A 72089-nucleotide genomic window follows, 5' to 3' on the forward strand; every position below is an offset into this window, starting at 1 on the left:
CTGGTCTCAAGACGCATATATATAGGATTTTTCAAATTCTGACGCATTATAGTTGATTAAGGTTTTTATGTAATATGTTAAGCTTTTGGTTCTTTTTTAACAAATTAATCTTTCAACGCGTCATTGATATTCTTCGGTTCTGTTTGGGATACAAAGGCCACATTCATGCAGAATTGATTTAATTGTCTTCTTATTGACACACCCTTTGTAATATCCCCTATAATGTTGCTCTTTGACACATCTTTAGGAATTGTCCAGTCTTTGAGAGGTTCTGCACCAGTTGTTGTTTCTGTAACAACAAGGTTTTGAGCTTCTTGAGAGTTTTCAACATTTAGTTCCTTACCTGCATATACATAGTCTCTGGGCTGCAATGTGTTAGTCATAAAATCAAAATTTTAATCAAAAGCAACATGTATAGATTCCTCAATAGAGAAAGTGCACTTTTTATAGACTCTATATGCTTTGCTAGTCAATGAATATTATAAAAAGATTGCTTCATCCGCTTTAGAATCAAACTTACCTAGGTTGTTTTTACCATTATTCAATACAAAGCATTTGCGACAAAAAACCCTTAAGTGAGTAATGCTAGGTTTTCTACCTTTGAAAAGCTCATAAGGGGTATGCTTAAGCATGGGTCTAATGATAGTCCTATTTAGCACACAACAAGTTGTGCTAACAGCATTAGCCCAAAAGTGTTTAGGTAGGGATCTTTCATTTAACATAGTCCTAGCAAGTTCTTTGAGAGCTTTATTTTTCCTTTCAATTATACCATTTTGTTGTGGTGTACTGGGTGTAGAGAAATTGTGATATTCTTTGTTAATCACAAAATTTCTCAAAGTTTTCATTCTGAAATTCTCTTCCGTGATCACTTCTAATTGCCTCTATCCTCAACTCTTTCTTGTTTTGAATAATAGATGCAAATTTCTTAAAAATTCTAAAGGTATCACTCTTAGATGCGAGCAAGAAAGTCCAAGTGAATCAAATAGTTCAAGAGGTCTAGTGGTAGATATCACACGTTTGGATTTAAAAGAGGTTCTAGTTTGTTTCCCTTTTTAACAAAAATCACAGAGTCTATCAAATTCAAACTTTATCTTTGGCAGCCCTTGTACAAGACCTAGATGCACTAGTATAAAAATCGCGTACAACGTCGAATATTTTGAGCTTTTTACGGCGAAATCGTGAACGACGTCATATCAGGAGACATTAAATTGAGATCGAATTTAAAAAATTTGACGTTAAATTAACGTCAAATTTTCTCAATATACGACATTAATGTTAACGTCAAATTTTGTCAATATTCGACATTAATAAGTTTTTTTAGTTAATTGTGATTCTCTTTTACAAATCTACGAAACCTGAAAAGCAGAAAAACAACAAATTTCAGTTTTTAGTATTTTATAAAGCATGAACTATGAATGTGTAGTGCAGTGTCAACAACAAACAATAATAACCAACAACAAACAAGTTCAACCAAACAACAACAACAAACAAGTTCAACCAAACAACAACAACAAACAATTTCAACAAAAAAACAACAAACAAGTTCAACACATAAGTTCTTCAAAATGAAAACGAAAACTAACCTTCAAAAGGTTGGTTCATCGGAATAAATTTTCGTCACCAGTGAGAGAGAAAGCAGAATGCGCCTATGAAGGATAAGAGCACAAAAATAACCGGTTAAAACAAACAAAAATCATACATAAAGTAGTTAATTAACATGAACTTGTATCAAATGAAAGAAAGATTACATGTGATGCTCGTCAAACTTCGTTTGAGAAAAGTTTGAGAAGAGAAGAAGGTATCGCGTGCTAAGATAAAGTGAATGAATTTTCAATCTCCCGCTCAAATTTTTATTGAATTCACTAACCTTTTGACGTCGAATTTAAAGGGCATTCAGCGTTTTATATCCTTTTACGTCGAATTACAATTCTAAATGACATTTAATAATTACATTTATTTACAAAAATGTCATCGCTTATTTTTAACATTGACTATTCAGTGGTTGGACGTTGAACACGTGACTTTATACGCTATTTTTGTACTAGTGATAAAGTTTATTCAAGTTAGGCATGTGAATGTGTGCAAGTTTTTTGTGCCACAACCAAGGCTCATATTCCATAGACAACAAACATATAACAGATTTGGAAGATGTCATTTTGAAATCAGTCATATATATATATATATATATATATATATATATATATATATATATATATATTGTCATATCTCTTGCCTACTAGCACAAGTTCAATTGACGAAGCATGACAAATTAAGCAATGATTTGATTCAAATGAAACCTTTAATCCCTTATCACATAATTGGGTAATGCTAAGCAAGTTATGTTTAGGCCATCAACAAGTAAGACATTTTCAATAATGTATGAGGAGGGAGTTTGTATTTTACTGATACCAATAATTTTACCATTATTATTATCCTCATATATGACGTGTCCACTTGTTTTGTGAGACAAGCTGTTGAACCTTGATGGATCTTCAGTCATGTGTCTAGACCCCTTTTTAATATTTCTCTTCATTGTTTTCAACTTGGGCAGATTTGACCATCATGCTTAAATCTGTTTGGTGTTTAGGGTGCTTGCTGAATTAACTTCTGCCTTCATTTTCTTCTTGTAGATCTTGCTTTCTAGAGTGCTCTTTATTCCCTGCACCATTCAAGTTAGTTCTTCTTTTTGCATATAAAAAATTTAGAAAACCTTTCTGCCATCATATTTGTCTCTTCATTCCTTGAACTTTCAGCAGATTCCGTAGCAGTTTCAGTAATAGACTTCAAGGTGTTGATATATACTTTCACCTCTTGATTTAACCTTCTTGATCTAAAGAAATATTTGACCTTGACCTTCTCAATTATTGTCTTGATTGGTTCCTGAGGATTGTTGATGACAACATCTTATACACCTTTGCCTATTGAATTCAAAAAATATTATTTTTCATCATCAATTACAGCTTCTCCAAAGGTCTCAAATATATTGGCCATTAAGATCAATTTAATAGATTAAGCAGTGAAGGTAGTCGATTAGAATTCGTGTAAGAAAAGAAATACTTTATATCTCAAGTCAAGAGGGGGTGAATTAAATTAGCCCTTTTAAAATGATCTTTTGAAAATCTTGATGAGTTCTTTAACATTCTTGAAATTTATAAACAAAAGTGATGAATCAACAAAGAAATAAGAGATAGAGAAAGATGAACACAAACAATCTATACTCATTCAGCTAATCCCAAGCCTACATCTAGTCCTCCTTCAACCCTGAGTTGAAGAGATTCCATTATAAATTATTGAGTTTACAGAAATACAGAGATACCTCTCTCAATGCACTTCTCTCCACACTCAAAATAAATATAGCTACCAAAGAGATGAACAATCCTCAATCTCTTAATACAAGAGCACTCACAACCCTTTAACCCCTGGCAAACCCGCACAGGAACACAATATAAAGATTGTCAATGAAGAACCTGATCTCTAAGATACACTCCTCTAGTGTAGATTAAATCAGAAAAACTTTAGCATATTCTCCAAGATCACTTCTTGAACACTCTTGTAATCAAAACTAAGTGAAAACATTAGTATTTGAAAATGATATCTATTCTTGTTTTGAAACAGATCTCAAAACACATATATATAGGATTTTTCAAATCCTGACGCATTATAATCAATTAAGGTTTTTGTGTAATTTGTTAAGTTTTTGCTTCTGTTTTAACAGATTATCCTGAGCATTTAATCAATTATATAAGCACATAAGCCAATTATTGATTCAATTGACAGTTATAACAGATCACACTTATTAAATGATTTGGATCAAACAAGGTGAATTGATTTAATCGATTAGACAACTTATGTAATCAATTAATCCTATTAAGCAAATTTTCGATCCAATTTCAATTTTAAACAGATAAACTCATTTATGAAATAGATTATGGCATAACATTATGTTTTAATCGATTAGATAACTTATGTAATCGTTTATTATAGAGCAGTTTGTCCTAATTAAGCATATTAAGTGATATGGTGAAATCTAACAGATTATATAAAATGTTAAATCGATTAATTCATCCATAAATGAGATATTCAATCTGTTTTAAGCATGATTCATTTACCAATAATGAATTCTTATATCAAGCACAAATAATACACAAATAAAATAATTGTTATATCATTTATTGTGCAAAAAATATAAAACCATTCTCTTATTCATCATAAAAACCAAGATATACAATGAAGTTAAAGCTCCCTATCAACGAAAAAATATCTAACTATGAATTTAAAAAAAAATATTGTATTGGATTTAAAATGGTTAGGGAACACACTGGAATTCACAAAATGAAAAGTAAAATTGTGTGACAACTATAAAAAGGAACTGGTCTTAGAAACAATTGCTTCATAAAAAAACACGAATTGTCAAGCAACACCAAACAAATACATATGTAAAATATATTTAAAACATAATTAAATAAAAATAAATATATATGTAATGTTATCTATGATATTTTACCTATAATTTTTTGTTTGTATGTAATTCACAGGTAATATTGTTTTACCAACAAATTTTAAACCTTACATACAGATTTTAGTCTCAAGTTTAAAACTTTAATCTTATAAGATATTCACATATAAGTATCATAAATCTTAAATAAGAATTGTCTATGAAAGTTATAGAAGTGAAATTTATGACACTTGCATTAAAGTAAAAGTTGATAGGAAATCTTAATGGTGATGTACAAACAAAAGGTAAATTATTTAATTATTATCAAATTGATGAATTAAGTGTTATCATTAATACATGTGTATATATGTAATGTAATTAATACATGTACAAAAGTTAATGTTATATTATGTCTGATGAATATAATAAATAGTATAAATAGTTATCTCTAAATAAGATGATATTAGACTTTTTTTTTTATGAATTTTGACATTTTAATTATTCAAAGTCTATCAATAATTTGTCATTATATAAAAATTTATTTAAAAAATAAAATAAAAATACAAAGTATGAGAAACCATACAAAATCTATGATAAAAATCTCACTTTATGAAACATTAGACAAATTATTTCTATTATAAAGAAAGAACTAAACAAATACATAAGGATAAAATATTAAGTAAATAATTATTTCAGTATAATAAATATTTCTTTATTTTTCTTTTAGAATAATAAGTAAAAATTTATAGTCTTAATATAAAAATTTTAATTCCGTAAATTTTGTATAAACTCTAATAATAATTAATATAACTGAATACATGTTTAGTTTTTATTTATTATAATATTTATTTGTTAAGAAAAAACAAATATTAATATATAATTATCATTAGAGTAACTAAGATCTTAAACTAACAAAAACAAAAGAATAAAGGGTAAAATGTTTTGTTCAATTACCTTAATCATTAAAGGAGTGATTATCCCTCTACGACCCCATCTTCTCCGTACACCTTTCCAATTTTTTTTAAAATTCTAAATGTACCCTTTTTACTTTTTATCTTTTAAAACCTTAATCTCAATTCTCTCTCACTTTCACTTTTTTTTTTCACTCTACAAGTCCCCACCCCCTACTGTACCTTTCTCTTTTTCTCTTTTAATTTTCACTTCTGTTAATACAAAATTTGATAGGAATTTTTTTTTGCATGGTATTAGACAGAAAAAATTTGATAGATATTTTTTCTTTTATTTAATTTTTATTTTGTACTCAACAAACATATTTTTATTTCATTGCACCATTGTAAGCACAAATGTAATTTTAAGCATATATTTTCAAGTTTGATTATTTAAAGACAAGGAAGTGGGGAAGAAAGTTTTAACAGATTATATTATGGAATCATGATACTTCAAAACTCATCAAAGTTATAAATGTTTTAAATTATACCATGAAAAATTTGTTTTCTCTGTCAAATTTTGTATTAACGGAAGTGAAAATTAAGGGAAAGAGAGAAAGTGACAGTGAAAGATGGAGACTTGCTGCTGAGAGTTAAAAGGGAAAGTGAAAGTCAGAGAGGATTGAAATTAGGATTTTAAGAAATAAAAAGTAAAATTGGTAAAAGTAAAAAGTAAAAAGAATAAATTTAGAATTTAAAAAAAATTGGAAAGGTACAGAGAGAAGATGGGGTGATGTGGAGGGAGCATCACTCTCATTAAAGAAATTAAAAATATAACAAAATTAAAGTTTTTGTATAAAAAATGCATTTCTTTCACGTACTAAAACGAAATATGTTAGTACTTTTTGTTTTGAATATTATTTACCGTAAATGATTGGCTTAAAGCATTGCCTTTGTTGGTTTATTGTGTAAGAATATTTTGATTTGGAAGCATGATACTCAAGTAAGTTTAATATCTTGAATTTTGTAAGACCTTTCCATCAAAAACATGTTAAAAACATACATTTATTCCAGAAATTAAAAAAATATCTAACTATAAATTTAAAAAAACTTTTTTATTGGATTTAAAATGGTTAGCAAGTCTTAAAAAAGATGTAACACCTTGAATTCACAAAATATAAAGTAGAATTTTGAGTGATAACTCTTAAAAACAACTGGTCTTAGAAACAATTTCTTCATAATTAAGAAACACAAATTGTCAAGCAAAATAAATACTTACGTAAAATATATTTAAGACATAATTAAATAAAAGTAAAAAATATAATGGTAAGAGAGGAAACAATTGAATAAAACATGTATATTTATAACCTATGCTTATATTAAATATTAATGATACAAATAATTAATGTATTAATGATAAAATTAATTACCTTGAAATTTACGTTATATTTGATAATTAATGTATTAATGAAAAAATTAATTACTTTAATATATGCCAACACATCATGCATTTATAAATAGGGAGCATAGCACAAAGGAAAGATGAGCAAGAGAAAGTGTGTTTCAATGGGGCATTTGGATGAAGATAGTTTAATTTGTGATGTTGGAAATGGAGTGAGCATGAGTGGTGATGAAGAGTGTTTGGAGAAAAGGGTCAATACATCTTCCATTCAAGATGCTGTCAAAGTTCTCTTGACTGCTCTAGGGGAAGATATCAACAGGGAAGGCATCATAAAGACGCCACTTCGTGTTGCCAAGGCCCTTTCCGAAGGAACAAGAGGTCATTATATTCCTTTCTTATTACTGAGATATAAAAAAAAAAATCATTTTCTAGAATTGCTTTATGAAATAAAAATTGTAGTATGTTACCAAAATTATTGATTAGAAGGGTCTTATGATCTAACAGGTTATGTTAAAAGTGTTAAGGAAATTGTGGAAGGTGCATTATTTCCTGAAGGCGGAGTAGAAAAGAACAAAGTTGGTGATGCAGGAGGAGTGGGTGGACTTGTGATTGTGAGAGACCTTGACTTTTACTCCTACTGTGAGTCTTGCATGCTACCATTCTATTTCAAGTGTCATGTGGGCTATGTCCCTTCTGCTCAAAGAGTTCTCGGTTTAAGCAAACTCTCTCGTGTCACCGATGTCTTTGCAAAACGTCTCCAAGAGCCTCAGCGTCTTGCAAATCAGGTCTGTTCCGCTTTGCATGAAGGAATACAACCCACAGGCGTTGCTGTTCTGCTTCAATGCAAACACATTCCCTTTCCAGACATGGAATCAAATTCTCTTCACTCAAACCACAAAGGGGTCCTGGGAATACTCGTTTCTTCAGGCTCTGGTGTTTTTCAAAACAAAGATGCAAACTTGTGGACTGACTTTTTCGGTCTCCTTAACTTTAGGGGCATTGACAAGGACAAAATTATTGATAAGGGGTCATTGGACCACTGTTGGTGTCCTTCTTTCTCTTCTAAAGTTTCACCAAAGAATGAAGAAATGAACCCTGCTATGGTCACTGCAGTAGCTTCAATTCTCAAGTCTTTAGGTGAGGATCCAACTAGGAAGGAATTACAAGGGACTCCTGCTAGATATACCAAGTGGCTGATGAACTTCCAATGTAGTAGCATTGAGAGCGCGCTGAATGGTTCGCTTGGGAATGGTGCTTTGAACACTAATGGGGTTGTAGGTTTTGATGAAAACATACACTCAGAGCTGAACTTGCCTTTCTTGTCACAGTGTGAGCATCATTTGCTTCCATTTTATGGTGTTGTTCACATAGGATACTACATTTCCAAAGGGTTTCATCCCATTGAGAAAAGGCTCTTGCAGTCAATAGTGCACTTTTATGGTATTAAGCTGCAGGTTCAAGAAAGGGTGACCAAGCAGATCGCAGAAACGGTTTCTGCACTGATAGGTGGAAATGTGATAGTAGTGGTGGAAGCAAGTCACACCTGCATGATCTCTCGAGGAATTGAGAAGTTCGGTAGTAATACTGCTACCGTTGCTGCATTGGGACGCTTTTCGACTGACCTTGCTGCAAGGGCTGTGTTCCTCAACAGTATTCCGAAGGCCATATATATTTCAGAACATTGATGATTTTCAAAGGGTTATGTTCGCAGAATAGGAATTTCAACAGTTCAGTGTCAAATTGCTGTAAAAAATAAAATGCCTTCTCTTAATAAGCATTGTTGTTTTAATGATCCAATACAACCGAGCTGAGCCAGAGCAGCGAGGATTCAATGACAAAACTAAATTTCTTGGTTTCTCAAACATCACTTTAAAGTTATTTTATAATTAATTAAGTTATACTGCAAGTTAATTCTATTTATTTCATAAGGAGTTCATATCCTATATTTTAGTCCTTCGGCATCACTCTTCCGAAAATAAGATCCATTAGTCATGAATTAGAATTTTTAAATCTAAAAATATTAAAATAAAGCCTTAAAATGCCTAGTTTTATCTTCGATATAATTTCTTGTTGACTGGGATATATATACCTGTAAGAAAATAATATTCTTAACGTGTAAGAATTAATTTCTTCTTTTGTACAAAATTACTTGCATTTTATAAGTTTTTTTGTATGTCAATGCAAAAAAGCAGAAGTGCGAGACACTTAAGATCTGCTAAGAAAAAAAGGAATTAATGAGCACTGAATCAGAAAGATAAAAAAACATTAATCCACTTAGCAAAATAGTAAAATAGTCTATTTCTTTAACGTATGTTAAGAGGATACTACTAGCAAAGGATCATATAAACAAAAAAAAAAACATGTTGAGATAAACTTAAATTTTTCTTATTTTATTAATTTTGAGTGTGATTATAAGATCAGCAAATCTTTTATTTGAGTGATATATTTAGAGACATGCTTGACTTTTTAACTTACGTAAATTCTTAACTTTTTTTGTTAGACAATTTTGGCATGGCATATATGTTCTTTATAATTTCCATTCTTTATAATTTCCATTCTTGTTATCATGTTTATTGTCTTCTGCATTCTTACATTTATTGCATGTCATTTGCTAGTGTCTATTGGTTTGAGTGCTTATACCCTTTGTTTTTCGATTTTATTTGGTCAATCTAGTTGTGACTCTATTGTTCTCATTGTTCATAAACTGTGGAGGAGCTGAGAAGGAATTGTTCTTATGCACCTTTCACCATTTAAAATATTAATTAAATTATTTTTTTATAAAAAATAAAACTTAGTTATCTTTTCTTCTTGAAAGAAACCATTGATTGAAACTCAACTGCCATTGATTGATGAAAAACTATATTTTAGTTAAGTTAGTGTATTGCATCATGTTTCATGTTAATCTTTATTTGTTGTTGCAGGTACAAGATGCTCCCATATCTATTTTGCTATAGTCTACATGATGGACATTATTGTCATGCTTTTATAAACATACAAGTAAAGGAAACAATTGATTCCAGTACTAATAGATAGAATGCAAGTCAAACACTATTGATGTTTATTCTTTTGCAATTTTTTAAGTAGTTTATGATTGATTCATGTAATGCATCAACAGTAAAAGATAATCAGTTCGTATTATTTGATAAATTAATACTATTTTTTTGGCAATTTGGTAGTTGTGTTTGAAACTTCTAGTCATTAGATGCATATATGGGATCATTTAATTTTTTTTTATAGAACCATAAAATTACATATGAATTCTTCTGTAAATAATTATATACGGATTTATCCGTATGTAATTACATACCGATTTTTTCGTATGTAATTACATATCGATTTTTTCGTATGGAATTACATACAGATATATCCGTATATAACATACCTACAACCCTTTTACATACAAATTTTTATTCGTATGTAATTTGTATGTAATACCATTTTATATACAGATTTTGAAGGTTACATGTGAATTTTGGTTGTATGTAACTGCGATTTTTCTTGTAGTGATTATTAATGAAGTGCAACACATGATTTGGATGTTGATAATTGAGTGATTGATGTGTGTGTGTGATATTATCAATATGGTGTGTTGGTTTGTTGGTAGGAGTATTGTTTAGGATGGAATGGATGTGAATTCAATTCTTAGAGAGAAGAGTTTCAGAGAAACTTAGATTTTAATTGTATTTTTGGCCCAAGGGCAAAATGATCTTTCACCTTTATTAATTGGTGTAGAAATTAATATAAGGGGTATAGAAAATAAAAGAATAAAATTAAAATTTGAAAGTTAAGAGATTATGTGAATCTTTTTGGAAGAGCTAGTTGTTGATTTATTTTAAAAAGTAGTTGAGATAAAATATGAGAGAAAATTTTGGTGGTTTTATAGATTATGTAACGATGTGGATGAATGTTTTATTGTTATGTTGAGTTTATTTGTCATTCATATAGTGTGTTATTATTAGTTGTTATAATAGTAGCTTATCCATACCTGTCTGTTTTTGTTTTTGAGTCTTGCGATGATCGGTATGTGATAACGGTAATTTTTACCATTATCTTTGAACCAATTCGTGTACCAAATCTACCCTTTTTAAGCTTGAAACATGTTTAATCCTCCATTATCTTCTATGTTTGCGAATAAGTCTAGCTTAAGCGTTACATACAAGTTTTCTTCATTAATTCCTCAAATTTGTAGGCGAATTGCAAGCGTTTAGAGAAGTACTATATTCACCAAGAATGGGAGCAAGAAAAGGATTCAAAAGCAGGATCTGATGGAGCAGGAAAGGAAGTTCACGCCTAAGAGCCCAAGAAGAAGGAGGAAAAATGCCAATTTCTGCGCAAGCCTCGCGCCCGGGCGCGACCAAGAGGGCGCCCGGGCGCGCCCATCTGCGAAAGCTTCGCGCCTGGGCGCGACCAAGAGGGCGCCCGGGCGCGACAATCTGCGCGAGCTCCGCGCCTGGGCGCGAGAAAGAGGGCGCCCGGGCGCGACCTTCTGCGAGAGCTTCGCGCCTGGGCGCGACTGAGGAGGGCGCCCGGGCGCGAACTCTGCTGACCTGGAACCCTAGATCTATTTAAAGCATTCTGTAACTGAGGGTGGTATCTTCTTGACGGCTGAAGCTTGGAACACCATTTTCGGACCTAAGGGAGCTGGTTTTGGGCAGTGGAAACTCTCCATCCTTCCTCCTTGGATCACCATTCTTCCATTTTTCTCCATTGTAAGCTCAAGTTCTCCATGACTATGGAGAACTAATTTCATTTTGTTGGGGAATGATGTAGTTACGAAACTTTCATGTAATTGCACTTGAGTTTAATGAATTTAAGCTTCCTTCAATTGATTGTGAGTGTTTAATTTCCTTCTCTTAAAGCTTGTTGTGACTTGATCAACCATAACATGATTCTAAGATTTGCTAGATATTGGAAAGTATTGTGTGGGTCTTGAACTGGAATTAACACCTAAAGGAGATTGTATCTAGGAATGGAGCTTGATGCTTTAGTTGTCTTAAACCTTTAATCGTAATGCAGATGAACTTTCTAGGTTACCAAGGAATTGGGATTGAAAGAAGTGAGTCTAGGCTTTTTCTACCAAGAAATTGGGTCTAAGTATATTTGGAAGGTTGACAAACACAATTAATTGATGAAGTAGTGATGTGCATTTGCATGATAGCGTAGTAATTACAATCATTCTCCAACATCTCATCCATATTGTTTCATTATCCATTATCCATTTTCAATCTTTTAGCCTCTAAGACGTTCATTTTATCGCATATATTTGAATTGGAATTTTATTACACTTGAATCATACCAAAATGATGTATTCTTAGTCTAAGTTAGTTAACTTATTATACGGTTTTAAAGTATTACACGAGTCTCTTGGGAAACGATATCCGGTCTTACCGGTTTTATTACTTTGAACGATTTGGTACACTTGCCAAAGAGTTAACAAGTTTTTGGCGCCGTTGCCGGGGACTCGGTGTTAGTACTTTACTGTTGTGTAATTCTTAACCAACTTAGGCTTTATTTTTTTTATTCTTTTTACTGTGAATAAATTTGTTTAGTGATCTTTAAGTTAATCTTGTGCTCTAGTGTTGTTGTTTCTAGTGAATGCAGAGAAAAATTCGTACTAGAAGCACACCATCACTTGAACCTCTTCTATTGGATCCTGAAGTTGAAAAGACAGCAAGAAGAAACAATAGCCAAAGAAGGAGAGAAAACAGAACTTCGAGAAACATTTCTCCCGCACCTGTAATCTCTGAGCAACCAAACTTTTCCACAGCTCATCAGGAAATGGGGGATATGGGTGACGATATGAATGGCAATGGTGATAGACAAGCAAGGCGCACCTTGGAAGACTACTCTACTTTCGCAGGACCGCTCCACTTTAATAGTATTGCTCGACCACGGGTAAATGCTGTGAACATGGAAATGAAGCCTGCTCTCATCCATCTGGTGCAGAGTAATCAATTCAATGGTCTATCACACGAGAATCCTTATAATCATTTGGCAACTTTCTTGGAAATTTGCAACACTGTAAAGATCCATCAAGTGCCAGATGAGGCAATAAGGCTCAGCTTATTTCCATTCTCCTTGGGAGGCAATGCGAAGATGTGGCTAAACTCTTTCCCTGAAAATAGTTTCACTACTTGGGAGGATGTTGTGGCAAAATTCCTCAACAAATTCTTTCCACAGTCCAAGGTTAACAAAGGGAAACAGGAGATTTCATCTTTTCAGCAGGATGTCAATGAGACTCTGAGTCAAGCCTGGGACAGATTCAAAGGGCTACTGAGAAAGACACCCACTCATGGGTTTGATGAGCCTACCGTTCTCAACATGTTTTTGGGAGGATTGAGATCCCAAACCAAATTGATGTTAGATGCCTCAGCTGGAGGAAATATCCGTTGGAAGACACCAGAAGAAGCCCATGAGCTAATAGAAAACATGGCTGCAAATGACAGTGAATTGCAGAATGAAAGGGCTCAGCAAAAAGGCGTGTTTCAACTACAATCTCAGGATGCTCTACTAGCCCAAAACAAGATAATGACCCAACAGCTTGAAGCGCTCATGAACAAACTCTCTCTATTGCCAAAAGAACTCCAGAATGTTTCACAAGCCCAACATCAAGGGTGTGAATTGTGTGGTGGAGAACATGCTAATGGTCATTGTGCTATGCAGGTCAATACCCAAGAAGACGTGAACTATATGGGTAATCAAAACCGTAACAATCAATATAATCAAGGATGGAGACCGCACCCAAGCATGGGCCAAGGACAAGCTGGACCTTCAAACAGACCACCTCAACAACAATACCAACCACACCCCTCTCTATCAGATAGGACCTCTAAATTGGAGGACACTCTTCAACAATTCATGCAAGTATCCATCTCCAACCACAAAAGCACGGAAGCATCCATAAGGAATTTGGAGATACAAGTTGGCCAACTGGCCAAGAAGCTAGAAGAAAAACCTGATAAGAGTTTTGGAGCTAATACTGAAACCAACCCAAAGGAGGAGTGCAAGGCAATCACTACAAGAAGTGGTAAGTTATTAGTGAGTGGAGAGAAAAAGAACTCAGAAGAGAGTGATGAAAGAAAAGATGAAAATGAGACGAAGAGTGAGAATAGAAAAGAAGAAGAGAATGAGAGAAAAGAAAATGAGAATAGTGTTAGTGGAGAGAAACAAAAAGAAGAAGAGGATGAGAGAAGAAAAAGAAAAGAAAAAGAAGTTGAGAGGCCCCTTCCCTATCCACAAATATACACAAGAAAGGATAAAGAAAAGCAGTTTGGACGGTTTATGGATATCTTCAAGCAATTGGAGATAAAAATACCATTCTCAGAAGCACTACAGCAAATGCCGGCCTATGCAAAATTCATGAAGGAACTCCTCACTAAAAAGAGGAAATACATTGAGGAAGAGACCATTGAAGTTCAAGGTAACTGCAGTGCCATTATCCAGAAGCTCCTCCCTCCTAAATTCAAGGATCCTGGTAGCTTCACTATTCCCTGTACTATAGGTAAGCTAGCTATTGGAAAAGCATTGATCGATTTGGGTGCAAGCATCAATTTGATGCCTTTCTCTTTATTTGAGAAAATTGGAGAGCTTGAACTCAAACCTACTCGGATGAGCCTACAATTGGCAGACAGATCCATCAAGTATCCACTTGGTGTAGTGGAGGATGTTCTTGTACGAGTAGATAAATTTGTGTTTCCAGTGGATTTTGTTATCATGGAAATGGAGGCGGATGTGGAGGTACCACTCATCCTTGGAAGGCCATTCATGAAGACAGCAAGAGTTCTCATCGATGTTGATGATGGTAAGCTCAAGGTGAGGGTGGAAGATGAAGAGGTGAATTTTAATGTTTTTGAAGCAATGTCTCATCCCACTGATGAGGGAGCTTGCTTTCAAGTTGATGTGCTTGACGAAGCCTGCGTAACGGTAGAAAGGGAGATACATGTGTCGTCCCCGCTGATAAAAACACTCATAGATGCACGTGAATCTCTCAATGAAGAAGAAGAGAAAATGATTGAAGAACGTTTAACAGATTTGGATGTGCTGAAGGAGATCCCATCTAATGAAGTACAGATCGAAGATATAAAGACTGATGTCATGATGGAAGAGAAGAAGCTTGAACTAAAAATTTTACCCTCTCACTTAAAGTATGTTTTTCTAGATGAGGGTAACAACAAGCCTGTTATTATCAGCAGCTCCTTATCATCTGCTGAAGAGAAAAAGTTGATCGAAGTGTTGAAAAGAAACAAAGGAGCTGTAGGATGGTCTATCTCTGATTTAAAGGGGATAAGTCCAACCTATTGCATGCACCGTATTTTTATGGAAGATGATTTTAAACCAGCAACTCAACCTCAAAGAAGGCTAAATCCAGTCATGAAAGAGGAGGTGAGAAAAGAGGTTCTCAAGCTTCTTGAGGCAGGGATCATTTATCCTATCTCTGATAGCACATGGGTAAGTCCTGTGCAAGTGGTCCCGAAGAAGGGCGGCATGACAGTTATATGTAATGAGAAGAATGAGCTTATACCTACACGAACTGTCACTGGTTGGAGAATGTGCATTGACTACCGGAAGTTGAATAAGGCCACCAGAAAAGACCATTTTCCACTCCCCTTTATGGATCAAATGCTGGAGAGATTAGCAGGGCAAGCTTTCTACTGCTTTTTGGACGGTTATTCTGGCTATAATCAAATAGCTGTAGATCCAAAAGATCAAGAAAAGACCGCATTCACATGCCCCTTCGGTATATTCGCTTATAGAAAGATGCCTTTTGGGCTTTGCAATGCCCCTGCCACCTTTCAAAGATGCATGCAAGCTATATTCTCCGATCTTGTGGAGAAATGTATAGAAGTCTTCATGGACGACTTCTCAGTGTTTGGAAGCTCATTTGACTTATGTCTGGCTAATTTAGAAACGGTGTTGAAGAGATGCATCCAAACCAACCTCATTCTTAACTGGGAGAAATGTCACTTCATGGTAACAGAAGGGATTGTTTTGGGGCACAAAATTTCTTCCAAAGGAATTGAAGTGGACATAGCTAAAGTGGAAGTCATTGAAAAGCTTCCACCACCAACTAATGTGAAAGGAATTCGAAGCTTTCTTGGGCATGCTGGCTTTTATAGAAGATTCATTCAAGATTTCTCCAAGATTGCTAAGCCCTTAAGCAATCTCCTTGTAAAAGATACACCATTTGAACTGAATGAGGAATGCTTGAAGGCATTTGAAGCATTGAAAGCCAAGCTAATTTCCGCTCCGGTGATCATATCTCCTGATTGGAACAAAGATTTTGAATTGATGTGTGATGCTAGTGACTATGCTATTGGTGCAGTGCTTGGACAGAGAAGAGAGAAAGTGTTCCACACAATCTACTATGCAAGCAAGGTCTTGAATGGAGCTCAACTAAAGTATGCAACCACTGAAAAGGAATTTCTTGCCATAGTGTATGCATTAGAGAAATTCAGACCATATCTCATAGGTTCAAAGGTGATTATTTACACTGATCATGCTGCTATCAAGTATTTGCTTACCAAGCCTGATTCCAAACCAAGATTGATAAGATGGGTTCTTATGTTGCAAGAATTTGATTTGGAGATCAGAGATAAGAAAGGAAGCGAAAATGTCATTGCTGATCATCTCTCAAGACTTGTCAATAATGAAGTTACAACTAAAGAAAGAGAAATCCGTGAAGAGTTTTATGATGAGAACTTGATGATGGTCCAACAAAGGCCCTGGTTTGCTGACATAGCTAATTTCAAAGCTGCGGGAATCCTTCCAGATGATCTTTCATGGCAACAAAAGAAGAAATTCTTAAATGATGCTAAGCAGTTTGTTTGGGATGACCCCTATCTATTCAAACTAGGAGCTGACAATCTCTTGAGGCGGTGTGTTACTGAAGAAGAATCAGCAGAAATCTTGTGGCATTGCCATAATTCACCCTATGGAGGACACTTCAATGGTGAAAGAACAGCTGCCAAAGTCCTCCAATCTGGATTTTACTGGCCTACTATATTCAAGGATGCTTATGCCCAAGCCAAGCGTTGTGATAAATGTCAAAGAGTGGGCACTATCTCAAGAAGGCATGAAATGCCACTACAAAGCATCCTGGAAGTTGAGGTTTTTGATTGTTGGGGTATTGACTTTGTCGGTCCCCTACCTTCATCTTATACTAATGAGTATATTCTGGTTGCAGTAGACTATGTGAGCAAATGGGTGGAAGCAGTAGCATGTCAAAAGAATGATGCAACCACTGTGATTAAATTCTTGAGGAAAAACATATTTTCAAGATTTGGGGTGCCAAGAATTCTTATCAGCGACGGAGGATCACATTTCTGCAACTATCAGCTTGAAAAGGTACTAAAAAACTATGAGGTGAAGCATAAAGTTGCTTCCCCATATCATCCTCAAACCAATGGGCAAGCGGAAGTATCAAACAGAGAAATCAAGAGGATTCTAGAGAAAACTGTTTCTTCTTCCAGGAAGGATTGGTCATTAAAACTGGATGATGCTCTGTGGGCCTACAGGACTGCAATGAAAACACCTGTTGGGATGACTCCCTTTCAACTAGTCTATGGCAAATCTTGTCATTTACCGGTGGAGATGGAGCACAAAGCTTATTGGGCCCTGAAGTTCTTGAACTTTGATTCTACCTTGTCTGCGGAAAAGAGAAAGTTGCAATTACAGGAGTTGGAGGAAATGAGATTGACAGCTTACAATAACTCCAAGAATTACAAAGAGAAGGTTAAGTTGTATCATGACAAAAAGCTCTTAAAGAGAGAGTTTCAACCTGGCCAACAAGTTTTACTCTTTAATTCCAGATTCAAGATTCTTCAAGGCAAACTGAAATCAAAGTGGTCTGGACCGTTCATCATAAAGGAGGTAAAGCCCCATGGGGCTATTGAGTTGGTTAACCCTGCAGCAGATGATCCAAACAAAAGTTGGGTGGTAAATGGACAGAGGCTGAAACAGTATCTAGGCGGTGAGATTCAGCGTCTCACAACAATCATTCACCTCTCAGATCCATGAGCATCAGTGTGTCAAGCTAATGACGTTAAACAAGCGCTTACTGGGAGGCAACCCAGCTTTCTAACCTTTTTTCAGTGATTTTGTGGTATTTGTGTGTGTTGTTGATTGTTTGTTTGTGTTTTAGAGCTTGTTAAATTTTATCTGTGTGAAAGCATGTTAGTGTGTTGTGTAGCTTGAGCTGTGAATAGTGTGATTGTGTTGTGTTTTGAATTCCAATTTGCTTGTTTTGGAGAATGTTGAAAATTTGTGAAACTGAACACCTTCAAATTGATTCTTCAAGTGAATTTCCCTTCTTGAAGATTTAAGCAAACGTGTTTGATAAAAATAAGGTGTTCTGGGGTGTTTTGAGAGCAAGAGAATGCAAAAATCAAAAAATGGTACTGTGAGTTGAGCCATTCTGCAGTCTGCTGAAATTCTGCAGAATTCACGCCCAAGCCCCCCTGACCAGGCGCGCCCAGGCGCGAGTCATCAGTGTGCTGGTCGCGCCCGGGCGCGAGAAAAGGGGCGCCCGGGCGCGACATGTGCAGGCCCAATATGTTCTGATTTTAAGTGCACAGGTCAGATTTTCCCTCATTTTCAAACCCTAATTTCCAGCCTTCTCTCCCTCTCTCTCGTGCCTACTCTCTCAAAAACCCCAAAAACCACCATACCCTTCCATCTAAGCCACACAAACTACCACCAATCAACAACATTCCCACTCACCATTGTGAACTCTCTCACTTAGTAAACCTATTCCCAACTCAACCCATCCACTCAACTTTATCACTTCCATTGTGAACTCTCACACCCACTTATTCTCTTCACCAAACATCCATTTTCTTTGGGTAATCACGGTCAAGCTCTCAACCCTCTCAAGATCCCCAAATTCAAATTCAAATTCAATTCTCCAAATCAAGTAGGTTGTGTTTTCTTTTGCTTGTTTTGAATATCCTTTGCTTTCATTTGTTGATTGTTGTTTGAATTAGACTAGGATTTTACAATTGAACCGCTTGAATGCTTGATTGATGATTGAAAAACTGGAAAAACCCACTGCCATTGAGTTCTGCACTCTGCAGAAACTCGCGCCCGGGCGCCCCTAGCAAGTCGCGCCCAGGCGCGACTGGCTCGGCCAAAATTATGGCCATGCTTTGATCTTCAATAGTTTTTCCATTTTCTCTGTTTCATCTGTGCTTTAATTGCTTTGTTTTGGTTCGTGTGTTTAATTGAATTGCTGGCATATTGGTTTGATTTCAGAAAACCCTTAAAAACTCACAAAAACAGGTAATGAAGAAGGACAATTCTGCAGAATTTTTCTGCAGAAGTCGCGCCCAGGCGCCCCTAGCAGGTCGCGCCCGGGCGCGACTGGTTCGGCCAACATTTGGCCTTGGGTGTGCTTTTCATACATTTTGTTTATTTTTGTCTTTTGATTTCCTTGTAATTGTTTGTGATTGAGTGTCTTAATTGTTTGTGTTTGCTCGTGAGCCTTGAATGCACAACCATTGTACAAATGTTACATCTCACTTTGATCTTTCTGTGTTTCCTCCTCACATTCACAATCCTTGAATGTTTGTGCAGAAATGGCCTCTGTTTCAGGAACCAAAAGAATCAAAACCACAGCAACAAAGAGGCAGAAGCAAAAGAAGCATTCCAAACCTCAAACCTTCCTCTCTCAGAGACACAAGAAAAATTTTGAGGAGTCTCAAAACAGACGGCTCCTTATGGAAAGAGTAGTAGAACAGCTACCTCGGGAGGAACCACAATTTGCCCAAGAGGTGTGGCGTCGACATTGGAGCAATCTTATCTCCTTTCCTGAACCGACTAATATTGATGTAGTCCGGGAATTCTATGCCAATGCTCGCAGCTATTTAGACGAACCACAACCGTTCACAAGTTATGTGCGAGGGAGGCCAGTAGCTTTTGATGCAAACATCATCAACTCTTTCTTGAACACTCAGTGGCCCGGGGGAAATTCAACATGTCATTACTCAGACGCCAACAGAACAGATTTTGCAGGGATAGACTATGAGGAGGTTGAGAGGACCTTGTGCCTCCCCAGAGGACACTTTCATAGAAACAGACAGGGACAACCACTGCATATCAAGCGTTCCTTTCTTACACCTCTCGCCAAATATTGGATGGCATTCATTCATGCCAACATATCTCCGTGCTCCCATATGTCTGACCTCAATGTAAGTAGAGCACTCCTCCTTTTCCTTATATTGCAGGGTAAGCCAATCAATGTGGGTAACATTATTGCACACGAGATCAATGACTGTGCCAATACTGCCCTGAGCAACACTCCACTAGGCCACCCATCTCTGATCACTCACCTATGTGAGATTGCTGGGGTTGATACGTCACTGCCTCCATTTGAGAAACCAAGGAAAACCATTGATCGACCCTATTACCTGCAATACTGCTTAATTGATGAGGACGGTCAGAACATTCCTGCACCCCAGCCACCACGAAGGCATCGGAGAAATCAGCCTGACCCACCTGCACAGCCTGAAGAAGACGGCCCACAAAACCCCTTCAATATGGCCGACCTTAATGCTAAGCTGGAAGCACTTCACAGGATGGGCCTCGCTCACGCAGACATGATGCGTCAAGTCTACGCCTCCTCTGTCCCAGGTTTCATGACTTCTGAGGAATATGCTGCAAGAGTAGCTTGGCCTGGGGACCAGACCTCTACTCATGGGGGAGCTGGAACATCTTCTGGAGCTCAAGCAATGGAAGAATCTGAAGAGGAAGATGAGGAGGAGCAATCTGAAGAGGAGGAGGAGCAATCTGAGGAGGAAGAAGAAGTGGAGGACACTGAGAGTGATTCTTGAGGAGACAGAAGAGACAATGAGACGGGCAGCTTTCATTTCTTTCATAAACAATTACTACTTTCATGCTTTAAATTCCGTAGTTAATTTTATTTCAGCACTCGTACTTTGGAACTTGGTTGAATGAACATGTTGATGAAAATGTTTCGAACTTGACTTGATTAGAAATCGCTTTTGTTTGCTTTTACTCTGTGAGACTTTGAAATTAGGATCGAGTTGGGTAGTTTCTTTTCACTGTGGTTACGCTCGACTGAATGAATTGCATGCGCTGTTCTTCTTGTGATTAATATGCATGGCATGGTGTTTGAAAACAAATTTGGAACCCTAAGTAACCTAGTGAGATTTTGTGCTCCAGAATTATTGTTGAATGTTATCACCTTAGAAGCATAATTGAGTTTTGCCTGATTTTCTCTGAAGTGGATCATTTACTTGTTCAATACACATGATCAAGGTTGTCTTGTTCTCCCTTTGTTGTCTTAAGTTTCTGAACCCAAAACCTATTGTAACCTTATGTAGCCCATCCATGAACCTTAAAAAGTAATCAGAAAAATTTGTAATCCTTCTACCTTAAGCTAAGATGAGCATTTAAGTGGGGTACAGGAAAATGGTTCAAGTTTGGGGTATTTGAGGTGAAAAAAAAAAAAAAAAAAAAAAAAAAAAAATTTACTACAAAAAGGGAAAAAGAAGGAAGATTTGCTTACAATTGGTGGAAGTAGCCTAGAAAAACCAAAGCTCCTTCTTAACCTAACCCTTGTTGAGCCTTGAATGTTCTTGTACCTAAATTTTATAGGTAAGTGGGTTCATTGTAAGGGAAATGAAAGGCAAAGTTCAATTGTGTGATATCGTGATGTTTGAGTGAGAGACACACATCCTTATACACCTGTGAAAGTGAGTGAAACAGTTCTTTTCAGAGGAAGGGTTCCATGTTAGTTGAGAAAATACTTTTGCCATGTGTGTTGGTCCCTCATAGATCATAGCTGATGTTTAAATTCTGTAATTTTGTGAGTACCACCAGTGAAAGTTTCACCTCTTGTGACTAAACTCTAGTCAACATGATGAGCAAGCATGATTGAATTTTTCTCTTGTTGAGTGATGAAGCATTGAAGTTGAGTTGTTGTTCAAACCAGTTCATTTTGTTTGTTTTTCTGCTTGAGGACAAGCATGATTTCAAGTTTGGGGTTGTGATAACGGTAATTTTTACCATTATCTTTGAACCAATTCGTGTACCAAATCTACCCTTTTTAAGCTTGAAACATGTTTAATCCTCCATTATCTTCTATGTTTGCGAATAAGTCTAGCTTAAGCGTTACATACAAGTTTTCTTCATTAATTCCTCAAATTTGTAGGCGAATTGCAAGCGTTTAGAGAAGTACTATATTCACCAAGAATGGGAGCAAGAAAAGGATTCAAAAGCAGGATCTGATGGAGCAGGAAAGGAAGTTCACGCCTAAGAGCCCAAGAAGAAGGAGGAAAAATGCCAATTTCTGCGCAAGCCTCGCGCCCGGGCGCGACCAAGAGGGCGCCCGGGCGCGCCCATCTGCGAAAGCTTCGCGCCTGGGCGCGACCAAGAGGGCGCCCGGGCGCGACAATCTGCGCGAGCTCCGCGCCTGGGCGCGAGAAAGAGGGCGCCCGGGCGCGACCTTCTGCGAGAGCTTCGCGCCTGGGCGCGACTGAGGAGGGCGCCCGGGCGCGAACTCTGCTGACCTGGAACCCTAGATCTATTTAAAGCATTCTGTAACTGAGGGTGGTATCTTCTTGACGGCTGAAGCTTGGAACACCATTTTCGGACCTAAGGGAGCTGGTTTTGGGCAGTGGAAACTCTCCATCCTTCCTCCTTGGATCACCATTCTTCCATTTTTCTCCATTGTAAGCTCAAGTTCTCCATGACTATGGAGAACTAATTTCATTTTGTTGGGGAATGATGTAGTTACGAAACTTTCATGTAATTGCACTTGAGTTTAATGAATTTAAGCTTCCTTCAATTGATTGTGAGTGTTTAATTTCCTTCTCTTAAAGCTTGTTGTGACTTGATCAACCATAACATGATTCTAAGATTTGCTAGATATTGGAAAGTATTGTGTGGGTCTTGAACTGGAATTAACACCTAAAGGAGATTGTATCTAGGAATGGAGCTTGATGCTTTAGTTGTCTTAAACCTTTAATCGTAATGCAGATGAACTTTCTAGGTTACCAAGGAATTGGGATTGAAAGAAGTGAGTCTAGGCTTTTTCTACCAAGAAATTGGGTCTAAGTATATTTGGAAGGTTGACAAACACAATTAATTGATGAAGTAGTGATGTGCATTTGCATGATAGCGTAGTAATTACAATCATTCTCCAACATCTCATCCATATTGTTTCATTATCCATTATCCATTTTCAATCTTTTAGCCTCTAAGACGTTCATTTTATCGCATATATTTGAATTGGAATTTTATTACACTTGAATCATACCAAAATGATGTATTCTTAGTCTAAGTTAGTTAACTTATTATACGGTTTTAAAGTATTACACGAGTCTCTTGGGAAACGATATCCGGTCTTACCGGTTTTATTACTTTGAACGATTTGGTACACTTGCCAAAGAGTTAACAGTATGACCTGTGGTTATATAGGAACAAAGGATATTGCAGATGTTCAGTATGCATGATATAGACGAGAGAGCGTGGGAAAGACTCAGACTTATTTAAAGTGTTTATGTTCTAAACTTTAGAAACAATGTTACTGGGTTTATTTTACTATGTTGTTTATTTCATTTATTTCGGTACTATGTAATTGCATAATCTTTATGCAACATCTAGGACTTTGTTTTAATTCTACACGTATTAAATAAAAAAGTTTTTATGAATATTGTTTCCCATGCTATAAAATTTTTGGAATATCTTAATTTTAATTATTATTCATAACATCCCAAAATGTGGGATGTTACACTAAGAGTTGAACTTAAAGGTGGCACCCTACACTCCTCCTTCTAGCCCAACTGTGGTTAGAACTCCGTTTCCAACAACAAATTTGGAACAACCTACCTCTCTACAAATTAATGGGTAGAACAGTTGTCACAACCGGGATCGTGACGGGACGACGAACCGAAAATAAACAGATTTAAGAAAAAGATTTTGAGAGTTGCCACCATAATTTATTCTGATAAACTATAGAAAACCGTAAAATAAAAGCGTGGTCTACAAAAACTAGATTTTAGATTCGAGAATCGGTTATGCATAAGAAAGGTATTAGCACTCTACTACGCTTGCCCAAAAGCAGTACCTTTAATTAAATGTAAAAAATTGACGTGGTTTTTCAAAATATTTAATTTTCCCTAAAAATAATAATACAAATAAACTAGTAAGAAAAAAATATTTTTGAAAAGTGAACCAAACAAGGATTGACCTTGCTTATTCATGATCACATAATTATGTTAAAAAAGAGTGGTTTAACAATATTGACATTTTTTTGTTTTAAAGATTTTTATACTTTTTATTTATTTTAAGAATGGTGGAAAAAAAAGAAAGAAACTGGTCATAGGTCAACGCGTACTTATACCCTTTATTTTATGATTTGTTATTACTTTTTTAAAAGAAAATATGTGATAAGACAATACTTTATCTTTGAAATTTTTTAAAATCATAAAATTTAAAATAAATGTCACGTGATGCGAGGATGTAACCAATACATAAAGAAACGAGGAAAGATATTCTTTTTATGATTTAAAAAGAAACTTTATTTGTGTGTAGTAAAAAAAATACCTTTAGAAAAACACTTCAAAGTACAATCAGAAGAGAAAGGTGTAGTGGTGACATACCTTTTTAGCTTTTGGTACTCCCCTAGTTCTTCCTTGGTAGTTTTTGTTGACAAAGCTCCTCTTGCGTGGGAACTTATTTTCCTCTATACTTATTTCTTCTCTTTCTACCTCTATTATTTCTAGGTGTCTCTCTCTATTTTTTTTTTCGTCCCTCTTTTCTATGACCGGGTGCATATTTATATACACATATTGTGATATTATGGTAATCTTGCCTTAATTTTGAATTAATTGAAAATGAACAAAATAGGAAAAGAAAACGTCTTGGTTGCAAAGAAACAAATCAAATAATAATATTCACGACATTGATTATAGTTATTGTTAAAAAGTTTGTCCACTTTTAAAATCATATTTTTCTCTTTAAAAAGAAACTGAGGCAGCAAATTATAATATAATATCAATATATTATTTCTAATTATCATTAGGAATATTGCTTATAATTATTGGCATAATATTGAATCAAATTATTACCATATTAAAACATTTCTTTATTTAGAAACAAATATTTCAAAAATATTTTCTAGTGATGTGTCTTATATTAAACTCTTGGGCTCAATTAAAGTTTGAAAATTATGCATACATATCATTTTTTAAGGAATTTTTTTTTTCGTTTCTTTCTTTACCCACCACTAATTATTATTCTTTTATTTTTATTTATTTACTTATCCAGATGAAATTGGGTGTTGACAATAGTGTTTTGACTCGAATGACGATTTTTTTGACCTCAACCAAGATGTTAGGCTCCTTGAGGACAATCAACCTTCATTTGATGAGAAAAAGATGATTTTCCCACTAGGGATCAAGCCAACCCAAGTCGCAAAGGTCGACAACCGCATAGGCAAATCAATCTTGGATCATATATTGTAGGTCCTGTAGTAAAATGCAAACCTATTTATTGGACATCATGCTTAACATTGACTTTGGTTTCCTATACCACATCCTCCCACAAGTCAAGCCCATGGCATAAAAAAAGGAAGCTCGAGGTGGGCATTGAGCTATAATAATGAAGAAGGTAGTTGCAATTCCCAATCCTAAGTAGTCCTCGACGAAACACACTATTAGTGTTGTACCTTGTTATGTGTCCACTCAGGAATCAACTCAAAAGGAAGACCTAGTCTAGAAGCAGAAAAAGCATTCATTATCAATATAAGTTCATTACAAATGCAAGTTAGAATTATAAATTCATTTACAGGTAGCAACTCTAGACCTAGACATCATCTACAAGAACATTATCAACCATGTCCTTATCCATGTCAAATCGTTCCATGTCCAAGCAAAAGTGAAGAAAGCCACATATTTCTTAGCTTACTCGCAGCCTTCAACATAAGCATCAAGCCTAGTAGCACCAAGCTTGGCCTTCTTAGCATTTAGCTTCTTGGCGGTCAAATGAGTAACCCCTTCCTCAAGGGTGTTGGTACTCATTTCATCCTTCTTGGCCTAATCCACTTGGCCATTGTTTTGGTTGAAAGAAACCGAGGGTCGGTCATCCTTCCTTCTCTACTCTATACCTCGATCGTCTAACCCACTTCAAGAACGTAATTCACACTGATCGGTTTTTGACCTGTAAAAGACACTCTAAAACTCAAGTCAGATATATTTCTCAAAGAGGTCTCAATTTGATTTAGGATAAAAAGTGTCTTTACTTGGACATCAAGCGTATATTTATAGGACTTATAACAATCAAACCCATTAATCAATCATTAATATCATATATTTATATTTGATATGGCAATCAAACCATTAATGTCGTATATTCATATTTGATACGACAATCAAACCACTAATGTCGTATATTCATATTTCATATGGCAATCAAACCATTAATTAACAATTAATACCTGCTAACTGCCCACAAATGACCGTTGCAGTCTTAATTAGACTTTAATTCTAAAACGGCTGCCTCGACCGATCAATTATGCATATCGATAAGTTGATTCTCGTTGTATTTCAAAACTGGTATATTTCATATAATACACAAGTCTCCCAAGCCCAAGCAAGCTCTTTATTGGAAGAGGTACACATAGATTATTATGAGCTTAAGAGAGGCCGCTCAAGTTGTATTAGGGAGTCTGTTTTGGATGTGTTATAAGTCTTCATTCCACTCTGCATCGAGCGGCGAACTCTAGGAGTTCACTTAGACCGTTTCCTAGGTCGAAGAGACTCGAGTGAGAGTTCACGGAGAACATTCCTCACCGGGGGACAAATACTAGGAGTTCACTTGGAATCGTTTCCTAGGTCGAAGAGGCTTTAGTGAGAGTTTACAAAGAATGTTCCTTACCGAGGGGCGGATGCTAGGAGTTCACTTGGAATCGTTCCTTAGGTCGAATAGGCTTCGGTGAGAGTTCACGAAAAACATTCCTCACCAAGTACCAGGAGTTCACTTGGAATCATTCCCTTTGTTGAAGAGGCTTCGGTGAGAATTCACGAAGAAAGTTCTTCACTAGAGTTAACTTTGAATCGTTCCCTAGGCCGAATAAGATTCGGTGAGAGTTCACGAAGAACATTCCTCACGGAGCGACGGAAGCTATGACTTCACGTAGAATCGTTCCCTAGGTCGAAGAGGTTTTAGTGAGAGTTCACGAAGAATGTTCCTCATCGAGGAACAGACGCTAGGAGTTCACTTGGAATCGTTCCCTAGGTCGAAGAGGCTTTGGTGAGAGTTCTCGAAGATCGTTCTTCACGAGGTGACAAACGCTAGGAGTTAACTTGGAATCGGTTCCTAGGTCGAAGAGGCTTCGGTGAGAGTTCACGTAGAATGTTCTTCATTGAGTGGTGGAGGCTAGGAGTTGGAATCGTTCCCTAGGTCAAAAAAGCTCAAGTGAGAGTTCACGAGGAATCGTTCCCTAGGTCGAAGAGGCTCGAGTGAGAGTTCACGAGGAATCGTTCCGTAGCAAGGGGCGGACGCGAGAAGTTCACTTGGAATCGTTCCCTAGGTTGAAGAGGCTCAGGTGAGAGTTCACGAGGAAACGTTCCTCATCGAGCAGCGGACGCAAGGAGTTCACTTGGAATCGTTCCCTATGTCGAAGAGGCTCAAGTGAGAGTTCACGAGGAATTGTTCGTCATCGAGTTGCAGACTCTAGGAGTTCACTTCGAATCGTTTCCTAGGTCGAAGAGGCTCAGGTGAGAGTTCACGAGGAATCGTTCCTCACCGAGGTTTGCACGCTAGGAGTTCACTTTGAATCGTTTCCTAGGTCGAAGAGGCTCACGTGAGAGTTCACGAGGAATCGTTCCTTACCAAGCGATGGACGCAAGGAGTTCACTTGGAATCGTTCCCTAGGTCGAAGAGGCTCAAGTGAGAGTTCACGAGGAATTGTTCGTCACCGAGTTGCGGACGCTAGGAGTTCACTTCGAATCGTTCCCTAGGTCGAAGAGGCTCAGGTGAGAGTTCACGAGGAATCGTTCCTCACCGAGGTTTGCACGCTAGGAGTTCACTTTGAATCGTTTCCTAGGTCGAAGAGGCTCACGTGAGAGTTCACAAGGAATCGTTTCTTATTGAGCGATGGACGCTAGGAGTTCACTAATTAGAATCGTTCCCTAGATCGAAGAGACTCAGGTGAGAGTTCACGAGGAATCGTTCCTCACCAAGCGACGGACACTATGAGTTCACTTGGAATTGTTCCCTAAGTCGAAGAGACTTCGATGAGAGTTCACGAAGAACGTTCTTGACCGAGCAGTAAGCTCTAGGTTGGCCAAGTGATTTGTATGCAGGCCTCTGTCACTTGCTCTGCTATATACCTCAATCGTTCAATCCACTTCAAGAACGTAATCCACACCGATCGGTTGTTGACTTGCAGAAGACACTCCGACGCTCAAGTCTAATATGTTTCTCAAAGAGATCTCAATTTGATTTAGGATAAAAAGTGTGTTTACTTGGACATCAATTGTATATTTGTAGTACTTATAACAATCAAGCCTATTAATCAATCATTAATACCATATATTCATATTTGATATGACAATCAAACCATTAATACCGTAAATTCATATTTGATACGACAATCAAACCATTAATGTCGTATATTCATATTTCATATGACAATCAAACCATTAATGTCTTATATTCATAGACAATCAAACCGTTAATTAACTATATTAATACATGCTAATATACTTGCTAACTACCCATAAATGATCATTGTGCTTTTAATTAGACTTTAATTACCTAAAACGATTGTCTCAATCGATCGACTATTCCTATCAATAAGTGGATTCTCATTGTAACAACGACCGCTATATTTCATATAGTCTCTCCTTTTTCAAGATTCCAAGCTTTCAAGTTAATAGTTTGGTTTTGGCTTGAACTTTGCTCCAACTCCAAATCCTTGTCAGAGAGGTTCTTGCCGAGGTCCCGGTTTAGGTCGGCCACCTCGTCCTTTCAGTCTTCAGCTTAGCCACATCAACCTTTAGGGCCTTAGGTTTATCCTCCTTCTCCTTCAATTTTTTTTCTCCCCTTCCTCCTTTTTGGAGTTCCAAGTCGATGATCATTCCCAAGTCTGCAACTTTAGCTAGGAGATCAATCCTTTCTTTCTCAAGCTCAACCACCTTAAGCATTAGTTGGCCCTTCTCAACAGCGTGGGCCTTCTAGTGGTGAAAAGTTGTCATCACTAGGCCATCATCAACCCCACCGAGTTCATGCAGTTCTTAAGGCCAGCCATGTTCAGTACCTTGATGAACAAAATCACCTCGCATCTTCAAGGGCTAGAGTGAGGGGTGCTAGAAGTAGATGTTGTAGCATGCTCTCCCTAGAAGTTTTAAGCATTACTTGTTTTAAGAAATTCAATTATAGAAATTATTATTTTCACTAATTTAATTTAATAAAAGTAAAGACATTAAAATTCTTATGCGGATTGCCATCAGGAAACTTCGGGATTAAACATATTACGAGACAAGAGTTAGAGAAATTAGCTTGTATTTCTTATACAAGGAGAGCTAACCTAACTTGTCTTTGCATATCAAATGTGGAACAGACCAAAATAAAGCAAACTGATCCAGATTATCAACCTTACTTTATTGTAATTTTTATTTTCATTTTTAAAATTTTCAATTAATACAAAAAATAGTAAGAAAGTATTTACGATTATACTCGTTACAGAATGAGTAATGATAAGGTAAAAGTTTTATATACATTAGATATAAGGACAAGATGAAGATACATTTTTACTTTGAAAATGAGAAAATGAAACTCCTTTTATCAACCTATATTGTCATCCTTAACTCACTTTTTAAAGAAAAACTAAATTAATATTTGTAACTTCTTTTAGAAGGAGTTTTACAATATTTATACAATTTTATAATTATTTTCGCGTTTTACATCTGTTAAATATTATAGTATTTGCATTGTTTTATTAATGAATAACAAGTAGATAATTGTAAAGCTTTTTACTAAAGGTTATTTGATTTTACAATTTTAAAGTTCATTAAATTAATTATTTTTATTTGTATTTTAATTATTATTATTATTATTATATATATATATATATATATTATCTTTTTGTGTTCATAATTATTATTTTTATTTTATCCTTTACAATATAATTATTATTTTTTAAATTGTCGTAGCAGTTATTTTCTCCCTTGTTTTCATTCATCAGCAATTTTTGTTTTTCTTCTCCCGTTCATTTCACCACTTTGCTAACGGATGTGCCTGTTTTCTTTTATGTAAATTCACAGTTTTTTTTTTCATTTATGTTAACGGATGTGCCAATTTTATAAATAATTATATTTTTTTTACAAGTTAAACTTGATTTATACATTACATAATTTGCAAAAAATAACTGCTGAAAACTCTTTTACAACAGTCAATATACATTTTTTTTTTATATTTTTCTGTTAGAACTATTTCATATGTAAAACTAAATGTTAATCATATATTATACTTCTAACATATTATATAAAATATGATTGGGTGATTATTTTATAAATACTTATAATTTTTTACGAGTTAAATTTGATTTATACACAGCTTGAAAAATTAGAAAGATATTTGTTTTTATTCTTTATTATGATGCAGACAATTTAGAAAGCATAATTTTTTATAGACTATGTATTTTATTTCAATGAAATGAATATATGTATTGTTGTTCCAAACTTTAATCAACTATTTGACTATTTGGTAGGATCCAAATAACTATGATATTGTTGGAAGATTGATTATATGTGTGCCTCCTAGATAAATTTAAAACTTAAAACTTATTTATAAATGTAATACCTTAAAATTGAATATTTAAGTAACCTATGATATATATTTTTATAAGATTCAAACTCATTAGTTTGGTAGAGATTGTTGAAATATTGTATGATCTATTTTTTTGTGTGTGTGTGGAAATGTGAGTGTTACTCTCTAATACTAAATTTGTTTCAAGTTTTAATGTTTTTCCTTTTAAAAAATAACATAACAAAATGTAAAATACAAGTTATCAAAATTCAACAACATAACAATAAAATAAAAATAAATATAAAGCCTAATGTTATATAGAAGAATGACCAAAGGAACAAAGACAATAAAAGCTATATAGAAGAAGAACTTAGAAAAAAAAGGGAAATCAACAATATTTAAATAACAAATATTGTTTTAAGGATGAGATTCACATCTATTTAACATTTGGTTTCGTCAATAAATAACAATGCAAATAACATATAAACATCATATAACTTAAAAAAATTGTTCAACACTACTCGAAACTTACACACATGTAAGTTTATGTATACCAATACATATCATCACCTATTTATAAATATATATATATATATATATATATATATATATGGGATTTGCTAATTTGCGTATGTTTTTTTGTTCAGTTCGTACATTTTAGCGATGTGTATCGGGTTTTAGTAGATAAAAATACCCTTATATATTATAGATTTTACGTTTTAAAGTAAAGGATATTTGAATAATTTTCATTATCAAAACTAAAAAAACAAGAAACCCCCCAAATCCTTACTCACTTTCCTCATTCCTCTTAACTCTTTCTCTTTTATCTTTCTCATTCCAACTATTTCTCTGTCATTCATATGGTAGTCCGAACTGAAAAAATCAGAAACACTCACTGTTAAACAATTTGCCTTTATAAATTGTTTTCGTATAAAAATAATATAATTTATTAAAACAATTCATAAATATTATTTCAAATCTTTCTAATATTATTAATTGAAACTCGTAACAACTATTTAAAAGTTTAAAACATTAATCCATTCAACAAATTCACAAACGTAGTCTGTGTTCAAAAATTCCCAAAGAAATAAAATTTCCAAATTTTTATTATCCTCGTCGCATTAAACAATTACAAGACTACTTGTAACATCGTTTGCTCCCGTATAAAAACCTAAATCATACGATCATCGTAGGTAGAACACGATCACAAGAAAAACGCAAGGGTAAACTAACAGAATAATTCATCAAATCACTAATATAAAGTTTATATCATAGTTGTTAATTCAATTACATCCAATAACCATCAATTGTATATTTGTAGTACTTATAACAATCAAGCCTATTAATCAATCATTAATACCATATATTCATATTTGATATGACAATCAAACCATTAATACCGTAAATTCATATTTGATACGACAATCAAACCATTAATGTCGTATATTCATATTTCATATGACAATCAAACCATTAATGTCTTATATTCATAGACAATCAAACCGTTAATTAACTATATTAATACATGCTAATATACTTGCTAACTACCCATAAATGATCATTGTGCTTTTAATTAGACTTTAATTACCTAAAACGATTGTCTCAATCGATCGACTATTCCTATCAATAAGTGGATTCTCATTGTAACAACGACCGCTATATTTCATATAGTCTCTCCTTTTTCAAGATTCCAAGCTTTCAAGTTAATAGTTTGGTTTTGGCTTGAACTTTGCTCCAACTCCAAATCCTTGTCAGAGAGGTTCTTGCCGAGGTCCCGGTTTAGGTCGGCCACCTCGTCCTTTCAGTCTTCAGCTTAGCCACATCAACCTTTAGGGCCTTAGGTTTATCCTCCTTCTCCTTCAATTTTTTTTCTCCCCTTCCTCCTTTTTGGAGTTCCAAGTCGATGATCATTCCCAAGTCTGCAACTTTAGCTAGGAGATCAATCCTTTCTTTCTCAAGCTCAACCACCTTAAGCATTAGTTGGCCCTTCTCAACAGCGTGGGCCTTCTAGTGGTGAAAAGTTGTCATCACTAGGCCATCATCAACCCCACCGAGTTCATGCAGTTCTTAAGGCCAGCCATGTTCAGTACCTTGATGAACAAAATCACCTCGCATCTTCAAGGGCTAGAGTGAGGGGTGCTAGAAGTAGATGTTGTAGCATGCTCTCCCTAGAAGTTTTAAGCATTACTTGTTTTAAGAAATTCAATTATAGAAATTATTATTTTCACTAATTTAATTTAATAAAAGTAAAGACATTAAAATTCTTATGCGGATTGCCATCAGGAAACTTCGGGATTAAACATATTACGAGACAAGAGTTAGAGAAATTAGCTTGTATTTCTTATACAAGGAGAGCTAACCTAACTTGTCTTTGCATATCAAATGTGGAACAGACCAAAATAAAGCAAACTGATCCAGATTATCAACCTTACTTTATTGTAATTTTTATTTTCATTTTTAAAATTTTCAATTAATACAAAAAATAGTAAGAAAGTATTTACGATTATACTCGTTACAGAATGAGTAATGATAAGGTAAAAGTTTTATATACATTAGATATAAGGACAAGATGAAGATACATTTTTACTTTGAAAATGAGAAAATGAAACTCCTTTTATCAACCTATATTGTCATCCTTAACTCACTTTTTAAAGAAAAACTAAATTAATATTTGTAACTTCTTTTAGAAGGAGTTTTACAATATTTATACAATTTTATAATTATTTTCGCGTTTTACATCTGTTAAATATTATAGTATTTGCATTGTTTTATTAATGAATAACAAGTAGATAATTGTAAAGCTTTTTACTAAAGGTTATTTGATTTTACAATTTTAAAGTTCATTAAATTAATTATTTTTATTTGTATTTTAATTATTATTATTATTATTATATATATATATATATATATTATCTTTTTGTGTTCATAATTATTATTTTTATTTTATCCTTTACAATATAATTATTATTTTTTAAATTGTCGTAGCAGTTATTTTCTCCCTTGTTTTCATTCATCAGCAATTTTTGTTTTTCTTCTCCCGTTCATTTCACCACTTTGCTAACGGATGTGCCTGTTTTCTTTTATGTAAATTCACAGTTTTTTTTTTCATTTATGTTAACGGATGTGCCAATTTTATAAATAATTATATTTTTTTTACAAGTTAAACTTGATTTATACATTACATAATTTGCAAAAAATAACTGCTGAAAACTCTTTTACAACAGTCAATATACATTTTTTTTTTATATTTTTCTGTTAGAACTATTTCATATGTAAAACTAAATGTTAATCATATATTATACTTCTAACATATTATATAAAATATGATTGGGTGATTATTTTATAAATACTTATAATTTTTTACGAGTTAAATTTGATTTATACACAGCTTGAAAAATTAGAAAGATATTTGTTTTTATTCTTTATTATGATGCAGACAATTTAGAAAGCATAATTTTTTATAGACTATGTATTTTATTTCAATGAAATGAATATATGTATTGTTGTTCCAAACTTTAATCAACTATTTGACTATTTGGTAGGATCCAAATAACTATGATATTGTTGGAAGATTGATTATATGTGTGCCTCCTAGATAAATTTAAAACTTAAAACTTATTTATAAATGTAATACCTTAAAATTGAATATTTAAGTAACCTATGATATATATTTTTATAAGATTCAAACTCATTAGTTTGGTAGAGATTGTTGAAATATTGTATGATCTATTTTTTTGTGTGTGTGTGGAAATGTGAGTGTTACTCTCTAATACTAAATTTGTTTCAAGTTTTAATGTTTTTCCTTTTAAAAAATAACATAACAAAATGTAAAATACAAGTTATCAAAATTCAACAACATAACAATAAAATAAAAATAAATATAAAGCCTAATGTTATATAGAAGAAGGACCAAAGGAACAAAGACAATAAAAGCTATATAGAAGAAGAACTTAGAAAAAAAAGGGAAATCAACAATATTTAAATAACAAATATTGTTTTAAGGATGAGATTCACATCTATTTAACATTTGGTTTCGTCAATAAATAACAATGCAAATAACATATAAACATCATATAACTTAAAAAAATTGTTCAACACTACTCGAAACTTACACACATGTAAGTATATGTATACCAATACATATCATCACCTATTTATAAATATATATATATATATATATATATATATATATATATATATATATGGGATTTGCTAATTTGCGTATGTTTTTTTGTTCAGTTCGTACATTTTAGCGATGTGTATCGGGTTTTAGTAGATAAAAATACCCTTATATATTATAGATTTTACGTTTTAAAGTAAAGGATATTTGAATAATTTTCATTATCAAAACTAAAAAAACAAGAAACCCCCCAAATCCTTACTCACTTTCCTCATTCCTCTTAACTCTTTCTCTTTTATCTTTCTCATTCCAACTATTTCTCTGTCATTCATATGGTAGTCCGAACTGAAAAAATCAGAAACACTCACTGTTAAACAATTTGCCTTTATAAATTGTTTTCGTATAAAAATAATATAATTTATTAAAACAATTCATAAATATTATTTCAAATCTTTCTAATATTATTAATTGAAACTCGTAACAACTATTTAAAAGTTTAAAACATTAATCCATTCAACAAATTCACAAACGTAGTCTGTGTTCAAAAATTCCCAAAGAAATAAAATTTCCAAATTTTTATTATCCTCGTCGCATTAAACAATTACAAGACTACTTGTAACATCGTTTGCTCCCGTATAAAAACCTAAATCATACGATCATCGTAGGTAGAACACGATCACAAGAAAAACGCAAGGGTAAACTAACAGAATAATTCATCAAATCACTAATATAAAGTTTATATCATAGTTGTTAATTCAATTACATCCAATAACCATCAATACACTATAAAATTACAACAATCATCTTCAATGTCCCACAACCATTCCCTTAACAAGCACATATACCATTGAGCTCTTCAGCACAGACAACACGTACGAACCATTATTATAACATTATGTCAACTTCTATACTTCATAATACATTCCAGTTTATCGAAACAAGACGATTCGAGTGGTCTTCTACCACAGTTTTAGACCTATCTCTCCTGTTCCAAGTTGTTCACCTCAACCCTAAACTCAACATGAGTTGGAACCCTACAAGCGAGAAATTCATCCCTTTCTACCCTTCTACTATCCTTCAAGGACGAAAAAACTCATATCTTTCACCGTCTCTCAAAGACGAAGAGATTTACCTTTCTACTCTCAACAAAAGGAAAGGTACAACCCAAAATAAAGAAGTAAAATTGAAAATACACCCAAAAATTAACCATGACAACCTTTATCACAAAAAAACATATAAAAGTCAACTCAACAAAAAATATAAAATTAACACACAACTCACTTTCTTTCTCTTTTTCTATGCAACCTCATCCCCTACTCTCCCTTTCTTTCTTTCTCTCCCTTTCGTTATTTCTCTGTAGCCCCACCCCCACTCTCCCTTTCTCTTATTCTCGTTTGGTCTCCAAGAGGTTGGTACTTCTTTGCTTTTCTATTGTAATTGATTATATGATATGTGTTGTCCGTGTTCTGCACTGTATGATCTATGCTTTGTGATCTTTGCTATGCGAAGGCCTCAACGGATATGGGAGATCCGTTGGACCTTCAACGGATGTCGATATCCGTTAACAGATGTCAACATCCATTGAAGGTCCAACATATCTTCCATATTCGTTGAGGCCTTCGCTTTTCGTTTTCTTGTTTTTTTAAGTTATTAATTTAATTATATTTAGGTTGTTAACTTTTGTACATTTATTATTATTTATTTATAATACAGAGAATTTGCAGGTGATGGAGTTGGGGCAACGTTCAAGGGGTTGAAATGTGCGTCAAGGATGAAAGCATAGGACCCAAGGGTTATTAAAATTTTATATAAGAATGCATTAATTGAATTGTTGAGGATTTAAACACTGACGAGGTTAGTTGTGTTGTACATACAGTGTGTTTGTAGTAAACAATACGGGGATGGAGATGCTTTTTGTGTGTTCCTTGTGTGGGGGCTATGGAGATGTTTTTCCTGTGGAAGTGGGGATATATTCATATAGGAGATGTTGGTGAAAATTAACCCAACAATTAAATATTATTAAAGGGCAAAAAAAGGAATGAGAAAATGCAATGAGTAGTCCATAGTGGTGTAGGGAGCAACTCTCTAACATTATTGTTATTTTTTTTTTCTTTGATGAAACCCGCGACCCCACCAGCCCAAAGGCTTAATAAAAAATTGGATGTTGCTCCCTCCACCACCACCCTATACTTCCTCTACCTCCCCACATTATTTTAAATACAATTATATCCTTAAGTTAAAAAGATTTTTACTTTTACCCTATTTTAAATAATTTGAAACCCTAATTTTACTTTCCTAGCATCCACCCACGCACTACAAGAAATGCAGTAATTACCGAAGGATAAATACCGAAGGCTTTTTGGACCGTCGGTAATATCGATTTACCGAAGGCTTTACCGAAGGGCATGTGAGGTGGTAATTACCGAAGGATTGTGACCGTCGATAATGGCTGAGTGGAAATACCGAAGGCTTACGACCGTCGGTATAAGCATCGACTTAATGAAATGCGAATTTGGGATTTCCCTCTCCCATTGTCCCAAATTGTTTTCGCGCAAGTCTTCCTTTCTCCCTTTACCCGAAATTTCTTTCTCCGAACACTACTCCCTTTCTTGATTCCCCAATCCATTTGAGTCCAAGAAAATTGTTTGTCCTTTGCTCCCAATCAACATTGGCTTCCTTCTTCGGTTGGTGGTTGTGAGGGGAGGCTTGGAGCTGGTTTGGTGCTGTCGCTACGAGAGGTTGGGTGGTGCGTTTCTATCATCTTGGTTAGGGGTTTTCTTTGACGACTATTCTACGGTAGAGGCTGAGTTGCTGCCTTTTGTGCTGTGGAGGAGGCTATGTTAGAGGGAGGGTGTGGACAATCCCTGCGGTGGAGGTTTTGTGTTGCCTTACTTCCCCTACCGTCAAGGTAAGTAGGTTTCTTATTGAACCTGCATGTGTTGAGCCCTTATTCTTCGTAAGAGGGTGTTTGATAATTACTATTTGTTGGTGTTACGTTTTAGTAATGTAACTTGTCCATTATTGTACAAGGTCTGAGTGACAGAAGGTGTGGAAGGTTCCAACACAGTAGGTTAAAGCGGGTTGCAAAAGGGCTGCACTCAAGTGTCCAACAGTTATCATTTACAGGTAGGTAAAGTTCATTCTGTTGTGTTTGTCATGCTCATTGTGTTCTGTTAATTGCCTTATGAACTGAGAGCCAATCATAATTGAATTTGGATTGTAAAGTTTGCAATTTGAGCATGTATGAGTTGTCTATTTTGATGATAGCCTTGATGGGAAATAAATTGTGCACTTTGAGCATAGAAACTGTAGTTGATGCTGTTTTAGTTTGCTGTTGATTGATCTATCTAAAATACTATAGCCTTGATGGGAATGAGCCTTTTTCCCTACACCTAAACTTCAAATAACTCACAAAACTGAATAACACTACACAATGAGCATATAGTAGGAGAGGTTACTTGTTAAGTAACCCTACCATTCAACCTTTCCAAAATAACTTTCTGCCAAAGTTATTCACTGTTTCCCCCTGAAATTGGCTTCCATAATAGTCCCACATATGAAATAAGGAAAGAGTGAGTAGAGGAACTGCCCATTATTGCAATATAGATGTCGTGATTGCACCAGCTCAATGATAGAAGTGAATGTTAATGAGCCTATTTGGAAGTAGAAGCCCACCCTATAAATATGGTAACCTCAATTAAATTCATACACACAGATCTTGCACTTTTTTCAACCACCAGTTGCCAAGGAATCAAATTAAGTCTCAACTGGATCTGTGTTCAACCTTTTCCATAATATACATAATTCTTTCTTTACTTTCTATCTTCTGCTATAATTGTCATTCTCATTCTTCTTTGTTTGTGTCATTTGTAGCTTTATTTTTTCAGTTTCAGTTTTGTCTTAGTCATGTGCATTTGTTGATTATTACCATTTGTATCTTTTAGTGTTGTTGAAGGTTGCTTAAGGTGTATCCAACCATAATAAGCAATGGAATGCAATATGCATAGCTTGGTTCCTAAAATCCTTACCATTTCACTGTTTCAGAATTTAATTGTAGTTTTTCACCTTGGTCAACTTCTTTGAATTTTTCATTCTGAGTTTGGTCATGCTAAGCCTTTTAATTGTAGCTTAGTTTAGTACAGTTACACATTCTTGAGTCAATTAAATTGTTGTCCAACCTTTGCTTGTTTTGAAATCTGATTTTGGTGTTATAATGGTGTAATTTGCTGCATAAATTGGCTATGGCAGGGTTGATTTTCGAATTTTGCTGTTTTTATGGTATTGGAAAGCTTGAACAAGCTTAAATTGGTGTTCTAAAGTTGATAGTACTGTTGAATTGGTCATATGTTAGCTTATATGCAGATTTGGTCTTTACACCATCACTTTTTTGTTTCTTAAGCAATGTGCAAGTTTGTTTAATGATATGAAACATGTTCCAAGTAATAGCAACCTGTATTAATCACTAAAGTGCAAAAAGCATAGTTGAGTTGCTAATAAATCCTGAATCAAGGTGCTGTTATTGCTTTTTTGATCAATCTTTTCACCGTGATTGATATCTTTGCTTGTGTCTTAGGTGTTTAAATTCTTCTAGCTGATTCTCTGCAGTTATATCAAGTGTTTTAGGATGTCTTAGAGTCATTGTAACTGTTGTCTTCATTTCATTTCACTGAATTCTAAATTCTGGTGTAGTTTTGGTAACATTTTCATGCATATTTGGCTATAGCAAGTATGATTTGTTGAATGTTGTTGTGTTTGTGCATATACAAAGTTTGAGAAAGTTTATTTTTCCATTTTAAAGTTGTGTGCACTGTTCAAATGGTCATTTTTATGCCTATATGCATAATCATCTCTTAAACCATCAAAATTGGCTTTAAAATGGAAGTGAACCAGTGAATTCACATTGCAAGATGTTTTCAAACTGTTTGTGTTTAAACATCTTTAAAATGATGATACAAAGTTGTTTGATGCAACAATTGAGCTGCTGAATGACTTCCAATCAATATTGGGTTTAAAACCACCAAATTATAAGCATTTTCCTAGTGCAGTGTTCAAATCAAGTAGTGTTTGAAAATTTGTTTGCTCCAATTTTCGATTCTGGGTTGGCATGTGCAGGTTTATGTTTCCAAATGTAAGGATATGACTAAAACATTATAAAAAATCCATAAAAACCAAAACAATAACCTAAAACTCAAAGTTTGAGTATTTAGTACCTAAAAAGTGTACTTATAAGGTGACAAATTGTCATTTCACCTAATGTAGACTCATTCTAAGGTATGTGAACATCCTAACATGTCTAAACTAGTGGAATGAAGCTAGGAAACTTGTCAAAAGCAAAGAATTACCTAGCCAGCAAAGGTCAAAGTTGACAACATGTTATCTCACCCAAGTTGCTCATCTCATAAACATTGTTTCTTTCCTCCATCATGGGGTGCCAAAACATCACTTTCCTCCACTAAAACACCAGGACCAGCCTAAGACAAGATCAAAAGTGCTTAAAACTCACTTCTTTTAACAATGGTGACCCCTGTTCACCTGACTGAGTACCTGTGTTGGACTTTCTGTACAAAATCCAATTTTCTCTCGGGTAATCGTTTACAGTGTCCTTGTAATCGATTACAGTGTCAAAGAAGGTGTAAATTTGATTTCTAAGGCATAATTTGAAAGGTCTTTGAGTATAGATTCCAACAAAACAAGAATCAACTCATTTGGAGTTCGGTGGAGAAAGTTATGAGCAAAAGAACAAGCAAAGGTCAGAGTTGGCAAAAATATATGAAACGCTAACTTGAAACAATAAACTGTACCAACTCAGATGTCCAAAAATTACAAATTAGTAGTCATTGGAAATATTTTTGAGTCTAGTTTCTAATAAAAAAATAATCACATCATTTGGAGGTCGGTGGGAAAATTTATCAGTAAAATAGCCAACAAAGGTCAAAGTTGACAGCATGTTATCCCACTCAAGTTGCTCATCTCATAAACATTGTTTCTTTCCTCCATCATGGGGTGCCAAAACATCACTTTCCTCCATCATTGGGACATAATCACATCACTAACCTCCCTCTCCCACCATTGAAACACAAGGAACAACCTAAGACAAGTGCAAAAGTGCCTAAAAGTCACTTCTTTTTTCAATGGTGACCCCTGTTCACCTGACTGAGTACCTGTGTTGGACTTTCTGTACAAATTCCAATTTTCTCTCGGGTAATCGTTTACAGGGTTGGTGTAAACGATTACCAGACCCCTGTTCACCTGACTGAGTACCCTCCATTATACTTTTTTTTTCAGCTATTCGGTAATAACCGAAGGCTTTTGGCCCTCGGTAATTACCGAAGGTCAAAAGCCCTCGGTAAATGTTAGCGACAAGCCATTTACCGAGGGCTGTTTGGCCGTCGATAAGCCTTCGGTAATTACCTTTTATCGACGGTTTTGGGCTGTTTCCGAGGGCTTCTGGCCTTCGGTAATGCCCTTCTTTTTTGTAGTGCACGGAACTTTCTTCCCCTTTCCCCATTTCCGTTTCACTTCCCCACCTCCCACGCTTACATTCTTTTTTCTTCCCAGTTTTTTTTTGTTTGAAAGCTTCCATTGTCGTCGTAGTGTGAAGGAGTGTCGCCGCTGTGGTGTGGAGGAGCGTCGACCAACGTGAGGAAGTATACATCAACGGAGGTGACATCCTTCAACGGATGTCCCCTAATAAAACAAACCCTAAAATAAAAAACGTAACCTTTAAAAGGAGGTGACATCCTTCAACGGATGTCAACATCCGTTGAAGGATGTGACCTCCGTTTAAAGGTTACATTTTTTATTTTAGGGTTTGTTTTCAAGGTTTATTCGAATACGCACCTGGAGGAAGCACGACACGCACTGCCACTACAAAAAAGTAGGGCATTACCGAAGGCCAAAAGCCCTCGGAAAATGCCATAAGCCGTCGATAAAGGGTGTTTACCGAAGGCTTATCGACGGCCAAAAATCCTTCGGTAAATCTCTTGTCGCTAAATATTACCGAGGGCCAAAAGCCTTCGGTAATTACCGAGGGCCACTGACCTTCGGTAATTACAGAAGGGCAAAAGCCCTCGGTAATTTTCGAAGGGCGAAAGAAGGGGGTAAGCAGTGAGTGAACTCAGTTGTAGCAGATTCCATTCTAAATTTTTACTTCAGTGCAGCAATGAAAGCAATGAAATCAGAAGTTACTGTCAAATTCCTAATTCTAACTAAACCAAACAAAGTTCCAAAGATGATATTCTCAACGCTGCATTGAATCGATTCCAAATTATCCAAACGCATAACAAATTCCCAATTCCCAATTCCCAAACCCCAAACTCATTCTCACGCCATGGATCCCAACCCTCAAACCTTTCCCATCCTTTCCGACTCCGACCACTTCGACCTCGAGCAGCCGCGAGCCCCGGAGATCGTGGGCCAAATGCCGCACCTCGCCGACCCAGACATCATGGCCTCCATGGGACGGGTCGTATCTCAGGTGGCCCAGGCCGGAACGGTCCTGAACCTGATCGGGGAGCTGCCCACGCACGAGGAAGTTGACAGCGCCAGGGCCAGGCTGGCGGAGATCGAGGCCCGCGGAGATGGAGATTCATGAGTGGCGGGCCCACCAGGCCGAGAAGGAGAGGGAGGCCCGGGAGCGGGCGGAGACGGAGAAGCGAATCTGGAAGTCGGTGCTGCAGTTGGACGAGATGCACGAGGCGTACGAGAAGCTTCTGAAGGACACAGAGAAGCGGTTGGTGAAAATGTACGAGTCTAAGGAAGATGGTGATGGCGATGTTGTTGGCGACAAAGTGAATGAAGAGGTTGTGGGAATTCTACAAGAGGCCTATGGCAAGGGAATGGAACGCGTCAATCTTTCTGCACACCACCAACAACCACAACTCCGCGAGAGAACGGCTTGGGGTTTTCGTAGCGGTGGAGGAATTTCGGAAATTTGGCATAGGGGAAGGGGAATTTCTGAAATTTGGCCAGAGGAGAGCAAGATTAGGGCTTGGTAACGTTGAAGGAGCAAAGGAGAAGGGTTGGAGGAGAAGGGTTGGAGGAAAAGGTTTTGGGCGACGAGAGCATTAGGGCCGGTGGGAAAATGAATTGCAGAGAGGGAACAATTTAAAATTTTTCGAAGACATTACCGAAGGCCTCTCAGCCATCTGTAATTGAACTCAGGAATGACTTACCGAAGGCTTATAGGCCGTCGGTAAAAAGCCACTGGAAATAAACGCATTTCCTGTAGTGTGCACCACGAATGCACCACGAGAGGGAGACTGCTTGATAATTCTTTTCACCACCACCAACCTTTGCAACTTGTAGTATCTCACAACGATGAAAGAAAGAGAGAAAGAAGTATAATGTTAAAATGAAAAAAAAATATTTTACTCGAGACTAGAATAGGTTATTAGTGAAATAGGTTGTGAATGTGTAAAATTAAAAAATAATAACTCTAAAAATAAAATTTTAGTGATGGGCAAAATAAAAAAGGGGAGATGGAGGGAGCAACACCTAAAAATTTACATTAGGTGGGCCACCCATCTATATTAAAAAAGAAACAAAAATGAAATAAATCGGAAAAATCTTCGCCCAGAAGTAAACGAGTGATGGACACGTAACCAAAAACACAATAACACCATCTACCCACTATACCATCCAATTTCATTTATACTTATGCACACAAACAAATATATAAACCATGTACAACGCCCTTTAGGCAACCAAGCAATAAATATAAAAAAATAATTTTAATTAATTTATTCTTCCAACAATATCAATACACACAACCCGACACTAACTTATTTCTGGAAATTAATAAATTATTATATTTATTTTTATCTTTTCAAAATCATTGTATTAATTTTCAGATCTTTTATATATATAAACATTAAGTACTAATCTCAATGCATTTTTTCAATGTAATTAATAATGAATTTCAATCTATTATTAAATATAATGTTTATCACATTTAATTAATGTAATTTTGTTTTGGTAATCCCTTTTATTATTTATTGCATTAATAAATTCCCTAAACGATATGATTTAATATTTATGAAAAACACTGCATCTATCATCAAATTCAGTATTCTTTTCCCACAAAATCTTAAAAGATAACAAATAAAAAGGTAAAACATGCTCTTACTATATGCACGTAGAAGACTGAGCCACATTCTTTCTTTCCTTGTCAACCCTACACCATTTACTTTTTTTTTCTCTATAAATACGAAGCATGTCACCAATAGAGAGATGCCCAGAACAAGGTCTTTTGCATAAATCATGTTTGAGAGTTGATATTTGTGCAGTGTTTGAATGGAGCATTTGTGTGAGGTTGGTTTAAAGCGTGAGAATGGAGACAGAATGTGTGGTAGTGAAAACTTCTTTGAGAAAGAGACCAACACAACTTCCATTGAAGATGCTGTCAAAGTCTTGTTGATGGGTTTAGGAGAAGATATCAATAGAGAAGGAATTCAAAAGACACCACTTCGTGTTGCCAAAGCCCTTCGTGAAGGAACCATAGGTCCTTCATTTTTCTATTTTTCTTAGTTATAATGAATGTTTAATTTGTAGCAGATTTTTCTTTTTTTGGAGATATTCTGTAAGATGAGTCTGAAAGTATATCAAATTCTCATTTTTTTTTCATGTTTTGAAAAAGTAACTTATAGGGTTTTCTTTTAATAAAACGAAAATAAACATATTTTCCTTTGTGTTATTCCAACGGTGGAATGAAAATTTTTAAATGAATTTTATTTCTATAATATTTATTATTTACTACTTTGCCAAGAAATTTTTAATCATAACTCTATTAGGATATGCATTTCACACATTGTAAGCTGTTTTTAATCATAACTCTTCCTTGGATGTGCATTTGACACGTTGCAAGTTGTCGAATGTTTCTCTCTCAACCAATCAAAACTATCCTTTATTTTAACTTTTATATTTTATATTCTAAACCCTAATATTTTTCTCTCCCAACACAAACCAAAACTATCATTTATTTTATTTTTTATATTTTATATTCTAAACCCTAAAACTCATATTTTATGATATCCATTTTTAGTATAATAAAAACATATTTTTATTAAAAAATTCAAATTTATTAATCTTGTTTAGCCTCGTGTTTAAGATAATTGAATAGATATTTAACCTTTAGTAATTGACATGTTTATATGTAATTAAAGTCTTTTATCTTTTATATTGTTAAAAATTTCTTTAAAAATAATGACATATTAACATTGATTTTTCTTTAATAAAAACATATAACAATCATTAAAGATCAAACATATGCTCTCAATCATATGAATTATTAAATAAAACTAAAAAGAAAAATTATAAATAAAATATATTAATTCTTGTCTTGTACTGAGACAAATATTTATCCTTCTCTTCATTATTAAATCTTCTTCTGTTTCTACTACTACATTGAATGATACTCTCAAGTTATAATAAAATAGAACTTGAGATACTTTTTTGGACTTTATGTTACCAGAATTATTGATAAGAAGGGTCTTATGATCTAACAGGTTATGTTAAAAGTGTTAAGGAAATTGTGGAAGGTGCATTATTCCCTGAAGGCGGAGTAGAAAAGAACAAAGTTGGTGATGCAGGAGGAGTAGGTGGACTTGTGATTGTGAGAGACCTTGACTTTTACTCCTACTGTGAGTCTTGCATGCTACCATTCTATTTCAAGTGTCATGTGGGCTATGTCCCTTCTGCTCAAAGAGTTCTCGGTTTAAGCAAACTCTCTCGTGTCACCGATGTCTTTGCAAAACGTCTCCAAGAGCCTCAGCGTCTTGCAAATCAGGTCTGTTCCGCTTTGCATGAAGGAATACAACCCACAGGCGTTGCTGTTCTGCTTCAATGCAAACACATTCCCTTTCCAGACATGGAATCAAATTCTCTTCACTCAAACCACAAAGGGGTCCTGGGAATACTCGTTTCTTCAGGCTCTGGTGTTTTTCAAAACAAAGATGCAAACTTGTGGACTGACTTTTTCGGTCTCCTTAACTTTAGGGGCATTGACAAGGACAAAATTATTGATAAGGGGTCATTGGACCACTGTTGGTGTCCTTCTTTCTCTTCTAAAGTTTCACCAAAGAATGAAGAAATGAACCCTGCTATGGTCACTGCAGTAGCTTCAATTCTCAAGTCTTTAGGTGAGGATCCAACTAGGAAGGAATTACAAGGGACTCCTGCTAGATATACCAAGTGGCTGATGAACTTCCAATGTAGTAGCATTGAGAGCGCGCTGAATGGTTCGCTTGGGAATGGTGCTTTGAACACTAATGGGGTTGTAGGTTTTGATGAAAACATACACTCAGAGCTGAACTTGCCTTTCTTGTCACAGTGTGAGCATCATTTGCTTCCATTTTATGGTGTTGTTCACATAGGATACTACATTTCCAAAGGGTTTCATCCCATTGAGAAAAGGCTCTTGCAGTCAATAGTGCACTTTTATGGTATTAAGCTGCAGGTTCAAGAAAGGGTGACCAAGCAGATCGCAGAAACGGTTTCTGCACTGATAGGTGGAAATGTGATAGTAGTGGTGGAAGCAAGTCACACCTGCATGATCTCTCGAGGAATTGAGAAGTTCGGTAGTAATACTGCTACCGTTGCTGCATTGGGACGCTTTTCGACTGACCTTGCTGCAAGGGCTGTGTTCCTCAACAGTATTCCGAAGGCCATATATCTTTCAGAACATTGATGATTTTCAAATGGTTATGTTCGCAGAATAGGAATTTCAACAGTTCAGTATCAAATTGCTGTCAAAAATAAAATGCCTTCTCTTAATAAGCATTGTTGTTTCAATGATCCAATACAACTAGAGGTGTCAATTTGACCCATGACCCCGGGACTAGCTCTAACCCACTCTTGAAAAAGCACTCTCTTAAGAAGTCCCTCAAATGGGGACCAAAAAAAAGCTCCAACCCCCAAAGCCCCCTCTCAAGGGGGTTAGGGTCAGGGTTAAGGTGGGTTTAGCCCACTAAAATTTTTTTGGAAACTAAACTTCAACATTCTTAATAGTAACTATTAAAAGTACTAAATTTTATATTCATGTAATTGATTTCTTATTTCAAATTATTAAATAAAACTAATTAATTATAGTATAATAGAATATTTAATATTCAAAATAACCACTTTTTTTAAATAATTAAAAACAATTGCAAACCACACACTTAATTTTATACAACTAAATAGTATTACAAATTTATTTTACTGAAATATTATAAAAATGCTTTATTTTGTTGTCAATTTTAATTAAATTATGTTTTATGTTGCAAACACCAATTATTAGAAAATTATATATAATTAGTAATATCAAAATAACCCCAAAGAAAGATAATAACATATTAATTTGATTTAATATTTGCACTGCTTTTACCGTTCTTAAAAGGAATCACTGTTTTGTTTCCTCGACTTCTAAAATATCACTCAATCTGCTTTTAATTATTTAAAATTAAAAATAATTCAAAAATTTATTATCTAAATTTTTTTGATCAAAAATAGTATTAATATTTTATGTGTAAATTAAACTTATGTTTTATTTTTTGTTTTTTTCTCTCTCGTAATCTTTTCTCAAAATCACCATAAGATATATTATAAAAAGAAAGTTAATTTCTTAAAAATTTATAAAAAAATGAAAATTTTAAATAGACCTAAAGTACTAAAGAATGACAAATGTTATAGTGTTTTAATTCTTTAACTAACACATTAAATAATTTATTTTTAACTTTCAATTAGAACACATAACATAAATGTATGTTTATGTTTATATTTATGTTTATGACATTTAAAATGTAAACATTTTGAGTGAGTAGTACGACGAGATTGAATTCTATGGGCGAATACAACTTCAGTGTGCACAAGGTTTATGAGTTTTTCTTTTTATTTATTACATGATTTGTTGAGTATAAAATGAAAAAGAAAATTATTTATATTTAATTTCTTTTTCAATAACTTTCTAAGAAAATAAAGAAGCCTATTTTTTTTTAAATTAAGAGCTTCAATTAGAGAAAATCTTCTCTTAAATTTCAATTAGGATAATTTTAGATAAAAAGTTAATTTCTTACTTATAACTTAAAAAAAAGTGAAATTAAATATTTAAATTTCAAATTTATAAAATGATCCTTTAATTATATACTTAGAGAATCTAACTCAATAAATATTGTCATTTTGCTTTTGCTTCTTGATTTTAGAACTCTCCTCTTATAAAAATTTCAATTTATTTTCTATAGTAACTATTTTTGTAACAAATTAGGAGTTAATTATATTTTTTCTTGTATTCAAAATGAACATTTTTTCTAAAAAAAAGGCCCATGGGTTGGCCCTGGCCCACAGGGTTTTTGAAGATATTTTGGCCCTGTGGGCTTTTTCTACGAGGGGCTTTTTGGCCCTGTGGATTTTTTTGGCCCCAACCCACGTGGGTTAGGGCCAAACCATGTAAGGAGGGCCAAATTGACAGGTCTAAATACAACCGAGCTGAGCCAGAGCAGCGAGGATTCAATGACAAAAATAAATTTCTCGGTTTCTCAAACTTCACTTTAAAGTTATTTTATAATTAATTAAGTTATACTGCAAGTTAATTCTATTTATTTCATAAGGAGTTCATATCCTATATTTTAGTCTTTCCGCATCACTCTTCCGAAAATAACATCCATTAGTCATGAATTAGAATTTTTAAATCTAAAAATATTAAAATAAAGCCTTAAAATGCCTAGTTTTATCTTCGATATAATTTCTTGTTGACTGGGATATATATACCTGTAAGAAAATAATATTCTTAACGTGTAAGAATTAATTTCTTCTTTTGTACAAAATTACTTGCATTTTATAAGTTTTTTTGTATGTCAATGCAAAAAAGCAGAAGTGCGAGACACTTAAGATCTGCTAAGAAAAAAAGGAATTAATGAGCACTGAATCAGAAAGATAAAAAAACATTAATCCACTTAGCAAAATAGTAAAATAGTCTATTTCTTTAACGTATGTTAAGAGGATACTACTAGCAAAGGATCATATAAACAAAAAAAAAAACATGTTGAGATAAACTTAAATTTTTCTTATTTTATTAATTTTGAGTGTGATTATAAGATCAGCAAATCTTTTATTTGAGTGATATATTTAGAGACATGCTTGACTTTTTAACTTACGTAAATTCTTAACTTTTTTTGTTAGACAATTTTGGCATGGCATATATGTTCTTTATAATTTCCATTCTTTATAATTTCCATTCTTGTTATCATGTTTATTGTCTTCTGCATTCTTACATTTATTGCATGTCATTTGCTAGTGTCTATTGGTTTGAGTGCTTATACCCTTTGTTTTTCGATTTTATTTGGTCAATCTAGTTGTGACTCTATTGTTCTCATTGTTCATAAACTGTGGAGGAGCTGAGAAGGAATTGTTCTTATGCACCTTTCACCATTTAAAATATTAATTAAATTATTTTTTTATAAAAAATAAAACTTAGTTATCTTTTCTTCTTGAAAGAAACCATTGATTGAAACTCAACTGCCATTGATTGATGAAAAACTATATTTTAGTTAAGTTAGTGTATTGCATCATGTTTCATGTTAATCTTTATTTGTTGTTGCAGGTACAAGATGCTCCCATATCTATTTTGCATATTCAGTATCTCATGAATGGCCTATATATCCATTCAAGCTTGATTTTGATTATAGTCTAGCTGATGGACATTATTGTCATGTTTTTATAAACATACAAGTTGTAAAGGAAACAATTTGATTCCAGTACTAATAGAATGCAAGTCATGAACACTATTGATGTTTATTCTTTTGCATTTTTTAAGTAGTTTATGATTGATTCATGTAATGCATCAATCGTAAAAGATAATCAGATCGTATTATTTGATAAATTAATACTATTTTTTTGGCAATTTGGTAGTTGTGTTTGAAACTTCTAGTCATTAGATGCAGATGTGGGATCATTTAATTTTTTTTTATAAAATCATAAAATTACATATGGATTCTTCCGTATGTAATTATATATGGATTTATCTGTATGTAATATACAAATTTTTTCGTATGTAATTACATACCGATTTTTTCGTATGTAATTATATACAGATATATTCGTATATAACATACCTACAACCCTTTTACATATAAATTTTTATCCATATGTAATTTGTATGTAATACAATTTTATATATAGATTTTGAAGGTTACATGTGAATTTTGGTCGTATGTAACTGCAATTTTTCTTGTAGTGATTATTAATGAAGTGCAACACATGATTTGTATGTTTATAATTGAGTGATTGATGTGTGTGTGTGATATTATCAATATGGTGTGTTGGTTTGTTGGTAGAAGTATTGTTTAGGATGAAATGGATGTGAATTCAATTCTTAGGGAGAAGAGTTTCAGAGAAACTTAGATTTTAATTTTATTTTTGGCCCAAGGGCAAAATGATCTTTCACCTTTATTAATTGGTGTAGAAATTAATATAAGGGGTATTAGAAAATAAAAGAATAAAATTAAAATTTGAATGTTAAGAGATAATGTGAATCTTTTTGGAAGAGCTAGTTGTTGATGTATTTTTGGATGAATGTTTTGTTGTTATGTTGAGTTTATTTGTCATTCATATATTGTGTTATTATTGGTTGTTTTAATAGTAGCTTACCCATACTTGTCTGTTTTTGTTTTTGAGTCTTGCGATGATCGTATGACTTGTGGTTATATAGGAATAGAGGATATTGCAGATGTTCAGTATGCATGATAGAGACGAGAGAGCGTGAGAAAGACTCAGACTTATTTAAAGTGTTTATGTTCTAAACTTTAGAAATAATGTTACTGGGTTTATTTTACTATGTTGTTTATTTCATTTATTTCGGTACTATGTAATTGCATAATATTTATGCAACATCTAGGACTTTGTTTTAATTCTACACGTTTTAAATAACAAAGTTTTTATGAATATTGTTTCCCGTGCTATAAAATTTTTGGAATATCTTAATTTTAATTATTATTCATAACATCCCAAAATGGGGGATGTTACACTAAGCGTTGAACTTAAAGGTGGCACCCTACACTCCTTCTTCTAGCCCAATTGTTGTTAGAACTCCGTTTCCAACAACAAATTTGGAACAACCTACCTCTCTACAAATTAATGGGTAGAACAGTTGTCACAACCGGGATCGTGATGGGACGATGAACCGAAAATAAACAGATTTAAGAAAAAGATTTTGAGAGTTGTCACCATAATTTATTCTGGTAAAACTATAGAAAACCGTAAAATAAAAGTGTGGTCTACAAAAACTAGATTTTAGGTTCGAGAATCGATTACGCGGAAGAAAGATATTAGCACCCTACTACGCTTGCTCAAAAGCAGTACCTTTAATTAAATGTATAAAATTGACGTGGTTTTTCAAAATATTTAATTTTCCCTAAAAATAATAATACAAATAAACTATTAAATTTTTTTTTTTGAAAAGTGAACCAAACAAGGATTGACCTTGCTTATTCATGATCACATAGTTATGTTAAAAAAGAGTGGTTTAACAATATTGACATTTTTTTGTTTAAAAAGATTTTTATACTTTTTATTTATTTTAAGAATGGTGGAAAAAAAAGGAAAGAAATTGGTCATAGGCCAACGCGTACTTGTACAATTTATTTTATGATTTGTTATTACTTTTTTAAAAGAAAATACGTGATAAGACAATACTTTATTTTTGAAATTTTTTATTTATTATGATTTTTTATCATAAAATTTAAAATAAATGTCACGTGATGTGAGGATGTAACCAATACATAAAACAACGAGGAAATATATTCTTTTTATGATTTAAAAAAAACGTTATTTGTGTGTAATAAAAAAATTACCTTTAGAAAAAAACTTCAAAGTACAATCAGAAGAGAAAGAGAAAGGTGTAGTGGTGACATACCGTTTTAGCTTTTGGTACTCTGCTAGTTCTTCCTTAGTAGTTTTTGTTGACAAAGCTCCTCTTGCGTGGGAACTTATTTTCCTCTATACTTATTTCTTCTCTTTCTACCTCTATTATTTCTAGGTGTCTCTCTATTAATTTTTTTTCGTCCCTCTTTTCTATGACAGGGTGCATATTTATATACACATATTGTGATATTATGGTAATCTTGCCTTAATTTTGAATTATTTGAAAATGAACAAAATAGGGACACAAAACATCTTGGTTGCAAATAAACAAATCAAATAATAATATTCACGACATTCATTATAGTTATTGTTAGAAAGTTTGTTCATTTTTAAAATCATATTTTTCTCTTTAAAAAGAAACTGAGGCAGCAAATTATAATATAATATCAATATATTATTTCTAATTATCATTAGGAATATTGCTTATAATTATTGGCATAATATTGAATCAAATTATTACCATATTAAAACATTTCTTTATTTAGAAACAAATATTTCAAAAATATTTTCTAGTGATGTGTCTTATATTAAACTCTTGGGCTCAATTAAAGTTTGAAAATTATGCATACATATCTTTTTTTAAGGAATTTTTTTTTCGTTTCTTTATTTACCCACCACTAATTATTATTCTTTTATTTTTATTTATTTACTTATCTAGATGGAATTGGGTGTTGACAATAGTGTTTTGACTCGAATGACGATTTCTTTGATAACCAAGATGTCAGGCTCCTTGAGGACAATCAACCTTCATTTGATGAGAAAAAGACGATTTTCCCACTAGGAATCAAGCCAACCCAAGTCGCAAAGGTCGACAACCGCATAGGCAAATCAATCTTGGATCATATATTATAGGTCCTGCATGAAATGCAAACCTGTTTATTGGACATCATGCTTAACATTGACTTTGGATTCCTATACCACATCCTCCCACAAGTCAAGCCCATGGCATAAGAAAAGGAAGCTCGAGGTGGGCACCGAGCTATAATAATGAAGAAGGTAGTTGCAATTCCCAATCCTAAGTAGTCCTCGACGAAACACACTATTGGTGTTGTACCTTGTTATGTGTACACTCAGGAATCAACTCAAAAGGAAGACCTAGTCTAGAAGCAGAAAAAGCATTCATTATCAATATAAGTTCATTACAAATGCAAGTTAGAATTATAAATTCATTTACAGGTAGCAACTCTAGACCTAGACATCATCTACAAGGACATTATCAACCACGTCCTTATCCATGTCAAATCGTTCCATGTCCAAGCAAAAAGTGAAGAAAGCCACATATTTCTTAGCTTACTCGCAGCCTTCAACATAAGCATCAAGCCTAGTAGCACCAAGCTTGGCCTTCTTAGCATTCATCTTCTTGGCGGTCAAATGAGTAACCCCTTCCTCAAGGGTGTTGGTACTCATTTCATTCTTCTTGGCCTAACCCACTTGGCCATTGTTTTGGTTGAAAGAAACAAAGGGTCGATCATCCTTCCTTCTCTGCTCTATACCTCGATCGTCCAACCCACTTCAAGAACGTAATTCACACTGATCGGTTTTTGACATGTAGAAAACACTCTAACACTAAAGTCAGATATGTTTCTCAAAGCGGTCTCAATTTGATTTAGGATAAAAAGTGTCTTTACCTGGACATCAATCGTATATTTATAGGACTTATAGCAATCAAACCCATTAATCAATCATTAATGCCATATATTCATATTTGATATGGCAATCAAACCATTAATGTCGTATATTCATATTTGATACGAATATCAAACCATTAATGTCGTATATTCATATTTCATATGGCAATCAAACCATTAATTAACAATTAATATCTGCTAACTGCCCACAAGTGACCGTTGTAGTCTTAATTAGACTTTAATTATCTAAAACGGCTGCCTGGACTGATCAATTATGCCTATCGATAAGTTGATTCTCGTTGTATCGCGAAACTAGTATATTTCATATAATACACAAGTCTCCCAAGTCCAAGCAAGCTCTTTATTGGAAGAGGTACACATAGATTATTATGAGCTTAAGAGAGGCCGCTCACGTTGTATTAGGGAGTCTATTTTGAATGTGTTATAAGTCTTCATTCCACTCTGCATCAAGCGGCGAACTCTAGGAGTTCACTTAGATCGTTTCCTAGGTCGAAGAGACTCGAGTGAGAGTTCACGGAGAACATTCCTCACTGAGGGACGAATACTAGGAGTTCACTTGGAATCGTTTCCTAGGTCGAAGAGGCTTTAGTGAGAGTTTACAAACAACGTTCCTCACCAAGGGGCAGATGCTAGGAGTTCACTTGAAATCGTTCCCTAGGTCGAATAGGCTTCGGTGAGAGTTCACGAAGAACATTACTCACCAAGTAGAGGACACTAGGAGTTCACTTGGAATCATTCCCTTTGTCGAAGAGGCTTCAATGACAAAACTAAATTTCTTGGTTTCTCAAACATCACTTTAAAGTTATTTTATAATTAATTAAGTTATACTGCAAGTTAATTCTATTTATTTCATAAGGAGTTCATATCCTATATTTTAGTGTTTCGGCATCACTCTTCCGAAAATAACATCCATTAGTCATGAATTAGAATTTTTAAATCTAAAAATATTAAAATAAAGTCTTAAAATGCCTAGTTTTATCTTCGATATAATTTCTTGTTGACTGGGATATATATACCCGTAAGAAAATAATATTCTTAACATGTAAGAATTAATTTCTTCTTTTGTACAAAATTACTTGCATTTTATTAGTTTTTTTTGTATGTCAATGCAAAAAAGCAGAAGTGCGAGACACTTAAGATCTGCTAAGAAAAAAATCAAGGAGCACTGAATCAGAAAGATAAAAAAACATTAATCCACTTAGCAAAATAGGAGAATATAGTCTATTTCTTTAACGTATGTTAAGAGGATACGATTAGCAGGGATCATATAGACAAAGAAACTTCAATATGTTGAGCATATGAGGTTTGGGTGGGAAGATTTTGAGAGAAGGAAAGACTTGTTGTATTGAATGCTTCTAATCTTTTTGGCTTCATTATAAATGATATAACCATCTCTTATTTATACTAGTGGCACCTCCTCAACTAATGGTTAGGATCTTGTCACCACAATATTAGTGTAAGGATTGTTGTTTATTCTCTAGAGATTTCCAAAACATTCCTAAAATTCTAAATTTATCTAAAGACATCTTATGGACATCACTATATATTTTTGTACATCATTCTACAATCCTTATAGATAGAATTTTCTAAAATTCTATTTGGACTTTTTATAATCTTGGGCTTTTATTTTATAGGCCCCACATACAAAATCAATTTACATTTCAACCATTTTCATTGAGCGGATTTGACGCTAAGAACATCATAAAATCACTCATGCGCAAAAATCCCCTTTCTTTTTAGTGAAGATGTTATTTATTTGTAGCTATTTTCTTGTAGCAGTTTCACTGCAATTTTGGAGTCGTTTTACGCCGGACGTGGAGATTCTCTAACTCCACGTATCTTTGAGACCATTAGGAATTCTCAAGCTCTATTGTAGAAGTTGATAGACGGGGATCAAGAACCATAACACAACAAGGATCCATCATTGGGGGAATGACTAAGAATCTTCAACAAGATCTTGAAGATTCCCCTACAGAAGGAGAGTGCTCTTTGCATGCTTTGAGTAGGAGTCCAACCAGATGATCCAGAATGGTCTAAACCAGCACAAGGAGAAGGGTAGAAGAAATCCAAGTAGTGAAGAATAAGGATCAGAGCCAGCGAACTTGCCATCTTTTTTTTAAAGAACGTGTATAAGTGCTGCTTCTAGAATTTCATCACATTTCCCATGCCTTGCAACGTGGCTTGTGATCCATCTTTAGTGGCAAACATTTGCACCGCACAAAGCTAGGTGAATCTATTATAAATTCACTTTTGCTTTCTTTGTAAAACACTTTTGGAATATTTGAGAATTTTGATAATGGCAAGTATACCAAATCGTTCCAAGTAATATAGTGAATAAGTAAAAGAGTATCGTTCTCCCAAGGAAATTTGAGTTACGTTAATCAATTAAAATTATTTATCAAGATCAATTACTCATGATATTTGTGATTTCAATTTGGATTTAAACATGAAATTAACAACGTAACAAAAATAAGATTTGAAAAATGCGATAAAAGATCACTGGAATTGGTCTTTGACTAACATTACAGTAAGATCCTGGACAACATATATTCTCTGTTCAAGCATTCACATGAGAGTATCTTGTTTCAATTCCTTAAAAACAAGTTCTAAAATTATCTATTGAATTATTAATTCCTTAATTAATTCATCAGATAATTTTGCATTAAGTTCAGATGTTAGAATGACCAAAAGCACAGAAGCTATTCCTAGCATAATTTACTTTTAGTTTCTTTTCTTACGTTTCTGGTTGTAAAAATACTTTCTAGTACAAAAGAACTTTTAAAGAGATTAATACTTTCGTATAATCAAAAGCAAGTCAAGAAAAGAACATGAACAAAAACATATATTGCACAGGAATTTTACATCAATGTTTCGTCATACAACCAATTCCAATGAACAGAAAATTTAGCCTATCCTAGACATCTCAAACGTACTCTTTACAACAATTCCTTGCATAAAGTGAAGTCTTGATGTCTTGACAGGTCTCCTGATCGTCTCCTGAATTCTCCAGTCTTTCTCTGACTATTTTTCGTGTGTCAGAAGATCGTTTCTGCCTTTCTGTCATCTTTTAAAACCAATAACTTCATTAATTCGCACAGCGCACAGGTAATGGTGCGCTATTGATGAGTCAATATTTTGTTCACTTCACTTAGTCTATTGTACCGGATTTAATCAAGGAATTGTGCTTAAATGTCCATAATTTTCCTGTTTTTCATAATTGTGTTTAATTTAACAAATAATTTTATTTTAAGTAATTTGAATTATTTTAAGTTAATTATTTGTATTAGGAAATTGTAGGGAAATTATTGGGGATTAAATTTTGTTTGGAAGCAATTTAATTAAGAGGTGCACACGGTCACGGTTTAGAGGAAGCTGCTGTTATGTTTATTTTCATTTTGATTCACTTCAAGCACTGATTTTATTATATTTGATGCTATTTTAATATTAAGAGGTGCTGAATTGTTGAAAGGTCATGTGAACCCAGCTGGAAAATATAATCACTGGACTCATAAAAAGGGACTTCCTTTCGGTGCTTTCTTTTGGATTTAGCATTCTTTTTGCAGTAGAAATATGTAGGTGTACGTGCACGGGAATGAGTTGGAGGCTGGGAGAAGCACACCCCATTCTTTTATTGAAGCTGCACGTTGACAAAGGTAGCTCCAAAGCACACGTCCAGAGAACTACACGCACGCTGGAAGGCTACAGAATCGTGTGATGCTGGAATGAGATACACGGTGATTAATGGAAAGAATCCAGGTCCCACATCCAAATGAAAAATCCAGCAACCTTCACAGCTCCACCAAGGTGTCAAACGAAGGGAGTCCTCGGTCCAGTACTACACATGGTCCAGCAGCTCTAGTTTCAACCACAGTCCAGCCAGTAGCAGCTCACGGACAGCAGCACCACCCCTCACGGAAGCAGCTCATCCGCGACCACCGTCCAGCCTCTTCATCACGGTCCAACTCCAGCAAAGGCAGTAACAAGAGCTTCACGGTCCAGCAGGTGCAGAATGGGCTGCACCTTTGCCTTGTTCAGAGGAGACACTCACGGACTTGAGAGAGAGGAGAGCTGCTGCACCTTGGAGAGGAAAAATGGAGCAGCTGGTTAGGAGAAGGTGCTGGAATGAAGTTTGTATTGAGAGGCCGTGAAGCATGGTGATTGGAGAAGCCGTAAAGCAGTAGCACGTTGTGGAGGAGAATGGTGTGATGAATAAAGAATGAAGAAATGAGAGTATGTGAAAGAAGAAGGGGGGCCGTCTGGAATTCATGGTAAGCAAAGCACATGAAGAAGAAGGGAGAATGGTACTGCACGTTAAAGAGGGAAGCAAGTCATTCTATTTCTTTTATTGGTAGAAGATTGACTTGAAAGCTGACACACCACACGGCCTTGAATGAATACTTGCTTTAAAAAATGAATAAATGGACCATTATGGAAAGCACTTGGACGACAAAGTCTGCAAGATTCCAAGAAGTCTTCAATTATTCAAAGGCTACACACCATACGGCCTCTAGGAAAAGTGGGAGCCACCACTGGTGCATGGTGAACGTGCATTTGTGGAGAAGAAATCAAATTACTTTAAGCAAAGAGTTGCACGATTTGGAGGAATAATTGCTGCACTAAAGTGGCCCACCAACACATGGTGCTTCACGGAAATAAGAAGTGGCTAGTGTTTTCAATTCAAAGTGGAAGTGCAGACACATTGCATGGAAAAAGGAAGTAGTGCTATAAAGAAGAATATGCCACGGTCAGGGAGGAATACATTTTAATTTGGAAAACCACACATAGCATTCACGTGGCATAAGATGCTGCACTTGGACAAAAGCAATCAGCAGCCACCACATGGGAATTTACTTTTAAATGGATAAAATGGAGGAGCCACTTTTGAAGAACAGCACCACGTGAAACAGCAGTAAAAGCACCAAGAAAAATGACAAAGGTATGGGCAGCACTAGAGTATGGAGAACAGCTTACACGTCCAGCTTGCATCCACTCATCTCTTTCATTCAACAATGATCACATTTAGATGGGAAGCGTCCTAGTGCACGGCTGCAGCAAAAGAGGAGTACATTGTTACGTTCCAGTTTTAGTGCAGATTCAATTTAGAAGAAAATAGATGCACAAGGATGAAGTAGTATCATGACTGGAAGCATTAGTACATGGAAGCTCACGGCCTTGGACCAGAAAAGAGGTGAAGAGCACACGGCAATGAAGAAGTGGTTAGACATGATTTAGTGGAGATTCACGTTTGTAATAGGAATATGACGGTCCACCTTGAGCTCTTGGACAACAACCCCTTGATGGGAAGTGGGAACCACAACACATGGATATCACGGTTTCTTTGGAGCAGCCCACGGACATCCATTCTTCACGAGCTCCACACCATCCAGAAACATCCAAGATACAGCAAGAATTTCCATCACTTGTTGAGCTGGAAAGAAGAAACAGCCAAGGTAAAGCAAGGAAAATGGAGGACCCTTCTTGTTCTTGTTTGGATTGAAGAAGGGTGGAAGAAGTTGGGCACACCAGACAATCATCTTTTGAAGTGAAGAATGAATATAGCAAGGAGGGGACGATCCAGGGAGGAGAATACGTATGGAGACAAATTTATGGAGGACCCCTCATTGAAATTTAAGTGGTATGCACACATCATCAGCACACGGTTCTTCTTTCCTTTAAAAGGGATTCCAGTAGATAGTAGAAAGAAAGGCAGTAGAGTAGGAGTAGAGTAGGAAGCACTGTTTCTGTTCTGGAGTTCATTTTTCCCCCTCCTCCTTGGGGAGGTTTTGGGTTTGATTTTATTTTACAGTTCATGTATTGAATCTTAATTTTTCAGTCTGCGTTTGTCATCAGTTAATATTGTTGTTTGTTTCCAGTGTTGAATGTAATTTACAGTTTCCGATTTTCGTTGTTGAATTTTATTTTCATTTGCATTACTTCTCATCTTCAATCCAGTTTCACGTTTAATTTCTGAAAGCAATTACTGTCATCTTCTTTTCTGCTGTGAACATCATCTCTGCTTAATTTCTCTGTTTAATTCAAATACTCCAGTTTCTAATTGTTGCAAATTTGAAGTCTGTCAAAATCTCATTTTCAATTTACGTTTTCAAATTGTGGTTGATGATTCTCTGTTTATTTTTACTGCCTGGTGATTTTAGTTTTCCTGTCATGTTTACAAAAGTCAAATTTCGTTTTTACCATTTTCAGAATTTATTGCTTTTAGTTTTTACTGTATTTTGTATTTTTCAAGATTTACTATATTTATGTTTTCTGCACACTGTTTTAAATTTCGTTTTTACTTTTACAGTATGTTGATTTTATTTCCTTCAGCTTTTTAATTCGGTCAATGGTTTTACATTTGAATCTATATTTAATTAAATTTTCTGCAAATTAAAACAATCAAAACCCCCCACTTCGTGTTAAGATCTAAAACTAAACTATAATAAAATTGATCCTTGCGAGACGACCTAGGAGTCACTTCCTAGTAACTATATTGCATTATTTCGTGTAAACAATTTTTGTGGGAGGTGCGACTCTCTCGTTAGCTATGCGAATTTCCGTTTCCTGGCATTGCGAGCTTTGGCTTGCGCTATGCGAAAATTGGCTGACAGACTCCAAACTATACATCCTTCCTGTACAATAATTTACAAAACAATCTACTTCCTATTACAACATTTCACTGAGTAATAACATGAATAATTAGAAGATTGAGATCATTTATAAGTGTAAAAACAACTCTTTTTCACACTTATCAAATTTCTGCTGATGCAATTTCCAACCATGTTCTCTGCAACCAAGAGTCATTCCCCTTGCTTCCCCTTTCACCCCTATAGCTTCCTTCCTTATGGTTGTCTGAGCTATAGCCACTTCACTTAAATCACTTCACCCACTCCAAACAGCTACCGATCAACACCTTCTCCGCTTCCTGTTTCCAACTACTTTCACGAAGGACTTGATGAATTCTACACCTGGACGACGCTATGAGAAGTGTTTCTCAATTGTTTTATTTTCTTGATTTCACGGATATTTAAAGTTTGATATCGTTTCTTGTTGTTATAATCTGTTACTATTAACTTAACGAAAACGAAAACATTTTGAAGTTTAGTGTGAGTTTATATAGTTGAATTTAGACGAAAACAAAAACATTTTGAAATTTAGCGTGAGTTTATATATAGTTGAATTAAATATGATTAAATTGCACTACAAAAAAAATATGATTTACCAATAAATTACTATATAGATTTAGATGAGTAGGTAAATGACCGGTCACATTCAGATTTTACATACGAATATTGAAAATGAAGTTATGTACGAACTTTTTCGTAGATAATGAAAAAGAAATTTATCTATGAATTTTTCGTATGTAATGGTTGCGCGTTTGAGCGAGAACTTTTCAAAGGAAAGATATGCATGTAAGTGAAAAACAATTTACCTACTGATTTTACATATGAATTTTGAAATAATTAATAATTAAAAATTAAAAGTAAAATTTTACTAAGCTTAGAGTTACTCGCACCTTTCTTCAACTCTCATACTCATTCCCAAAATACTCATCCTATGACTCTTACACTTACTCTTGCATTATCGCACTAGGCTTTCGCTTCTCTCAGGTCATTGTCGTCATCATTCATTGTCTGTGACTCTCCCGTGAGTCCCTAATCTTCTTCCTTTAAGCCCTAACCTTCTTCGTTGACTCATTAATAGTTTAATGTCGTAGTGATTAAAAAAAAAGAAACAATTTGTTCTTTTGCGATTAATCATTGTTCGTTCATGTGGAGTTGGTTAATTTGTCATTCATGTGGTAAGTAATGCTTGTTCATTCCTAAAGAACTAAAATTGTAAAATCCAAAAACCATAATCTCTGTTGTTTTCTTATGATTGACACAAAATGATGTGTGATGTAGTTCGCGTGTTATTTGTGGAAGACTTTGGTGCATTATTAAGAGATTTTTATTGACCCGTCAGTATTACCTTTACTCTAGATTCAGAGGGGTATTCTAGATTCAAAGGGGTATTCAGGTATGTTTCATTGTTTGTGTTTTGTGTTTGAAAATATAATTTTAATTCTTATAATCCTTACTCTACTTAATTATTGTTTGTTTAATAAATAATGGAAAATGATGTGTTAGAACGAATGGCATGGTTGTTTTTGTATATATAATGGAAAATGATGATATGATGAGGCAACATGAGAAGCGAGAATAAATTATTATTAGGATATAAAGAAGAAGTAAATGACAATGTAGAAAACATGTAATACCCCCTTGTATGGTTTATGATATGATAATGTAACTAAATCACTAGTACAAAATATGCTTTTAAACTCGCACAATAGACCTCTTTTTACATCAAACCGCTGTCTATTCAGACACGGTGGCAGTTTCGTAATTAACGAGACCTTATAGGCGTCGGTTCAGACTAGACCGGTGCCAAAAAGAGCTATCACTTCGATTCTGAAGGCAACCGATGCCTAATTATCAGTGTTTGACGCAGTTTCTGACGTGGTTAAGAGAAACCCGAGGTCAAAAAGTTATACAACATCAGTTAGTAGGAAGGACCGAGGCAAATAAGCCTCTCCTGCCGCACGCACAATAAGGACCCAAAATTTTCCAAGCTGAAGGAAAACCTAGCTCCTTCTTCGCTCTCGCCTCCGCTTGCTCTCCCTCCCTCCCTCACCTGGCTCTCGCCTCCCTCCCCTCGCTCTCGCCTCCCCTGGCTCTCGCCTCCCGCCCCTCGCTCTCGCCTCCCGCCCCTCGCTCTCGTTGTCGCCTCCCCTCGCTCTCGCTGTCGCCTCCCCTCGCTCTCGCTCTCGCTCTCGCGTCCCGCCCCTCGCTCTCGCTCTCGCGTCCCTCCCCTCACTCTCGCCTCCAAAATCTCCTGCGAGTGCGTCGCCTCTAGACGAGCAACCGGTGGTCTCGCGTCAATGGTGGCGGCGATGCTAGGTGGTGATGAACGGAGTGTTTTCTGTGCTGGTGTGTCAATGGAGTTTTTTGGTGAAAAAGGTGAGTGCGATTGGGGTTTGATGTTGATGGTGGTGGTCGCTGGTGGATAGGGCACTAGATGGTGCGATTAGGGTTTGATGACGGCGGAGGAGGAGGAGAAGCGGTGGAGGAGGAGAAGCGGCTCTGTTCGGTGGTCGGTGATGTCTCTGTGGCGGAGAATGTCTCGGTTTGAGAAGGTGAGATTTGGGTCTGTTCACTGTGTATGGGTTTCTTTGAGAGCTTAAAGCTCGTTGCATCTCTGCTTCAGTAGACTCTTGGACTGGGGGCAGTAGATTGAGGGCACTGGATGACCGTGAGGTAGATTGAGAGCTTAGAGCTCGTTACATATCTGCTTCAGTGCTTTCTGCAACTTTTGGAACATTTCCTGGAAAATCAAAAACCATTATACGCCTTCGTTCAGGTCCAAGCGGGACAGTAAAATCCAAGATATTGACTCGGTTCAGCAGAAACCGAGGCAAAATGCTATTGTTTTTTGACTCGGTTCCCAATCGAGGCAAAAAGAGGTAGATTTTTTACCTCGTCTATATATGCCTCGGTTACGAAACCGGTGCCTATAACCGAAAATAACCGAGGCCATATCCCTTGAATGCACTAGTGAATCTTTGGAAGCAAAGCTCATGGGTATGTATAGTTTGACCAAGAAAAACCAAGTTCCTTCATGTAAACCCCTTAAACCTTGGTTTTATTTAGAAGAAAATGATTTTGGTTTCCTTTCAAGGAGTACGTACGAATGGTTTCTTTTGTTATCCATCTTAAGCTAGATATTAATGGAATTGTAGTGTAACACACCATAAACTCTTTAGGGTTGATTTAATGTTAGTTATTCTTGTTAAATAAAAGACCTTTGTTTCACCGGTATTAAGTGTCCAACAATAGAACATGGTTTTAGATAGATATGGGAATACACTTTACTCTAAAGGGATTAAACGATTAAAGATTGTTGTGCGGAATTTAGAGAAGTCTGTTATATTGATACATACATATTGCAAACAATTAAATGGAACAAAACAAAAGGATACCATTAAGTCATTGTTATCAAAGAATTGAAACATGAGAAGATAAATGCCTTGAAAGGAGGACATCATGATGAATGCATGTTTATGTCCTCATTTAGCCTTTAATATTGGATTCTTAATTGATCTTTAGAATTTAATAGAATATTTTAATTAGGATTTGTTATAATTGGGTTTATTTAGCCTGAGATACAAAAACATGTTAAAAATTATATTAAATGCCCAACGTTCAAAAATAATAAACACTAGTAGAAAAAGACCTTTCTATAACGAACCTATTATAACGGATAAAAATTATCCATTATAATAGGATATATTATAACGTAGTTTTGTAAATCAGTTATAATATGAAACGTGATGGCAAACTTGTAAATAAGTTTAAGACATATTATAACGTAGTTTTGAAAATCAGTTATAATATAAAATGCGGTGGCAAACTTATAAATAAGTTTAAGACATATTATAACGTAGTTTTAAAAATCAGTTATAATATAAAATACGGTGGCAAACTTGTAAATAAATGTAAAACCTGTAAATAAATGCAAAACCTATTATTAACTTATTATAACGGAGTTTTAAAATACAGATATAATATCTCTTCTTCTTCGCTTATTTTTCACATTTCCCTCCCTATATTTCATTTTACTTTGCCTCTCACTCTCATTCTTCTCTTCCGTTCATCTCATCCCTCTCACTCGCATTTCTCCGTCTTTAAAATTAGGGCAGGAAGGGGGCATTATTGTGGTTGGTTTTCACTGGCATTGAAGCAGTACGAAGGTATGATTGTGCACTATTTTGCATTTTTTCGTTGATTGATTTCCCTTTTTGGGTTTGTCTTTGGTCCTACTGGTTTTTGGTTTAACAGGTATCGTCGTTGTTGTTGTAGGATTGTGATTTTGGCATCCTTGTGTAGGTCAAAACCTTAGTACCGGTTCCATCTTGGTGATTATCGCGATTCCTATTTTTTTTTGTGAGGTGCGTTTTGGAGTGCTGCAGGTAACGTGGTCCCTTCAATTTTTGGTTTCGATTGTTGTGTGTGGCGTTCTCATTTGAGAAAGTTTGATTATTTTTCAGTGGGCATTGAAATTTGGGGTTTTAGGGTTGATGTTGGGAGAAATTGTGGGGTTTAGGGTTTGCTGTTCTGTGTTGGGACGCTTTTCAATTTTTTTGATTTTGTTGAGGAACTGAACATGTTAGCCTGTCACTAGTACAGCGAGGGGCTTTTACCGCAGTTATTTTTTACTATACGTCGCGGTTTACGAACCGCGGCATATTGAGCCGCGGTAGTAAGTCAGAGACTTTAGGCCGCGGTTATGACCGCAGTATATAGGTTGCGGAATATGCCGCGGATGTCTACGGAACCGCTGCCTAAATTCAATTTTTAAAAAAAAAAAAAAAATTTATCCACTATATGCTACGGTTCAACCGCGGCAATATACTCTCGTATATGCCGCGGTTAGTGCTAAAACCGCGGCCATATGTCTCATTTTTTAAAAAAAACGAAACACTATATGCCGCGATTGTGGTTAGAACCGCGACATATTCCCCTGCAGTTTTTTAAAATTGCAGGTTTGTTTTTGTGATATCCACTACCACAAAAACAGACCTGCATATAAAAACATGTACACAGATTCAATTTGAACATAACAAACACATGTTCAAATGTATTTCAACATCAAATAAAGTACAAGTCTAAGAAAATTCAATCTAATCAAATGCAATGTTTAAATCTAAGAGCTATTGTATAATCTAATTATATACTTCACAGCAGCGTTCCTAATGAATAATAGTGACTTCTCAGGAACTGGTGTAGTAGTCTTGAATCTCTGCAAAAGACAATTCATATTAATTAGTGTATATGAATTCAACATTTGGGAAAAAATCAAAATTTGTTAAAGTTAAATAATACCGTTTCCCAGCGACTTGTGATGTGAGAACGAACAATATGGGTCATCCAATACATTACATAGTATCCGCACTCATATGACCCATTTTGTCTGTTACACTACAATATATCATCACAGTTGATAATAGTTAGTGAATAACATTAAAATAAAACAATTATAACAAAGTATGACTTTAGCATTCATTTATATAACAAAGAAATTCCTCTGACATTGAGGTTCTTACCAATCAATTGCTTGTTTGAGTTGTGTGGAAGGAGGCCTGTGCAATGAGCAGAACCACAAAGCATAGTTGTCTTGCATAGACATAACAAGAAGTTGCCAATGGCGCCTGAAATTCATAATAACGTAACTATTAAATATTAAAATCACATATGGAACATTATTATGTTAACAAAGTTCACTTACCCGGATATATAAGGCAAAAAGTATATTTTCTTGCCCCTTCCAAAACTTCTTATCAGACTCATGTTGATCTGCTCAAAATCATTTGATTCATGAATTGATTCGGATCAATGAATCCATAATCATCAGAACGCCCCAACTTATTACTGACCCCAGACATATACCTAAAATCAAAAATTAACTTTGATATAAGGATACTTGATATATAAATCAATTTTATATATAAATAATTGGTCATAGACTTACATCGTCCATAGTTGAATAATTGAAATATTCAACTCTTGTGTTCCCGACACAAGCTCACGGACATCTTGGCTATTAAGGTATATTGGGACCTCAGAGCCTGCCCCAAATACATTAGCATCATACTCAACCTCCAAAGTCTTATCATCAAGGATGTCAACAAGTAGATGCAATGAAGAAAGAGGGTCATCCTCAGATAGAGGAATCTTCTCTTGTGCCTGCGTCTGTTGTTACATGAAAAGATAAGATAAGTTTTGACATCAAAAACCTTTAAAATTGAGAAGTGTAAAGAAGAATTTCATACCGAGGGGTCAGAAACTGGTTTAACCAAAAATTTAGGCCAAGTGATAAACGACTTATATGCTTGTTCCACAGTGAAAATCTCTTCCGTGGACAGAGAAACCGAGGCATCTGGTATGATCATTTCATCCACTGAGACCTTCACCTTATCCTCTAATAGTTGCATACCATGACATACAGTCGCTGACCTAAACTCTGTTCCACGAGCTACCAGCACCATCTCAGTATCCTCTAAAATGTATAGCAGACATGGACTACCATCGTCCATGTCATCCTCTGGGATGGCTGATGCGGAACAACTTCCTTTGCCGCTTCTCCCTGTCAGAGTAAATGTTAGATTATACAAGAGATAGAAATAATTGCACATAAATGTTTATTAAGTTTACCTGTGGGAGGGGGAGGGATAACATGTTCCTGATCAATAGGAGATGGCACCGGGCGCATGCTCTGAAACTGCTGCTGGTATAACATCTGGAATTCAGCCCTCACCTCGGCCCTGATCTCCTATCTAAGGTCTTGTCGGACCTTTTTTGTGATCTCTTCTGTCATCCTTTGTGTATCGCTGTATGAATATGAAGGCTGACGAGAAGAGCTCCCAAAATAATCTGTAATTCCTACTCCAGGACCTGCAGCACGTACACGTCCAAGGTGCTCAGGTCGTCCAATCGCAGCAGCAAGAATATCCTGGCGACCCTCTGGAGTGAATTGGCCTTGGGAGCTCTGCTCAACCAAGGCGTCCTGTAACATTACAAAACACCATTATTCTTTAAATAGTTTAATGTAGTATGTATAATGACAATATTTATTATTTTAGGAACAGTGATAACTTACAATTCTTTCAGAAATCTCTCGTGCAGTGTCAGAAGAGTAGGTACCCGATGGTCGCATACGGGCCAACTTCCATTTCTCATGTCTAGACGGTAGAGAAGGAGGCTGAGGAGGGCTACCACCCTGAGATGGTGGTATAGCATCTACCTTTTGCTTGAGGATTTTCTCCTCAAGCTTCCTATACCCACCACGAGATAATAGGTGGGGGTTTTTGTTGTGAGCACTTGTTCCTTGTGCTTTGCTTCTAATTGCCTGTCACATACACATTAATTAATTAGTTCATATGATATATATTTGTTAATGAGGAATTGAATAATATGAACTACACTAACCTGCCATTCCTCTGACATCCGACTCTCTTTAAAAAGCCGCCAAGTCTCCTCATCAATGGACTTATATGAACTACATGGACTTTTATGTTTAAGGTGTCCAAAGATGTATCTTGATGTCAACTTGCTTTTAAAGTTTCTGAAATTTTCTGCAACAGTTGACAAACACTTATTTCTAAGTGATGTGACATTTGGAATGTCAAATGTCATCTGAAAAAAACATAATAAAGTTGTATTAGTACAAAATTATCAATATAATAACAAATTTTAATTCAAATGCTATTAACTAACTTACCAATATATCTTTCCAAATAATGTTCCGATCAACCTCGGACACATGATCAAAAGATGGAATGAGAATGCTAATCTTATCACGTGCCACTACTCCAAGGTATGATCGGAAGTCATCTGCATGGGGGCCAGTTGCCACACCCGTGGTGACATTCACATTCACCGGAGTTCTTTCACCACTATTTTTCCTGATCAATAGTTGTTTCATCCTAGTGGGTCCTCTAGTGGATCTGGTTGGGGGAGCCTCATCCCCTGAAGAATGTGGATGATCAGCCATATATCTGTCAAAATAAATAACAACATTAAATTTTCTTTCAAGACTTATGTAATATCATATAAATTAAAAAAACATGTAATAGTAATCATAGGAAATGTATAAAAGGAAAACTTATGTTATATTAATAAAATACTTATACAGAAATTGAAAATTCATACATAAAGATATGGATTCATCATATGTATATTCCCTCATCATGATCTGACCGAATTGCATGTACATCATCGTCAACTACAGATTGGTCATCCAAATTTGTTGTAGTTTGAAATGAATGGTTGTCAGCAATATAAATATTAATCAGATTGTCTTCGTTAACTTCAATTTGTTTTTTGCCTTGAAGAGCAACATACCAATGGTCAGACGCAGGATCTTTGACATAAAAAACTTGAGATGCTTGATGTACCATGATAAACAGTTCATCTCGGTAACCCACCTTGCGAAAATCAACCAGTGTCATACCCGAGTCATCTATTTTCACACCACTCTTATTGTCAAACCACTTACACTTGAACAATGGAACAAAAAACTTGGTGTAATCAACCTCCCATATCTCTTCTATTATACCATAATATCTCATTGATCCAAGTACAGGAGATTGATCTTTTGATGTGGAAAATTGAAGTGACTCAGCTTCTAAACTGACTCCACTATTTTGTACTGTGCTTTTATCATCCAAAGTCTTCGTATAGAATGTGCAATTATTGACTTCATAACCTGTACAACACACGACATCAAACTTCAAACCATTTGCAAGCCACAATAAAGTTTCAGAAGAATGTGGTTCTTTGTCAATTTCGGATTTGAACCAAGACATAAATGTTTTGTTATGCTCCATCAATTGCCATTTCTCTGATTGTCTTGGATTTTTATTCTTAACAATGGCTTTGTGTGCTTCCAAAAAAGGGATCACCTCATCTGTGTTGTTCAATATATAAAGATGAGCTTGCAACAATTCTTCGCGATCTTTTGTCACCACATTGACACCTCAGATGCTTTTACTTGTAGAAAATTTATTCAACCATGCTGTGCGAGGAACTCCTATTGGATTCAGTCGACATCGTCTCATACACATGAGCTTTGGCAAAATTTTCTGCTCCAACATCGCGGATCATGTCCTCCAATTTGTCTTCATCCGGTCGATCTTCTTCGATGGTGGAATCAGTAACATTTACACTTTGAGAGTCAGTGGGAAAATGCATTTCTTCGCCGTGCCATATCCATGTTGTATAGCATCTTAGAAAACCATCACATATAAGATGTTCTCTAATTTGAGTTGCGTTCAACTTTCTCCCATTCAAACAGTTCACACAAGGACATCTAAACTTCACTTCATCATCACTTCTCCCCTCATTACGTTGCGCAAATTGTATAAATTCCTCTACATCTCTCTCGTACTCAGCACTAATACGTGGTAAATTAATCCAATTTCGATCCATATTCCTAAATATTACATAAAAAGATAAGCTACTAAAAATCAAACTTGCAATTTCATACATATCATTGAAACTTAGTGAATAATATTTTAAGGTTTATAAATAATACAAGAACTACAACACACATTACCAAAACTATAGCAAAAACCATACCATACATTACCAAAACTATAGCAATTTCATGCATTACCAAAATTTTAGCAAAAACTATACCATACATTACCAAAACTATAGTAATTTCATACATTACCAAAACTATAGCAATTGTTATTATGCAAAAACTAATGAAGAAATCATGTTAAGAATGCAAAAGGGCATAAATACCTGGAACAGGGGCGGCGAAAAAGCTTGGTGCAAGAAAAACGAAATGGCAGCGGAGAGGGAATGACGCGTTTCAAACGATTTTGATCGGCTAAAACTGTTTTTTATCGTCAAAAATGAGAAATGACCGAACAATTTTAAGTTTAAACGGTGCAAAATGAGGTATCGAAGATGATGGGTGTTGGAGGGAGAAGAAAAACGCGAAACAGAGAGCGCACGCGAAGAAGACGACATTGTTCCAAGTTTTAATTTTTAACTCTGAACTGGGGAATCTACCGCGGTTCACTACTTAACCGCGGTATAATATGGGTATATGCCGCGGTTTCACGCCCAACCGCGACATATACTGATTAAAAAAATTATCCTAAATGGCATTTTTGAAATTATTTTCAAACTATATACCTCGAAATATTTCAAATTCATTTTAAATTAATTTAAGGTAGGAGAATAGGTCGCGGTTGCTCGTAGAACCGCGACATATATCCCTGTAACGTGCTGAACACAACTGTCTCCCCACTGCCTTTTGGGGAATTTCAGTAGATGACAGGGGTATATGCCGCGGTTGCTCTGCGAAACCGCGGCATATACCCCTGTAACTTCTGAAATTCTCTGACTGGCAGAGAAGTTGAGAAGTTACTGCGGTATATGTCGCGGTTTCGCAGAGCAACCGCAGCATATACCCTGTAACTTTTTAAATTCTCTGACTCAGTCAGCCCTTGGAATAAATTGGCAGGGGTATATGCCGCGGTTCTCTGGACAACCGCGGCATATACGCTGTTATTTAATTTTTTATTCACACGTGGCGTCAAAGGGGATGGTTGACTGGTGTATATGCCGCGGTTCCGCTCTGAACCGCGGCATATGTGTTCGATTTATTTACAAAATTGCCACCGCGCACCATTATGCTGCGGTTTCCGGTGAACCGTGGCATAATGTGCGCTGTAAAAACCTAATTTTTTACTAGTGTGTATTGATATTTTGCCTCTGATGATCTTCCGAAGAAACAAAAAACTTAAAGACCGCCGATATTTTAGTTGTGTGGAGTAGAACCTTGGTAAGTAGTAGGTTAGGAAGACATATATCGTGTTCTTTGTTTATTGTACAAAATCATGAGTGGAGGTAACCACTTCTTTGGATACATGAATCTGTTGCCTAATTTTGGTGCCTAATTTTGAGTTTGTGGATTATTCTTGGCCTTCAGTTTATTTCTCTTGTTTCATTCCTAAGTCTCTTGCTTACTGATCAAACCATGGCTTCCCTTGGCCTGCTTTCTTTTTCCAGGGATACAGTGTATCTTAGTTGTGTCTGCTTACTTTAACTTTTTCTTATTCTTTATCATATTCAGATATGCATGAACTACGCCTAATCCACACTGATCTGAAGCCAGAAAATATTCTTCTGGTTTCTTCTGAATATGTAAAGCTACCTAGCTATAAGGTATTTGACATTTTTGGATGAAAACTTAATAATGTTTGTAGACTCAGTTATAATATATTTAAGGAAAATAATTTGATTGGTACAGAGAGTTTCCTCAGATGAAACGCAGTTCAGGTGCTTGCCCAAGTCTAGTGCTATTAAGCTGATTGATTTTGGTAGTACTGCATATGATAATCAGAATCATAGCTCCATTGTTTCTATAAGGCATTATAGAGCCCCTGAGATTATTCTAGGTAACTAAGTATGGTTTTGGCCGCTCAGAATGTTTACTTGTTTTTCTATTGCCCTGTCAAGGTGTGTAACATAGAAAATATGTGGTGTTTGAACCAAAATTATGGATGATGGCTAAAGTGTTTTAACATGTTGAAATGTTGTCAATTTGTACAGAACTTCTGTTTTCAAACTTCTAGGGGAAACATGCTTGTTTGTAACTTTATATTATCCTGAACTTTTTGTTCAGCGTATTGGCTGGCAAATCCTCTGCACTATAGTAAAATACATTATTTTGCATGCTTTATGATCTATTGTCTTGCACTGCCTTTTGGTGCCCCTTGTTTCACGTGTACATTGGATAATTTTCTACCTTGTCCTTAAGTGGACTGCTTGTTTGGATCTTTTCTTAGGTAGATGGTGTGAGGTATGATAAAAAAATCTGGAGTGCCAAATCTAGTCGTGATCTGATGTAATGAGGTCATGGTCATCAGAGACTGCTATATGGGTTATTCACATGATTGAGTACTTTTGCAAGGCTTTTCAAAATGGACTTGTGAAGCACACAGTTGCTATTCAACAACAGTTTGATTCTACTTATTCTCCTCTGGCCTTGACGTTTAGGGTATGTATAGAATGGTTATTTTGAAAATAGCTATGATGAATTTTACCTTTAATGGGTTTTTCCTCCTATATACATTTTTTTCCTTTCCTGTTACTTGGGATTCTATTTTTTATCTCCATTTGCAAAGATATTGTTACACTTTTGTTTTAATTAGTTTTTATGATATATGGTTGAATAATCTGTTTTTATGATATATGGTTTAATTAGTTTTAATTAGTTTTTATGATATATTGGTTCCTTTTCTGTTTTTATGATATTTGAGAAGCTAATTAATTATGAAATTCTATCGTGCAGTGGCTGGTTGTTTCCTTTTTTA

The 72089-nt window shown here is 35.0% G+C and overlaps 4 protein-coding genes across 4 annotated transcripts; all 4 read left to right on the forward strand.

The window, feature by feature from the left end:
- The first annotated feature begins 6888 nt into the window (after window positions 1-6888).
- On the forward strand, window positions 6889-8667 carry LOC148191690 (GTP cyclohydrolase 1-like). Its single transcript, XM_088101002.1, has 2 exons — window positions 6889-7102; window positions 7229-8667. Exons 1-2 carry the CDS (start codon window positions 6889-6891, stop codon window positions 8407-8409), a joined length of 1395 nt encoding a protein of 464 aa, XP_087957128.1. The 3' UTR covers window positions 8410-8667.
- A 3652-nt stretch (window positions 8668-12319) lies between these two features.
- LOC124826102 (uncharacterized) lies at window positions 12320-17740 on the forward strand. The gene is made up of 2 exons (XM_088100981.1): window positions 12320-14744; window positions 17283-17740. The coding sequence occupies exons 1-2, from the start codon at window positions 12320-12322 to the stop codon at window positions 17738-17740; spliced, it is 2883 nt and encodes a 960-aa protein (XP_087957107.1).
- Window positions 17741-19296: 1556 nt separating this feature from the next.
- Window positions 19297-20550, forward strand: LOC148191691 (uncharacterized). The gene has a single exon (XM_088100513.1). It carries the CDS (start codon window positions 19297-19299, stop codon window positions 20548-20550), a length of 1254 nt encoding a protein of 417 aa, XP_087956639.1.
- Window positions 20551-43905: 23355 nt separating this feature from the next.
- LOC148191692 (GTP cyclohydrolase 1-like) lies at window positions 43906-46383 on the forward strand. Its single transcript, XM_088100985.1, has 2 exons — window positions 43906-44118; window positions 45122-46383. The coding sequence occupies exons 1-2, from the start codon at window positions 43911-43913 to the stop codon at window positions 46300-46302; spliced, it is 1389 nt and encodes a 462-aa protein (XP_087957111.1). The 5' UTR covers window positions 43906-43910; the 3' UTR covers window positions 46303-46383.
- The last annotated feature ends 25706 nt before the right edge of the window (window positions 46384-72089 follow it).

Source organism: Vigna umbellata, chromosome 10 (genome assembly GCF_029865625.1).
Source record: "Vigna umbellata cultivar VRB3 chromosome 10, Vumbellata_1.0, whole genome shotgun sequence".
In the NCBI taxonomy this organism is placed as follows: domain Eukaryota; kingdom Viridiplantae; phylum Streptophyta; class Magnoliopsida; order Fabales; family Fabaceae; genus Vigna; species Vigna umbellata.

Coding starts and splice junctions, on each gene's coding strand:
- LOC148191690 (XM_088101002.1), top strand. CDS start 6,889: ATGGGGCATTTGGATGAAGATAGTTTAATTTGTGATGTTGGAAATGGA. Junction 7,103..7,228: donor CCTTTCCGAAGGAACAAGAG/GTCATTATATTC, acceptor ATGATCTAACAG/GTTATGTTAAAAGTGTTAAG.
- LOC124826102 (XM_088100981.1), top strand. CDS start 12,320: ATGCAGAGAAAAATTCGTACTAGAAGCACACCATCACTTGAACCTCTT. Junction 14,745..17,282: donor AGAGAAAATGATTGAAGAAC/GTTTAACAGATT, acceptor CCTTTCAACTAG/TCTATGGCAAATCTTGTCAT.
- LOC148191691 (XM_088100513.1), top strand. CDS start 19,297: ATGGCCTCTGTTTCAGGAACCAAAAGAATCAAAACCACAGCAACAAAG.
- LOC148191692 (XM_088100985.1), top strand. CDS start 43,911: ATGGAGCATTTGTGTGAGGTTGGTTTAAAGCGTGAGAATGGAGACAGA. Junction 44,119..45,121: donor CCTTCGTGAAGGAACCATAG/GTCCTTCATTTT, acceptor ATGATCTAACAG/GTTATGTTAAAAGTGTTAAG.